The sequence below is a fragment of the Pelophylax lessonae genome (genome assembly GCF_965119305.1).
Source record: "Pelophylax lessonae genome assembly, chromosome: 6".
NCBI classification, from domain to species: Eukaryota; Metazoa; Chordata; class Amphibia; order Anura; family Ranidae; genus Pelophylax; species Pelophylax lessonae.
The window spans coordinates 77,215,198-77,287,286 of NC_138773.1; the positions used below are offsets into that span (position 1 = coordinate 77,215,198).

A 72,089-nucleotide genomic window follows, 5' to 3' on the forward strand; every position below is an offset into this window, starting at 1 on the left:
AAATGTCTTTATGGACCTTGCTTTGTACACTGGTGCGCAGTCATGTTGGAACAGGAAGGGGCCATCCCCAAACTGTTCCCACAAAGTTGGGAGCATGAAATTGTCCACAACGTCTTGGTATGCTGACGCCTAGAGTTCCCTTCCCTTTACTGGAACCAAGGGGCCAAGTCCAACCCCTGAAAAACAACCCTATATCATAATCCCCTCCCCCCCTACCAAATTATTTTCATATGGAGGTGAGCAAGTCCTTCACCTCGTGATGGAATTTCACTTTGCATTAAGATTGGCAGAGACGGGGTGCTTTGGAGCTATAGGAATAATTTTCACATATATTCCTCACTGATTAGATACTATTCTTATACATTTTTACACTTGAAATTATATTATTCTCTTATTTTTGAGATTATTGGATGTGTATGGTGGCACATTTTTTTGGGACTTTGGACTATTTAGCAATTGATGTGTTTAGGTGTTGCGCTACACTGATTACATTATCACCACCCACCTAATATTGAGTAGGCCCCCTTTTGCCACCAAAACAGTCCTGACTTATAAAAGAATGGACTCCACTAGACCCCTGAAGGTACGCTGTGGTTTCTGACATTACGCCATCAGTATGGGTCAGAATTCCCTTAGTGCATCCTGACGCTACAGTGAGGGGAAAAAAGTATTTGATCCCCTGCTGATTTTGTAAGTTTGCCAACTGAAAAAAAAAAAAAAAAATCAGTCTATAATTTTAATGGTAGGTGTATTGTAATAGTGAGAGACAGAATAACAACAAAAATATCCAGAAAAATGCATTTCAAAAAAGTTATAAATTGATTTACATTTTAATGAGTGAAATAAATATTTGACCCCTTCGCAAAACATGACTTTGTTATTGCCAACAAGGGTTTTGCCACCAAGTACTGAGGTCAGATGTTTCTTGTAGTTGGCCACCAGGTTTGCACACATCTCTGGAGGGATTTTGTCCCACTCCTCTTTGCAGAGTCTCTCCAAGTCATTAAGATTTTGAGGCTCACATTTGGAAGGAGCTGAAGGTTCGAGTTACCAAACATTTTCTATGGGTTTAAGGTCTGGAGACTTGCTTGTCCACTCCAGGATCTTTTTTTTTTTTCCAAAACATTTTATTGAAATCTCATTAAAGCAAATGTAAAAAATATGGAACGCTTCACGAATTTGCGTGTCATCTTTGCGCAGGGGCCATGCTAATCTTCTCTGTATCGTTCCAATTTTAGTATATGTCCTGCCGAAGCAAGGACAGTCCACTCCAGGATCTTAATGTGCTTCTTCTTGAGCCACTCCTTTGTTGCCTTGGACGTGTGTTTTGGGTCATTGTCATGCTGGAATACCCATCCATGACCCATTTTCAATACCCTGGCTAAGGGAAGAAGGTTCTCACCCAAGATTTGACGGTACATGGCCCCGCCCATCGTCCCTTTGATGCGGCAAAGTTGTCCTGTCCCCTTAGCAGAAAAACAACCCCAAAGCCTAATGTTTCCATCTCCATGTTTGACGGTGGGAATGGGGTTCTTGGGGTTATAGGCAGAATTTCCTCCTCCTCCAAACATGGCGAGTTGATTCCATAGAGCTTGATTTTGGTCTCGTCTGACACAACACTTTTACCCAGTTCTCTTCTGAATCATTTAGATGTTTATTAGCAGACTTCAGACGGGCCTGTACATGAGCTTTTATGAGTAGGGGACCTTGCGGGCGCTGCAGGATTTTAGTCCTTTACGGCGTAGTGTGTTAATTATTTTCTTGGTAACTATGGTCCCAGCTGCCTTGAGATTGACAAGATTCCTCACCAATATTCCACGAGGTGAGATCTTGCATGGAGCCCCAGACCAAGGGAGATTGACAGTTATTTTGTTTCTTGCATTTGCAAATAATCGCACCAATTGTTTTCACCCTCTCACCAAGCTGCTTGGTGATGGTCTTGTAGCCCATTCCAGCCTTGTGTAGGTCTACAATCTTGTCCCTGACATCCTTGGACAGCTCTTTGGTCTTGGCCATGGTGGAGAGATTGGAACCTTGATTCCTTCTGTGGATAGGTGTCTTTTATACAGGTAACAACCTGAGATTAGGAGCACTCCCTTTAGGAGAGTGCGCCTAATCTCAGCTCGTTACCTGTATAGAAGACACCTGGGAGCCAGAGATCTTGCTGATTCATAGGGGATCAAATACTTATTTCACTCATTAAAATGCAAATCAATTTATAACTTTTTTAAAATGCAATTTTCTGGATACTGTATTTGTTATTCTGTCTCTTACTGTTAAAATAAACCTACCATTAAAATTATAGACTGATCATTTCTTTGTCAGTGGGCAAACATACAAAATCAGCAGGGGATCAAATACTTTTTTCCCTAACTGTATCTTGTCCCTAGGTAAGCGAAGCACATGCTTACAGCCATCCACAAGATGTAAAATAAGTCAGCCATTCATCAGGCCAGGCCACCTTCTTCCATTGCTCCGTGGTCCAGTTCTGATGCTCACATGCCCATTACAGGTGCTTTTGGCTGTGGACATTGGTCAGTATGGGCACCCTGACTGGTCTGCCGCTACCCAGCCCCATACACAAAAAACTGCAATGCACTGTGTGTCCTGACACCTTTCTATACGGTACCAGCATTAACTTTTTCAGCAATTTGCGCTACAGTAGCTTTTCTATTGGATTGGACTACACAGGCCATCCTTCGCTCTCCACGTACATGAATGAGTATTGGCCACCCCAAGACCTTGTTGCTGGTTTGCCGTTTTTCCTTCCTTGGACTGCTTTTGGTAGGTCCTGACCACTGCAGACCAGGAACATCTCACAAGAGCTGCAGCTTTAAGCCCCGTACACACGTACCGATCGTCGGCATACAAATGTTCGTCTTTTCTCCCCGGGATGTCGGTGTCTGTTGAAAAGTGCAAAGACAGCACAAGGACAGCACAAGAATTTTGTCTGCAGACTTCAGCTGACTGCAGAAGTGATGTCATGTAATGGTTAACTTTCCCTGTGTTTTTAATTTTCTGAGCATGCCCAGTCTTGCAAATCTGCGGTCTGTCGGCCGAATTCTGTACTGACAGGCGAACAATCGTCCGTTCTGGTGTCCGCAGACAAAAATTTTCATGTTTGCACGAAAGACTTTTGTCCGCGGATTGTGCGCAGACATCTGTCGGAGGCACCATACTAACACGCGTACAATCGGCAGATCTTTCGTCCGCCGACGTTTGTATGCCGACGATCGGTACGTGTGTACGGGCCTTTAGAGTTGCTCTGACCCAGGCATCTAGCCATTACAAATTGGTAAATTGGTCTTGTCAAAGTCGCTTAAATCCTTACACTTTCCCATTTTTCTCTGCCTTCCACACATCAATTTCCCCATCGTCAGACTACACTGATCAGTGCCACCGGCACTAATCATTCGGGGAAAAACCAGACAGGCTGGTTGTACAGAAATTGATTGGTAGAGTGACTTCTGTACAACCACCCTGCCTATACATTGATCAAAATGTGTCCAGTGCCTGCTAAACTGGCCGAATTTCAATCCATGTATTGTCCATCCATCCTTAGTCATCTAACAATTTACTCTAATTCCAATAAACATGTATAACAGGGAACTTCAGATTCTGATGAATTCTTTGCAATTGTAAGGGAATGAAAGGAGAAATACATATTGCCATCTTGTGGAAAAAGTCAGTAATACAAAAGGCGGCAAAATTACGGTAACTTGTATGATACATTTTTTATTTTTTTTTAGAAAAAAAAAGCATGTTTGCACTTTTAGCAATATCAGAAAAAAATATATATATTTCTGTCATCTATTCTTTCTTTTATTTTCCCTGAGTGCTGCTGTATAGGGGGCTGCAGGAAGTAAATACTAAGTGCTGGTTTACACTACTGCGATTTCTAATGTGACTTGAGTCCCAAAGAATCGCATGACAAGGAAAATCCCAATATATTCAACAGTGCCTGTACTCATCAATGCGTCCCAGTTTTAGAAAAGGTTCCTGTGCTACTTTGGTGCGATTTACAGTGCCACTTGGCCCCATGGAATATGAAAACATGCAGCCAAGTCACATCAAATTCGCACTACATAATGGCACTGAAAATCTAGGCAAAATCACATTGCATATGTGTGAACGGATTCTACAGCTGGCTACACATTATACAATTATTTTTTTTTGTTCAATTTCCTTTACATTTATCTTTAACCATATAGTGCAAGGGCCTGCCTGATTGCATAAACTTTGAAAGTGTTTAGGTGTAACCTCATTTTATATCGTATTGATAAATCTAAAAAGGAAAATTGTATAATGTGTAGCCAGCTTTAGTCAGGTATTGAGGACGAGTTGCATTAAAAGTATATATAAAAGACATTTTTTTTTTAATTTTAAGATAGGGTGGAGAGGGAACCACTGTCAGGTTTCTGTCTGTGCTCCTAATAAAAAGAATCACCCTCTCTTTTTCTCCTGTTTACCATTAGCACCAAAAGTGAAAGAAAATTCAAAAATTTTGGATTGTTACCACAAAGTAATCTTCCAATGGGGACACTAGTTCTGGTGACTGGATTTCCTCACTTCCTGTTTGGGTAAGGGACAGGAAGTAAATCAAAATCTCCCCAATAGGACACAGATGGCAAAAAGAAATCTAACAGTGAGTATATCCCTCCCTTATTCTATCCAAAATGGAAGAAAAAAAAAAAGGTTTACCGTCATAATCGCTTGCCGACGGCCCCACTTACATATATTGTGGGGCAGCGGCTCCTACAGGCAGTCATGTACAGGTACGCGATTCTGCACTTCCGGGTCTGCAGCGCTCCTGTGTGCCGCCGGCGACCCGCTCCCGCTGTGATTGCACCTGCTGATTGTTCCTTGTAAACAAGGCGGATCGCTGTTCTGTGACAAGGGAAGACAGAGATCCTTTGTTTCTGCTAAGCAGAAACAGAGGATCTCTGTCTTCCCACAGTACAAGCAACACCCACACAGATAGCAAGCACATTTCATATGGACACATTTAACCTTTTGATTGCCCCTGATGTTAACCCCTTCCCTGCCAGTGTCATTAGTGCAGTGACCATGCATATTTTTTAGCACTGATTATTAGTGTCACTGGTCCCCAAAAAGTGTCACTTAGGGTCTGATTTGCCTGCCACAATGTCGCAGTCCCGCTATAGGTCACTGATCGCTGTTATTACTAGTAAAAAATTGGATTTTTGTCTTAGCGTGAAATCAATTTCTCTGATGTTCATTGAAGGACACAGTTCCTGATCTTCATAACCATTGGGTTATACTCCCCCCTACAGGAGTAGGCTAGGCTGAAAAAGAATCTGGCTATGCCTATGGGCAGTCCCAGGGGGTATACTCCCTCTCTTTGCTATAGGTACTCAGTTTTGTTACAAGCAGTGTCAAAAGAATTACAACTCCACAGAGGGGTGGGTGCTGTGTCCATCAATGAACATCAGAGCAGAGAAATGGATTTTATGGTAAGTCAAAAATCCCTTTTTCCCCTTTCGTTCATTAATGGACACAGCTCCTGATCTTCATAACCACTGGGATGTCCCAAAGCAGTGTTAAACATGAGGGGTGGGAACAGCAAAAAAATCCTAAGGCTAAATAGTAGCCAACCAGGCAACAGGAGCTCAACCAAAACAACTGGAACCCACCTGAAAAGAACAATACACCCTCAAAGAGGACCAGGTAAAAAACAGCAGCCTAAAAAACCTTGCAGCCAAAAGAAGCATCCCCCAGATGCCAACACATCCACTTTATAAAACTTTGTGAAAGTATGCAACGACAACCAGGTGGCCGCCTTGCAAACCTGACTGACGCCTAAAGATGGAAGGCCCAGGAAGCACTAAGCGCCCGAGTAGAGTGCGCCTTAACAGGGAAAAGAGGAACCTGACCCTTGATGGACTAGGCCTGAATCACCATCTGTCTGATCCATCTGCAAATGGTCGCAGAGGAAGCGGACAACCCTTTACAAGGCCAATCCGTTAACACAAATAGGGAGTCCGACTTCCTGAAAGACTCCATAGCTGGCAGGTACACACCCTAATTGCCCAGACCACATCCATGGCATGCAAGGCAAATTTCCTTCAGATGTTTAGGCCTGGGCACAGGGAAGGCAACACAATGTCTTCATTCAAATTAAAATCAGAGACAACCTTTGGGAGGAACGACGGACAGGGGCGAAGAACCACCTTATCTCTGAATCGCCAGGTGAGGTGAACGACAGGATAACACCGCCAGTTCCGACCCCCTTCGTGCAGAGCTAATAGCCACCAAAAAAGCCACCTTCTGAGATAGTGTAAGCAAGGGAATCTCCTGAAGCTTCTCAAAGGGAGGCTTCTGGAGGACCGAAAGCACCAAATTGAGGTCCCAAGGCGGCAACAGAGACCGCACTGGAGGAACCAAATGTCAGACACCCTGAAGAAAGGTACGCTCCAGCGAGTGTGTGGCCAAGGGTCGTTGGAAGAAGATCACCAAAGCTGACACCTGGCCCTTGATGTTACTCAAGGCCAATTTATGTTCAACCCCCGTTAAAAGGAATGTCAAGATCCGAGCCACCGAGAAGGTGCAAGGATGAACTTTAAGAGACTCACACCACGCAATGTACATCTTCCGTACGATGGTAGATCTTCCTAGAAGTAAATTTTCTAGCTTTTAACAGTGTAGGAATCACAGACTCAGATAAACCTCTATCCTTCAGCACCTGGTGTTCAACAGCCAAACCCTCAAAGCCAGCGACTGTAAAGCAGGATGGAAGATTGGTCCTTGGGACAGCACCAATCCCTGAGAGGAAGCTTCCAAATAACGTCGGCTACCAGCCGCACCAGATCAGTGTACCAAGCCCGGTGAGGCCAGCCTGGAGCCACTAAGATGACCGGAATCACTTCTGCCTCGATCCTGCGTAGAAGTCTTGGCAGAAGCTTGAGTGGAGGGAAGGCATAAATCAGACGATACTGACCCCACGGGTCTGCCAGAGGATCCTGGGACCGAGCCACAAACCTCTGCACCTTTTTGTTGAACCGAGATGCCAACAGATCCACCTTGGGGGTGCCCCACCGACACAACTGATGAACCACTTCCGGATGAAGGGACCACTCCTGACTGAGGTAATCCGTCTTCCAGTTTTTTCACCCCGGGAATGTGTATGGCAGAGAGGGCTGGAATGAACTGTTCTGCCCACCTTAGAATGCCAGCTACCTCCAGAGCTGCCATGACACTTCTTGAGCCCCCCTGGTGATAGACATAAGCCACGGATGTTTCACTGTTCGACTGAGTGTGCACTGGGCATCCCTGAAGATCATCTGCCCAATGGTCCAGACACAGCCTGATCGCTCAGAGTTCCAAGATATTGATTGGTAGTCTGGACTCTTCCAGTGTCCAGATCCCCTTAGCAGAATGTTTGCCGAGGACGCCTCCCCAGCTGGACAGGCTGGCATCCGTGGTGACCATTGTCCAATACAAGGAGGGGGGATTTGAAAATTCAGAATCCAGCCGAACGCCCGCAGAGTTCGTATTGTGATCTCCAGGTTTTCCAAAAGAGCAGTAGTCCAGAACAGCGATCCCCCGCTGGTGTAACAAAGCTAGCACTGGTGATAACACTTTTGTGAAGACCTGAGGAGCAATGGCGCGACCAAAGGGTAACGCCAAAAACTGATAATGCTCCTCTCCCACGGTAAAGCGGAGGAAGTGCTGGTAACGGGCACATATCGGAATGTGAAGGTAAGCATCCTTGATGTTGATCGAGGCAAGAAAATCCCCCTGACGCAGGGATGCCACCACTGTGCGAAGACTCCATTCTAAACTTCTGCACCCGCAAAAAGCAGTTCAGCCCATTGAGGTCCAGGATTGGACGCACCTTGCCTTCCTTCCTGGGAACTGTAAATCGGAACCGGGACAATCACCCCTTGAAGTAACAGGTCTTGTACCACCCCAAACAGACCCTTTAAGAGGTCCGGGGACAGGCGCAAGTTGGAAGGAAAGAACCTTGCCAGGGGACAAGAGCAAAACTCGATCTTGTAGCCAGACCGAATTACTTTGTGGACCCACTTGTCTTGTACCAGGGAAGTTCACGGTCCGGAACCCCTCAAAGACATCCCCTCACCCCCAATACGGGTGAGGGTGCACCTTCATGCTGAAGGAGCCTTGTCTGCGTGTCTGGAGAAGCCCGCTCTTGGCTTGCCAGATCAGGGTCATTTGGATCCTCCAGAGGGTCGACTGCTAACAACAACTAATCAGATCCAATACTTGTTATTCTATATTTTGCAGAAAAGGGTTTATCTGGCTTCTATGGAAAAGTCAGACTACTTTCCTTAAAGGGAATGTACATTGGTTTTTCAAATACTCTTCAAATACTCTTTTTTGGTCAGGTAAGTACAGTATAAAATGCTGCACCTATACTTTTGCGGTCAGGAGATGCACACTTGCGGTCAGGCGTGAGTCTGATTTTCCAGAGTTTAAGCGGATTTACTGATGTGCTGTAAATACAGAAGTGGAATAACATGTTCCAAGTTTATCCACAGACAGCTGAATGACTCAGAGAAGGGATACCTCTTCTCTCCAAGTAGAGACAATGCTGTCTGCAACTTCTATCTGAAGGAACAGTTAAAAAGCGCAATATTCATTCTGGGTTGTCTCAGCAGACAGCCCAGATTGCACCGCACACTCTGAGCAATAAATAGCACCTGTATTAAAATGTTTATGTATATAGTATAGGGATTTCAAACAAAAAATTAAAATATGAATATCAAGTTATAAACTCTAAAATCATTTAACATTGACTTTAAACCAATAGGTTTCACTTTAAGCCTGGCCAAATACTGCAATCTGATTGTACAATCTTTTGCAAAAGCAATTATGTGGTTTGTGGGTCCACGTGATGGCATATAGACTTATTTAATGGTTTAGCTAGGCTCTTACACTATATTATTTTCGATAAATCCAAAAAATTTAGCAGATTTATTTTGTAAGGGGTTTAGTGAGATTAAAGCAACTTAAAGACAACCAAACATGTTTTTGTATTTTTTTAAAAAAGCCCAATCTAAAAAGAAAAAAAAAAAAAGATTAACAATGCTAGACTGTCTGGCAGATGGAGCGCCTCTCTCTGCTTTCTTCAGGACCTGCAGTGGCTGAAGAATATTTAGCATCCAATATTTTGAGGCATATTTATAATGCAGTGAATGAGACTTTCAAGACTTATTAGTGAGTAATCAATCACCATCATTTAAAAACACATGCGCCTGGAAGTTTAATTTGCAGGGAAGGGAATGTTAGATTCGCTGCTTTATAAATTGGCACCGCTGCATGTGTTCAATACCACTTACCCCGCTGTGCTCTGGTAGACAACACAGACTGGCAGATGGATGCTGGACATGCTACAGCCACAGTAGTTAAAAAAAAAAAATAAAAATAAAAATAAAGATGGCAGTCACCACCCACCAGACAGGTATTTCTAATCTTCTCACGCAGGGACCTTTTTTTTTTTTTTTTTTTGGCTTTGCACGGTCTCTTCGGGCTTGTGTCGATGGCATCAGTTTAAGACACTTCTGAGATCATTCATAATTTATTGAAAGGTGCATTTGAACTTCAGGAGACTTCCTTCTGACCTGCATTTCATCCTCTTCAATTGAGGTTTAGCATGCCTATAGACTTGTAGAGAAATACAAAACTGGTTTGAAGTGAACATAAGCCCATCAACACAGGCCCTAGGGCAGACTAGTAATCATAGACCCCTCTGAAACACAAGGTCCGGGGTTATCCCAGTAATGTGACTAGCCCCCTGATTTGGAATATATGAGTCTTTTATGGTAAAGGGTTCATCCTTTTCAGAGTCCTCTCCCCAGATGTAGACAAGGTCAGGAGGAGGAATTGGCAGCTTTGTCCAAAATTTGCTGGGTAATGCTAATAATGGCTGCATATGTTGAACTCTTGGGAAATTCTTGGAGAAAGTCCTTGCCAACCTCCAGACTTTGGGTCAGACTGGGATCAAGAGGGACACATCCTGAAAAGTAAAAGAAAATAAAATTTACACTTTTTGGATTTTTAAGGGGTTCTTAACACCCAGTGCTTCCCAACACTGTATATGTGCATCAATTTCTGCATTTTCTTCTGCAATAAAGAAGAGCTGCAATACTTAAAAACGGGACATACTACATAAAACATGTTACATACGCATTGCAAAAAAAAACACTCTACATAAAATATCATAGGAAGCATTGCTGGCACCAGGGCCGGGACAAGGGGTGGGCAGGAGGGGTGGTTGCCCTGGGCACTGTGGTATCATGTGAGGTGGGAGTAGGCACCACAAGGAGACTGGAAGGAAAAGGATTGGTGTGGAGAAGGGGAATTTGGGGGGTAAGAATTCTTCTAGGAGAGCAAATTTGGAGAGCTGTGCTAGGTGTGGTGATTTGGGGGGGGGGGGTTGTTTTTTTTTTGTTGCTATAAACATAATATGGTAAAGAAGCAATATTTTTTGGAGTGGGGGATTTGTGCTAGTAGAGGATGATTGGGGGGCGTTTGTGCTAGTAGGGGAAATTTGTGGAGGGGGGGGGGTTGGATTTGTGCTGGAAGTGGCAATTTAGAGTAGAGTGAGGGTTTGGGCCTGGTGGTGAAATTTTAGGGGTGGATGATTTGTGCTAGAAGGGGGGCTTTTTTTGGCGGGGGGGGGGGGGGGGGGAGACAATGTTTTGTGTTGGAAGGGGGGAATTCAGTAGGGGCGGATTTGTACTGGGAAGAGGGGGATTTTTTGCTTAGGGGGTGGGCATGATGATTGGTGCTCAATTTTTTTTTTGGAGGGGGAGGGGATATTTCGCTGACACATAATGTTAATGCATTTTGGAGGGAGAGGCACAATTTGGCATGTTCGCCCTGGGCTCTAGATGACCTTGTCCCGGCACTGGTTGGCACTTGGGATAGCATCCAAAAACTTTCCTTTATTGAAACCCACTTTTAGGAAATCTTGTGCGGGCAAGGCTACACTTTTAGGGAGTAGCTGTCATCCAGCACATACAATTAAGGCTTTTCCAGTAGGCCAATTCGTTAGAGGCAGGAGAAATTGCTCCATGAAAGTTTATTTTTCTGAAGAATGTAATTTTAAAAGGGAAAGACTCTCTCTTAGAGGTTCTGCACAATGGTATATAGAAAGGGGATATAATGCCATTAATAGACAATGGGAGGATCTTCTACCTAATATATATTCAATTAGATCTAGACCACAACCAAGCACCAACCAAATGGAATAGGTGGTAACAAAAATTACACAATACAAAATTTTTTTTTATCATTTTATCTAAAGGAGTTTGTTTCTGTAGTCATCGTGCCCCTACTTTACGTTAGCTCTTACGGTAGTACCCAGCCACATTTAATCTAATAAAAGTAATGACTTGGATTTCTTAACCAGCTTCATTTTGTTGTGGAGTTAGCACTAGTGATGTCGCGAACCTAAAATTCGCCGTTCGCGAACGGCGAACGCGAACATCGGCAAATGTTCGCGAACGGGCGAACCGCCATAGACTTCAATAGGCAGGCGAATTTTAAAACACACAGGGACTCTTTCTGGCCACAATAGTGATGGAAAAGTTGTTTCAAGGGGACTAACACCTGGACTGTGGCATGCCGGAGAGGGATCACGCAAAAAAAAGTTCTTAAAAATTATAATTTTTTGATAGAGAGCCAATTATTGTAAAAATTAAAAAAAAATAAAAATAAAAAATTTCTTTGGATTTAGCATCTGGGGGGGTCTAAAAAGTGTACCTGTCAAGTTTCAGCTCTGTAGCATGTCCAGAACCCCTAAAAAACAGCATTTTTCTTATATTTTCAGGAATACGGCTTCTCTGCAATTGGCTTTTTCTCTTGCAGGCATTTAGCGGGCATTTTTTTTAGGCAGGCATGTCATTTTTTGTATTCAGTGTCTGGGGGGTCTAAAAAGTGTACCTGTCAAGTTTCAGCTCTGTAGCATGTCCAGAACCCCTAAAAAACAGCATTTTTATTATATTTTCAGGAATATGGCTTCTCTGCGGCTGGCTTTTTCTCTTGCAGGCATTTATCGGGCATTTTTTTAGGCAGGCATGTCATTTTTTGTATTTAGTGTCTGGGGGGTCTAAAAAGTGTACCTGTCAAGTTTCAGCTCTGTAGCATGTCCAGAACCCCTAAAAAACAGCATTTTTATTATATTTTCAGGAATACGGCTTCTCTGCGGCTGGCTTTTTCTCTTGCAGGCATTTAGCGGGCATTTTTTTAGGCAGGCATGTCATTTTTTGTATTTAGTGTCTGGGGGGGTCTAAAAAGTGTACCTGTCAAGTTTCAGCTCTGTAGCATGTCCAGAACCCCAAAAAAACAGCATTTTTCTTATAATTTTTAGTAGAAAACTAATGCAGTGTCTTTCCAGCTGTCTTTTTTTTTTTTACTTTGCAAGCTGCTGTGCCACCTTATATATCAGTGGTGGGTGGGCAGTGGCACAGTACACTCTCTGTGGACCTGACAGCAGTCACTGGCACCCAGGCAACTGCAATTTAAAAAATATATATATATTTTTTTACTTTGCAAGCTGCTGTGCCACCTTATATATCAGTGGTGGGTGGGCACACAGTGGCACTGCAGTGGGCACAGTACACTCTGTGGACCTGACAGTCACTGGCAGCCCAGGCAACTGCAATAATAAAAAATATATTTTTTTTTCAATTTATTGCAACAAGATGCTGTGCCACCGTATATATATCAGTGGTGGGCAGTGCACTGCAGTGGGTACAGTGCACTCTGTGGACCTGACACAGCACTCACTGCAATTATGACAGAGGAAAAAAAAAAATATTTTTTAAAATGCCAGGTACTGTGCCTGTGCCACCCGAAATGAGTGTGGTGTGCACACAGTACAGTCTGTGGTAGGTCTGTGGCCTCTCACACACAGCGGGCAGGCAACTGCAGTCACAGTGTACAATATATATATATATATATATATATAAAAAACTCTATTACCTTACCAGCCCTTAAAAGGGCTTTTGGGGACGCTAAATATATATATATATGTATATATATAAATAAAAAAAAAAAACCTCAATTACCAGCCCTTAAAAGGGCTTTTGGGGACACTAGATATATATATATATATATATATATATATATATATATATATATATATATATATATATATATATATAAGAAGAAACAACTCAATTACCAGCCCTTAAAAGGGCTTTTGGGGACACTAGATATATATATATATATAAGAAGAAACAACTCAATTACCAGCCCTTAAAAGGGCTTTTGGGGACGCTAGATATATATATATATATATATATATATATATATATATATATATATATATATAAAAAAATTACACAAATACCAGCCCTTAGAAGGGCTTTTTGGGGTGCTGATATTACAGCAGTAGTGGACCAAGAACACTGCAAGACCAGGAACACTGACTAACTGTCCCTAGCTTAACAGCAGCAGCAGCAGCAGCAGCTCTCTCCCTACTCTCACTACACACACTGCTTCAGAATGATCTAAGATGGATGCTGCCCTTGCTTATTTATAGGAGGTGGGAGGGTGTGGGAGGGAGGTACGCTGATTGGCTGGAAATGTGTCTGCTGACTGTGAGGTTCAGGGTCAAAGTTTGCCTCAATGATGTATTATGGGGGGCGGACCGAACATCGCATATGTTCGCCCGCAGCAGCGAACGCGAACATGCGAAGTTCGCCGGGAACTGTTCGCCGGCGAACAGTTCTATACATCTCTAGTTAGCACTTGTAAATATTGTAGAGTCCATAAAACTAATAGGAGCGTTACATCATTCATTACAGGCGAAACATACAACATTTCACTGTATATTAAGTGTGGTTCAGACCATGTAGTGTATTTTGTGCAATGTGAAGTGTGTAAAGTACAGTATGTGGTTTGCACAATACAACACCCCCATTCACGTATTTCAGGACATTTTTGTAACCGCTTAAACATCAACGCCAGGAATATTTCAAATGTCTCCAAACATTTTAGAAACATACACAAAGGAGATAGGTCTTCGTTCTCTTTCTGTGGTATGGAGAGGGTCTTACCTGCAGATAAAGGAAGGGAAAGGTATCGTCGGCTTTTGAACGGGAGGGCGTTTTGGTGACCCGCATCCCTCAGAGTTTGAATCACAGATGGGATGTAGATCTTTTCCTTAAGTGATACAAGTCTCGTCTCGAGCAGTGTTAATTTTCGTTGACTAAAACGTTTTCGTCAACTAAATTAACACAATTTTAGTCGACTAAAATACGACTAAAACAATTCAGATGACTAAAATAAGACTAAAACTAAAATGGCATTTTAGTCTTAAGACTAAAATACGACTAAAACTAAAATGGCATTTTAGTCATAAGACTATAACTAAAACTAAATAAAAAAAATTACATAATCAAAATGAACACTCCTCTGCTGGCCATTTCTATATCGGCAACACAATTTTATCCAGAGCATGTAATAATAGCACATTAAAGTTTAAACCTGTATTGCACCACCGCATACGCATAAGTAAGGAGCATCTACTAAGCCGCTGAAAACTAAACAATTAAGAAAAAGGCTTTTCTTATATTTTTCCCTAATATTTAATGTTGGTAATATATTCAGGTAATATGTGCAATGACATTACAGCCAATGGAGTTTACAGCAGTGTTAATTTCGTCAACGAAAACGTTTTCGTCACCGCTTTTGTCACCGGCATTTTTCAACTGAGGAAAACGAGACGCAAAGTATAGCACATTTTCGTCAAATGACGACAACCATGACGAAAATCAAATCCGTTTTCGTTAACGAAAGAAAACTAAACGAGAATGTGAGGCAGGGACGTTTACCCAACTTCCGGTTTTCATGGAGCTCCGCCTGTGTGGCGTCTGGCGTGGCGTGCCCCGTGATGTCCGACGTGAGGAGTGGACTACTACAAGAGAGTCGACTCGAGACCAGTCACCTGACCTCACCAGAGCACTGCAGCTGCAGCACTACAGCCAGACGCGCCAGGCCCGACTCATCACACGGCACTGGCACCCGGCCACCACCACATCCAGAGCAGAGCACCCACTGTGAGTTAACAACCAGGCCAGCTATTACTGCCTCCTTGAGTCCCCTCAGACCACTCACCAGTCACCACTGGCATCCGATTCCGCCATCCATCCAGGACTGTGTGTGTGCATATAGGTCGCTGAGGCCTGCCCGGCCCATCCTGTTCAACAACTTCAGTTCAGAGTCAGACCAGAGACCACCCTCAAACCTGAGACCCCCATCCAGCACTCTGAGCAGCACTGTGTGCACTCACTGCACTGACTGCAGGCAGCAGCATTACAGGCCTCCTCTCTGACCTGACCATTTACATGACTAAAATGAGTTTTAGTCGACTAAAATGTAAGATGTTGTAGTCGACTAAAATGTACTGGAGTTTTAGTCGACTAAATAAGACTAAAACTAAAACACTTGCAGAAGACTAAAATGGGACTAAAACTAAAATGTAATTTTAGTCCTAAGACTAAATTGAAATTTGCTGCCAAAATTAACACTGGTCTCGAGGCACCGAGCCAACTTCTGTTTCGTTGCATGAGAGGAGAGACCGAAGTTTCTCCCTTACCTTAAGAAGGTCCTGATAGGTAGACCGTGCGAGGCTCGCTTTGTGGGAACATTCCAAGCTACGCAACTTTGAAAAGTGTTCATCAGAAAGTCTTATTCGTTCCCTCTTAAGGCGCAACCCTATTCTGATTAGGACACCTCTAACAACCGGCTTATGAACTTCCCAAACCACCAATGGGTTGTCTACCGAGTTAGGATTGATGGAGAAATACTCCTCCAGAGCAGACCGTAACTCAGCGATTGAGTCTGCTGATTGCAGGAGTGCTTCATTCAGCCTCCAAGATAGGGGGGTTACGAGTAACTGGTCCCAAATTAAGTATCATATGGATCAGAGCATGATCGGAGAACGAGATGATGTCTATATTCACAGATATGACTCTGGATAGGTCTTTATGTGTCAAGAGGAAGTCCAGATGTGAATAAGTATGGTGGACTGGAGAGAAATAGGAATAGTCTCGCTCTTGAGGGTTCAGTAATCTCCAGGGATCTACCAAATGCAGAAGCTGCACATCTGTTCTCAGTCGCTTCAAGTATGAATAAGAAAGTGGGAAGCACCAAGCGATACATCCAGCACGGGGTCCATTACAAAATTAAAGTCCCCACCATAAATACGAAGCCCATGTGCAAATTCAAGCAGTACCGGTAGAAGGTCTCGTAGGTTAGGAAAATAAACATTGGCAAAGGTCACCTGAACATGATGAATTTTCCCTTTTAGCAAAAGGAAACGGCCCTGAGTATCCGGCTGCACCTCATCGAGGGACCATGGCACCGACTTGGCTACCAGAATACTGACCCCCTTAGATTTATTAATAGGTGAAGGACTATGGTACGCCAACAGGAAGTCTCTGTCGGTCAATCTAGGAACATTATCACTCCTAAAGTGCGTTTCTTAAAGAAAGGCTACTTGAGTTTTGCTTTTCCGTAAATCGAATAGCAGCCGAGAGCGTTTCTCTGGGACATTTGGACCTTGCACATTGAGGGAGAGGACCTTCGTGAGCCCATGGAGGACCACAACTATATTGGACAGGTAGGAGACCTAAAGAGAAGGAATACACAAACCTTCCCTGGGTGAGAGAAACTAAAACAAAATATATACAGAAAAAGAGAGAAGGGGAAAAAGGGAAAGGAAGCGAAGAGAAAAGCAGGAAATGGGAGGGATAGTCTACAAGAGCACAAATCACTTGGGTCCACTCAAGGTACTCAGGTAGGGAACCACCATAACAGGGGGGGTGTCTGGGGGAAAGAGAGAATTGGAGTGGAGATGTACAGATCCTGGATCCTTAAAAAAACGTAGTAGTATGTAAAGATATTGGAGCCTTTCAAAACATGAGAACCGTCACAGTAAGTGAGAGAAAAACCGATGGCCCAGCCGACCTCAAAGTCAGTAGAGCCCAGGTAAAACCCCCCCCCCACCTATGCCAACAATAGTTATATGGTCACAAGGCAGGCCCCATAGCCCCACTGGAAAGGCCACCACCATGGAGAACAAAAAAAAAAAACTGAATTGGAACATGGAAGTTCAATGTCTCCCTTGGAATCGGAGGTGGATGAGCACTGGCCCGGTGGTGGCGTCAAGCTCAACAGGCCAAAAAAAAAAAAAAAATAGTTGGAATTGGGTCCGCCCACCATCAATACTGCAAGGATTATCTGATTCCAGCACCAGTTGTCCATAATTGCCCCACTAAGGGGAAAAGGAGGGCAAGCAGACAGTTTAGCTAATGACAACCGCAGCAATCCCAGGCCCCAAATGCTAAAGCCATGCTTAGCAAAACAGGACCAGTCCCCCACTCTGCCAAAACCTAAGCCGTAGCAGGGAGGCCTAGAGACAGAACGTGATCATTAGGCCAGGCCAAACATATAAAGTGTATATAGAAGAAAACTTGCTGAGTCAGACCTCGGACGAACCCGGAGTGGATCTGTGGGTTTCCTGACTGGGGTCCGGGAGCGGTGGGGGGGGGGGGGGGGGTGGGAACGGATCCGTTGTGGTCTTGGCAAGGAAAAGTTAAAGGCCTCAGGGTGTAGTAGGTTGTCAAATTAGTTGGGGATTTCTACTGATGGTTTATCCAAGAATCTGAATAGGGCAGGCAACTGGTCTGGGGAACGTAGGTAAAACTCAGCCCCCTGATTCCACACGATGAGGTGGAAAGGATATCCCCAACGGCAGGTTGCCTCCGCTGCATGGATGACCTCCAGCAGAGGACAGACATCCCCCGCATGACCCAGGTTTGTCTGGAGATATCTGTGTAAACTCGGCCTGAGGCCCCATCAAAATCAATGGCCCAGGCTTGGCGTCAGATTTCCTCATTGACGGTGAAAAAGTGGACCCTGCAAAGAACATCACGAGGAGGAGCAGCAGGGCTGGAGGCCACCTGAAACGATGATGGTATGTAGGGGCCCTGCACCCGATGGATGCGGTCTAATTACAGCTCAACTGTAGGAGGTTTCCCCAGAAGTGGGTTCAAAATTGCAACCACAGTGGGACGCAGGTCTGCGCCCATGGTAGCATCAGGAATCCCTCTGAGGCGCAAATTGTTCCGGCGATTGCGGTTTTCACCATCGCCATCGTCTAGCCGCAGCCGAACATCGATGAGATGTCTGCGGAGGGCTTGTTGGTCAGCCTCTAGGGCTGAAAGCTGAGTGTCTGTGGAGGTAGAAGCTGCCTCTAGGTCTGTCACCCTCTCCTCCAGTGTCCACTTGCTTCATGTAGCTCCTTAGAGAGCGCATTCACAATAGAAGTGGCCATGGCTTGCAAGTCCTGCTTGGTAGGGAAATCTGCCATGATCTCCCTAATGGCACCCTCAGAGCAGCGGTCAAGACACTGTGTTGGGTCAGAACAGGTCAGGGACACTACCTGCGGAAGCTCTGGGGACTGGATTGGCGAGTCTGGCCGAGTCTGTGCTGCTGAGAAATCTGTTATCTGCCGAGTGGGCTTTTTTACTGAAGCTGTGCCAGCGGATCAGGTGCGAGGCAGCACCATCTTAGAGGAGGTGGCAGGAGAAGGCACCGGGTGCTGGCGGAGGAAGTAGTGAGTGATTTCAATGCCCCGGGGTTCTCCAGCAGTCTGCAGCTGTCTCCCGGCATGTAAGTAGAAAGAGGAAAGGCTACAGTTACTGTTCCTAGACCCGATCCGTGCAGAGCTCCGGAGTACAACGTTTTTACTCCTCCATCGCTAAGCCAAACCCCGTTATGTGACCTTTTATATCAGCCATGATGAAGGCCTGAGGGCCGAAATGCATTGGTGGTTTCACAGCAATTGTACATGTGTTTTTAATAAAGGAAGATTATTTTTGGATGCTATACGTATATATTTATAGAGGTGTCAGCAGCCTCAGAGCCAATTATATTTTCACCTCCTAGTTTGCCAATTGTTGGACTATGGACTGAACGTCACATTCATACTCTGCGGGGATTCTTGATATTGTACCTTGTGATGAGCTTTTGTTCACATTTTTTTTTTTGGGAGTATAATATTTATCGTTTTCTATATTTGAATAAGGTTTTTAGGGTAATGCACTAGGTCAGTGCGCCCTTTCTTTTTTCTTGTGGTCAGCAATCTCAGAGTCTGAGCACCTGACGGAGCTGTTATGCATTAAGGTGGAAGCACCCATACGCCTGTTTTAACACTACATAAAGTACAGGACAGATCACAGCCCACATTTTTTGTATGAGCAGTAACTTAAGCCCATATAGGTTAGCCACACGAAGAAGCACTTTTGCTCCAACCTACACTATCAGTGCTTTAAAGCAAAGTCTACCACAGAGGTAAACCTGCTTCACCTACAAAAATGATCAGTTAAAACAGGTCTGTAAAATTGTGTTATATTACTGGTGTACAAGGGCCCCTTTACACATCAATGACATTTTTGAGCAGTGAAAGGCTGCAAAGGCTTTATTTACCATGCATGTAGAGCAGGGGTGGGGAACCTTTTTTCTGCCAAGGGCCATTTGGGTATTTATAAAATTATTCGGGGGCCGTACAAAATGATCAACTTAAAAATGTGCCTGTTATATTTGGTCAAAAATTTAATTAACTCACCCCTAATGTGATGGCTGTAAATGCTTCTCTTTGGTGAGGTGTGTGATGTTAGCTGGTATTGATGATGTTGCAACTCACAACTGGTTTTCCAGGTTTGCGTCGGTCAGTCTGGAGCGCAGTCGACTTTGTGGTGGCAAGTTTTGAAAAGAACTGCTAGCGGGTACTGCTGGTGGGTATAGCTGGCTGGTACTGCTGGTGGGTACAGTTGGCTGGTACTGCTGTGGGTACTGCTGGCTCAGGCTGGTACTGCTGGCTTGTACTATGCTGTGGGTACTGCTGGCTCAGGCTGGTACTGCTGTGGGTATTGCTGATTCAGGCTGGTACTGTGCTGTAGGTACTGCCATGGGTACTGCTGGCTCAGGCTGGTACTGCTGGCTTGTACTGTGCTGTGGGTACTGCTGGCTAGTACTGCTGGCTCAGGCTGGTACTGCTGGCTGGTACTGTTGTGGGAACTGCTGGCTGGTACTGCTGTGGTTAATGCTGGTTGATACTGCTGTGGGTAATGCTGGCTGGTATTGCTGTGGGTACTGCTGGCTGGTACTGTGCTGTAGGTACTGTTGTGGGTACTGCTGGCTCTGGTTGGTACTGATGTGGGTACTGCAGGCTCTGGCTTATACTGCTGTGAGTACTGCTGGCTCTGGATGGTACTGCTGGTTCTGGCTGGTACTGCTGTGTGTGCTGCTGGCGAGAAATGCTGGCTAGCATCGGCGCTGCGCTGGAGGAAGAGGCGATGTTTCCTGTATTGGTCACAGGCGGAATGCATTTGATATCACTCCGCCTGTGACTCACTCAAACTGTCAGAATGGAGCCGGAACTATACAGGAAGCATTGGCTCCGTTCTGACAGATCAGCTGAGAGACACAGACTCAGCTGCATGGGGGGCCGGTCCAAATGACTTTGAGGGCCGCATACGGCCCCCGGGACGTAGGTTCCCCACCCCTGATGTAGAGTATAGAGAAATACTTTTTTCTAAGTTTTAGATAGAGAAGAAAATACTAAAAAACTCCAGTTGGGCTGTCTGTGTCCCATTGTGTCCCTCGTAGACACAACAGGCAGTTTTCTTCTTAAAGAGTTGTCATTAAAGATGATGTCCCTACTGGAAGTTATACCTTCACCTCTTCTGATGATTCTGATGCCAACCATGACATTTTGGAATTGCAATGCTCAAACATCTTCCCCTTAACATGCATGGGCCATCAGGGCTGGCTCCTGTAGTCTCCACCCCAACACAAAATGATAGGAAGATGGAAGTTGCACTCCATAATTAGCTCACCTTAGTAGTTTACCCTGTTAGCTATAAAGCAACTGCATGGATTTAGTCTCCACCAGAAAAAAAATGTGGTTCACCCTGATGGGCGTGTTCACAAGGATAGAGTAGGTAGAGTGACTACATCATTGGTGCTCAACCTGTGGCCCTTCGGCTGTTGCAGGAACTACAAGTCCCATCATGCCTCTGCCTTTGGGAGTCATGCTTGTAACTGTCAGTGGCATGCAAATGCCCCATGGTACTTGTAGTTCCTGCAACATTTGGAGGGCCACAGGTTGAGCACACATGGACTACATCTATGCAGCTGCCTTAATGCTAACCGAAAACACTACTAAGAAGTGCCAATTATAAAGTGTAACTCACATCTTATAATTTCTATCATTCCAATTACAATCTATTCTGGTGACTATGACACACACTTCAAAGATAGAACACTTGGGTTAATCACCGCCCCACAATGCTAATTTGCTGGTGGAGCTTACCAAACACCATGTACTATAACTGTTTCCCACAATGCAGTAATTGAGGCTTGATCACCACATTAAAGCATTGTAATAGGGGGAGGGGAGAAGCTGTGAGAAATGGTTAGCTTTGTCAAAGACTTCCACAGAAAAGTTCAGGAGTTGCATTGGCTGTTTAAAAGAGCAGTAAGTGTGGAAATGGTAAAATAAATATCCAATGAAGGTCCAAGTAAACCTGTTAGCTCTGCAGAGCAAGCAAAGTGCAGATTTCCTTTCAGGCTCCATTCACATCTAGTCGTTGCTATTTTTACCGGCGTTTTTGCAGCATTTTTGTGCAGGCGTTCTGAGTTACCAATGAAAAACAGTAAAACGCCTGTAATGTGCCAAAAAAGAAGCTCATGTACTTTTTTTGAGCGACAGGCATTTTGCCTATAGCGGAGTTCCAGCCATTTTTGTGTTTATTAAAAGTCAGCAGCTACAAAAAGTGTAGCTGCAGACTTTTATTAAACACGCACTCACCTGTCCCACGATCCAGCGATGCGGCCCCCTAAAGCTTCGCTCCTCTCCCTGGCACCGGCATCACCAGTGTGAGCACCCGGCTGTGACAGCTTGCGGCTTCACAGCCAGTTGCGCACTGTGCATTCGCGAGTCGGGTCGAGTGAATGGCCGGGCAATCTTCTGGGGCTTGTGACGTGTCCCAGAGGATTCCAGGGAGGGAGAGGAGAACTTCCGCTTGAGCCGCCTAGGGGGAAGTGGGAGTGGGTACCTGTCAAATCTCCCCCCAAAAAAAACAAATGTGGCATGTCAGGGGGTTAGGAGCACTTAAAGCGGAAGTTCCACTTTTGGGTGAAACCCAGTTTTAAGGCGACAGAACGCTCAGATGTGAACAGGGACCATTGAAATGAATAGGATTTGTCTTGTTGGTTTTTAGAGATGAGGCTTAGAGCAGAAAATTGCCTAGATGTGAACGGAGCCTTAGGGATATTAATAAATCGTAATAATAATCATAATATTAAATACACACTTTTTTGCAGATAAAAAAAGAAGTGCATCTATTTATTTTCTTTTTAGGAGCCTGTAAAGCATTGCAACCACAATCAGCAGATTATGGGTGCAATCTCAGCCTCCTGCAGACTGTCTGTGTATCTGTCTGCTCTTACCTCATACAGGCAGGCAGTTACTGAATGACAGGAAGACTCAATGAACTACCTAAAGCACTCACCAGTGCCCTGGTAGTTCATTGGTAACTACAAGATCTCTGTGAATGAATGATGCAGCCGTGTGACAGCAGGTGCAGGGAGAAGATTGGGGTAGAGCTGTAGGGATGGGAACATGTTCCCCAAGGTCAACTTATCCTTTAACCACTTACGGACCGCCACATTATGAAATACTTACCTTAGAACGAAGCTCCGACACGGCCGCCCGGACACCGCTGAGGCAGCTGACATGTTCCCTTGGCGTCTCTTCCGGGTTCGGTGGCTCCGGTGCTGCGAGTGGCTGGAGCCGCGATGACGTCACCCCCACGCATGCGCGCGGGAGTTCACTTTCTGGCAAGATGCTCTGAACGTCCGGCAAGAGGACCTTCAGAGCACATGTCCCGCTGGTGTGAGCAGCTGCATGCAGGGTGAATATCTCCTAGACCGTTCAGGTCTTATTATAGGCTTGCCTGTAGGTAAAAGTCAAAAAGCTGAGTATACTACCGCTTTAAGAGAATACAGTCAGAATATGTCCCAGGATGGACACATTTTATAACAAAAAAAAATCCCTTGGTGTGCTGTGTGTATTTCTTCCAGATCTGTGCATTAATCCAGTGTGAAACTTTGCCTCTGTGCAGGAGCTCCCTGTAATAAAGACTGCTCACTGCTGCTCCCTCTCCTTGTGCAGGGTGACTGGATTAGTCTCCGCTCCTCCTGCAGTTTTCTAAGGGCAGCCTGTAGTGGGCAGGCCTTCTGCTCTCTGTACAGGCTATGAGCAGTTAAGTGATGATGCTACCACTACCTCACTACCTTTAGAAGGTAATACCTTGATTTGCAAAGGTATTTGGTGCACACAAAATGTATTTGTATTCTCTGTGGCTATTGAGGAATATATTTAAATAGGAATTTTTTGTGCCAGGAGTTCAGCTTTAAGGTTTTGGGTTTTTACAGACAACTAAATATTATAAAATATAAAAGTGGTATATAAAAGGTGATTTTTGTTTTTTGATTACCCAGAAATGGGACTCCAGCATGCCTTGCTAGCTCTTCACCACCACCCTTGGAGAAAATGTTGGTGCACTCCTAGAGATGGGAGAGACAAGTCTGAGTTTAAGGATACCTTTTTAATACAATTAAAATACAAGACATAAATACATTTAAAATACAAAAACATGGCATTTAATACTATGCTGAAAAAAAAAAAAAAAAAAAAAAAAAGTACAAACCACAGTAAATAGGATATGTTCTGGACCAGAAGATCAGACAGGAAATCACGCAAAATTGATATGTGTTCTGCACTCTCTACTCTGTATTGCCCATCTACTACCAGCTCTTGGGGTCAGTGTTCTCTCTTGGTAATAAACAGATCTAAATGTACTTAGTCATTTGCCACATTTAGATGCCAAATCAGCACTAGGATGTCTTCCTTGAATCCAATCCTGGCACTAAGCACCGATCCAACCCATGTGCCATGCTTGTTTCCAAGCACGAAATGGCTTGACAGACACCAAAATACAGATATGGCAGACCCTCAGGGGATCAACATTAGGTAAGTGGGAACAGTGTGTATCTGCACAGTTGGGCATTGTAAACGAATAAACTTGTATTTTTTTTTTTTGTATAAAGTCCCTGGGGTTGATTTACTAAAACGCAAATAAAACCGCTATTCATTCACTTTAGAAGGGAATTCTCCATTATCTTAGTGAATGTGGTAAAAAAATACCCAATCATGTGCAAGGGGAAGAAAAAAAAAAAAAAAAAAAAAAACAGTATTTGCATGCATATGACTGGATGATGGATTTCAACAAAACCTCACTTCACTCACTAAGCTCTGGGGAAAATTCCTTTTCAAAGTGAACAGCCTGCTCATTTGCCTTTAGTAAATCATCCCCAATGTGTTTGTTTTAGTTATAAATAATACTTCAATCATGAGAGCAAGATGAAAAATTTGTGCCAGGCGGCACGTGAGGGGCTACTAAAGAACAGTCCAATAATCCAAGATGTGCTGCAGGACGATGCAGGGTGAAGTGCTGATAGTGAAAGCAATAAGCTAGGATAGCAGCAGGGGAGAATTACCACTAGACTGGAGCTCAGGTTGGGATGTAACACATTAGCCATTTTACTATACCCCAGAATACCAGGAAAGTTTGCAAAGATAGGAAAAAATGCAAAGCATCCTGTCAAACTGGTATTTCTTGCTGATAAAACTGTTCTGCAATCTATCAAATAATCTGGACAGAGAATTTCACTCATGTACTCTACAGCTGCAATGACCAGAAGACTCATTTTCTTATTGCTCCAGTCTGTATGTTCTGCTCTGTGCTACATACATCAAACTGCTCCAGTCTGTATGTTCTGCTCTATGCTACATACATCAAACTGCTCCAGTCTATATGTCCTTCTCTATGCTACATACATCAAACTGCTCCAGTCTATATGTTCTGCTCTGTGCTACATACATCAAACTGCTCCAGTCTATATGTTCTGCTCTGTGCTACATACATCAAACTGCTCCAGTCTGTATGTTCTGCTCTATGCTACATACATCAAACTGCTCCAGTCTATATGTTCTGCTCTGTGCTACATACATCAAACTGCTCCAGTCTATATGTTCTGCTCTGTGCTACATACATCAATCTGCTCCAGTCTATATGTTCTGCTCTATGCTACATACATCAATCTGCTCCAGTCTATATGTTCTGCTCTATGCTACATACATCAATCTGCTCCAGTCTTTATGCTCTGCTCTGTGCTACATACATCAAACTGCTCCAGTCTATATGTTCTGCTCTATGCTACATACATCAAACTGCTCCAGTCTATATGTTCTTCTCTATGCTACATACATCAATCTGCTCCAGTCTGTATGCTCTGCTTTAAGCTACATACATCAAACTGCTCCAGTCTGTATGTTCTGCTCTAAGCTACATACATCAAACTGCTCCAGTCTGTATGTTCTGCTCTATGCTACATACATCAAACTGCTCCAGTCTATATGTCCTTCTCTATGCTACATACATCAAACTGCTCCAGTCTATATGTCCTTCTCTATGCTACATACATCAAACTGCTCCAGTCTATATGTTCTGCTCTGTGCTACATACATCAAACTGCTCCAGTCTATATGTTCTTCTCTGTGCTACATACATCAAACTGCTCCAGTCTATATGTTCTGCTCTGTGCTACATACATCAAACTGCTCCAGTCTGTATGTTCTTCTCTGTGCTACATACATCAAACTGCTCCAGTCTATATGTTCTGCTCTGTGCTACATACATCAAACTGCTCCAGTCTATATGTTCTTCTCTGTGCTACATACATCAAACTGCTCCAGTCTATATGTTCTGCTCTGTGCTACATACATCAAACTGCTCCAGTCTGTATGTTCTGCTCTATGCTACATACATCAAACTGCTCCAGTCTGTATGTTCTGCTCTATGCTACATACATCAAACTGCTCCAGTCTATATGTTCTGCTCTGTGCTACATACATCAAACTGCTCCAGTCTATATGTTCTGCTCTATGCTACATACATCAAACTGCTCCAGTCTGTATTCTCTGCTCTATGCTACATACATCAAACTGCTCCAGTCTGTATGTTCTGCTCTAAGCTACATACATCAAACTACTCCAGTCTGTATGCTCTGCTCTATGCTACATACATCAAACTGCTCCAGTCTGTATGTTCTGCTCTATGCTACATACATCAAACTGCTCCAGTCTATATGTTCTGCTCTGTGCTACATACATCAAACTGCTCCAGTCTGTATGCTCTGCTCTGTGCTACATACATCAAACTGCTCCAGTCTGTATGTTCTGCTCTGTGCTACATACATCAAACTGCTCCAGTCTATATGTTCTGCTCTGTGCTACATACATCAAACTGCTCCAGTCTGTATGTTCTGCTCTGTGCTACATACATCAAACTGCTCCAGTCTATATGTTCTGCTCTGTGCTACATACATCAAACTGCTCCAGTCTGTATGTTTTGCTCTATGCTACATACATCAAACTGCTCCAGTCTGTATGTTCTGCTCTATGCTACATACATCAAACTGCTCCAGTCTGTATGTTCTGCTCTATGCTACATATATCAAACTGCTCCAGTCTGTATGCTCTGCTCTATGCTACATACATCAATCTGCTCCAGTCTGTATGTTCTGCTCTATGCTACATACATCAATCTGCTCCAGTCTGTATGTTCTGCTCTATGCTACATATATCAAACTGCTCCAGTCTGTATGCTCTGCTCTATGCTACATACATCAAACTGCTCCAGTCTGTATGTTCTGCTCTATGCTACATACACTGGACTATTCCAGTCTGTACTCTCTGATCTACATTATATATACCTGACTGCTTCAGTCTGTATGATCTGATCTACAATTCATACACAGGACTGGCCCAGTCTCTATGCTCTGCTTTACATTTTTTACACCAAGCTACTCCAGTCTGTATGCTGTGCTCTACTTTATTCTGTACACTCTGATCTATTTTACATATACCGAACTGCTCCAGTCTGTGTGATCTGCTCTATTTTATATATACTGGACTGCCACAGTCCATCAGCCTCTCTCAACCAGGGTTTTATGGAACCCTACAGAGGTTTCTAGGGATTTCTTTGTCAAGAGGCAATTTCTGCTACTCCGATAAGTTACCACTGAAACCAATGATCTTTTTAGCTCTACATTACATACAATCAATTGTCCTAGTCTGTATGCTCTGATTTGCGATACATACACTGGACTGCTCCAGCCTGTATTCCCTGTTCTACATTGCATACACTGGTCTGCCCCAGCCTGTATTCTCTGCTCTACAAAAAGTACACTGGTCTTCCTCAGTCTGTGTGCTCTTGCTTTACAATACATACACCCAATTGCTCCAGTCTTTATGCACTGCTTTACATTACATACCCATTCTATAAACTACTCTATATTACATATTTTCAGAAGCAAACCTGAATTCTGTGAACTGTGCTATGTGTTGCATGCTCTGGACTTCTACACTCTGCATTGTACTTTACACATTTATGACCAATGCACGTTGTATGCTGTAACAAATATGTATTTTGCACAAAACGTTACATATTCTAGGGTGCTGCATGATGTGCTGTACATTACATACTCCAGACAGCCTCAGTCTGTACACTATATTCTATTTTAACATTTGTAGTGCTTGGAATTTTTTAGGTCTTCAGAATTTGAACCTGTTAATCAGATAACCAAAAAGGGGAACTTTCTCTTGCATGTTCACCCATCACTTTTCCCTTTATCAAGACAATCCTTTGAAGTGACACTAAACTATATCTTTATTCTCCAAAAATAGTCTATACACAAGTAATAGCCCTGTAATATATTTTTCATATCTATTCTCTATGAGCCCCCAATCTTCTCCTTTCCTGCCTCACTTCCATCTGTTTGGAACGAGCAGTGCACGTTATTTGCTCTATGCACACTACACATCCAATTAGTTCCTAAACCAGGCATGTCCAACCCGTGGCCTGGAACCGCAGCAATGTGGCTCACGCAAGTGCCGTGCGATCTCCCAGCTGCTGCAGGAGACTTAGGATGTCTGCAGTCAGTGACAGAGCCGCTGCTTCCTGTATAGTTCCCGCTCTGTCACAGACTAAATGCCATAAAAAATTGCAAATCCCACCAATTTATTATCTAGGGCCTCTGCTTTAAAAATTATATATAATGTTTGGGGATTCTAAGTAATTTTCTAGCAAACCCCCCCCCCCCCCCCCCAAAAAAAAAAAAAACATTGTTACATGTCAACAAAGTGCCGGAAAAAGCCTAGTGGTTAAAATAATACTTTGTGATGGCAAGAACGATCCCCACCCTTGGAAGAAAACGTTCAGAAGTTTCATGTAAACCAAAGTGACAACACACGTAGAAAATCCAAAACCATCATTTAGAAAAGTGTACAGCATTCTGTCAAACTCTTATTTCCCACCAATAAAGTTGTTCTTTAACTGACCGAGCAATGTGGACACACAAATCCACTCATGTTCTCCACAATTCCAATGATCGGAAGACCCATCTTCTTACAGAACGTCAGCTCCCGTCTGACATCTCCGATAGATACAGCCTGCAAAATCAAGTTTATATGAAATCAGGAGGCAATGTGTGTCCATTTTACCGAACAAGACAGATATCAATGTGTGAACTGCTAAAAACAATCAAAGTTCATCTCTTCTTGATATTAAGTTAGTAAAATAAATTGTGATTGTTTGCTAGAGGTTACTCTGCACAAAATCTATTCACTATACATCACTTAATTCAATTAGCCTCCAGGTACTAAAAATCAGTTAGACCCCTTTCACACGGCATTCTCATCAGGTCTGCTTGTCGGTTTTTCAGGTGGACCTGATCAGGAGATCCATGCATTCCCATAGACAGGCGGTTGTAAAGAGACTTGTTTGTTTACAACTGCCTACCCCTGTCCAATCCGGTCTGCTAAAAAAAACAACACCATGAAAGGAGACCTTCCTCTTCCTTTTAGGCAGATTGGATAAGAGGGCAGTTGGGTGTAAATGGACAGTGAAGTCCATTTACTCCAGGCCACCCATAGAGCAGAGTTGGCTCTGTCCGTGTCCGCTCTGCATAAACTGAGCGGACACAGGATGTGTCATCCACCCCACTCTGGTCAGCATACACATATAGGCAGGCTTCCCGTTTTGTAATTCTGTACAGCTACACATCAGTCACACTGCATAGTCACAAAGGTAACACACTTATTTGCAAGTCCAGCGATGCAGCTTTCTGTGCCAGCTCTTCCCCTCCGCTGAATTACTGGACAATGAGTCAGCATAGTCATCTCGTGGGTGATCTGGTAAGTAATTGAATGGTAGAATAATCTGGCTGCGTAGTATAGTAGGCACATGCATTACAAAACTGGCCAAACCAAATTACAAATACTCTGGAAATTAAAAAACAGTAAACATATATGCATTTCAATTGTGTATTTACTTATTTGCTGTCTGTTCCTATTCAGACATAATGGAGCAAAGTAACAAAGCACTCTTCTAAGCTGGAAATAGCAGCAGATGCTGCTCCTAATTAACAATCCCCTTTGTAAATTAGGAGTGATTTGTTCCCCGTTTTATTGCATGTTTGTGACAGTCGTCGCAGAACATTTTAGCTAGAGCTACATGCTCTAATCCCCCTGCCTGTCCGGTCTCTCCCCACTTAGTTGAGAGCAGCAGGGAGGAGGAGGGCCATTACCTTGTAGACTCTGCTTGGGCAGCGTAAACACTGTCTGAGCAGAGAGGGGTATGCAAGCTGTCTGTTGATAGCTCACATTCTGTATGCAAGGTTCAATCTGATGGGGATATGTGGTAGCTTTCTATATTGAAAGCAGTTGCAATCCCTATTGCTAATTAGATTCAAAAACTACCCCAGTTTCTATTTCACTCTGAGATAGAAACTGGCATGGGCAGTGCAGATTGACCTGAAACAGATCTATCTGTTAATGTAGCACACAAAGCTTAGTGGATTGTGCTGAATGATTGCAAAAGAAAGAATCAGGCAATGGTTATGCCATGTCATAGAGGTAACCACATGCCCTGCAACAGTTAGCATAAAGCACCTGTGGAGTGGTGACCAATACGGCTCCCATTGGATGGAAGGGTCGCAGAGCATCCACTATGGATATATGCTCATCTGATGTTCCTGGTGGTGTGTCCACAATAAGGAAATCCCAGTTCTCCCCAGGCCACATCACTGACGAATTGTTTTATTAGAGCTAGAAGAAAAAAAAATGAATTACTGCACAGGTCCCATCTTAAAGATACCATATGGTTATATAGTGCAAGCTAAAAAAAAATCTGGACATGTGCACTATTGGCCTGGTTGCAAGTGCTGAAAGCAAAAGTGTAGTAATAACAGGTATTATTATTATGGTGTAGAAGTAAAGGATAAATGGGGATATGTTATATACATAGGCTTAAAAAGGTCTAAAAGTCTATCAAGCTAAAACTCTACACATTTGATCTGGCGGAAAACAGAACCACTTTCTTGGGTAGCTACCATGGTTGGTCATACACGCCTAAAATTCCATCTCATTTGTGCTGAATTGGCTGCAATTTGAGCTATGGATGGCCCTGCCCAGCCGGCTTGACAAAGTCGATTTAAAAATTGATTAAGCTGGGTGGAAAACTCTCAGCCGAACAGTAACTACATCATCTCAGGTCCCTCTCAGGCAGCCAGGGGTGCTGCGGCTGTCTGAATACAGTAACCAACAGTACATATTCCTTCATCCATGCTGTTTAGTGTGAATGGAGGAACCTATTGACCCCCCCCCCCCCTCCCCCATTTGGCCTGCAGCTTAATGAAGGAAACCTAAAAGTGAATGGTTAGCTTAATGCCAAGATGAACTAGGAGGTCAAAGCAGCCCTGTAAGTTTTGTTCTAAATTTCTAAATTACTCTGAAAGAAAACTTCTGGCAACAGCTGGTAAGATATCTTTTTTTAACTGGTTTAACTATGCAACTATGTAATAGTCCTTTATGTTTTGGGCAATACCAAACATACCGTTCTTCTTGGGTCCTCGCCATACCACAGCGTCATCAGGGCGCTCCAGCAGGAAGCCAATAGACATGAGGGAGATGCTCTTTTCTTGGTCCACAAAGACTGGCACCCAGCCACTATCACACTGGTGGACATCCTTATTGTGAGCATTCAGCATACGAGGTATACTGGGCCCACACAAATCTACATCCAGAATTCCAACCTACAATGAAAGCAGAATGAGTGCGACTTTTCATATTACAACCTACAGAAATTACACAGCCATGTGTCAAGTTCAAGGGTTAGTTAAAGCCCAACTCCAGCCCAAAGAACAGATGACGTCTGTAGTTGAGAAATGTTTTACCAGTCAATGTATTTTATTTTAAATAGTTTTCACCCGCTGTTGTAATTCACACCACTGAGAACGTTCAGATCTCACCTACTAATTCATGGATTCATCCTGCTCAGAGGACAATTAGTAAGAATCGCCACATTAGTGAGATCCTTCCTATGATCTCCATTATTGCAAAGAATATGTAAATCAATAAAACATTCAATTCTATTCTGTTTTTTTTTTTTTAAAGAGTTTGCAATGAACCCTTCACTTTTTTGTATTTTAATCTTTTTATTTATGCGGAACTAAACTCTATCTGAGCACTACAAACTAAAAACTCTATTTCATTTCTTAATTTTTAATATTCAAAGCAGACACCCCCATACATCCATTTCTCCATGCTTTATTTTGTTGAGAAATCTCTTTGAAAAACACCCCCTAACATTTCTAGCTGTGGGAATTCTTGAGTAAGGGCAGAAGTAAATATGGTATAGCTTCATATCTATTTACTAAGGTTAGCAGCATAAGGATTTAAAATCGTTAAGATTGAGTACGCTTAGATTTGCTTTAATCAACCTTTTTTTTTTTTTCCCCTTCTCTTCAAGATGTTGCAATGACCCCTCACTTTTTTTTAATGCTACAATGGCACCTCACCCTCTTTTTAAAAGGGAAGTCAATGCTAACAAAAAAACCTATCTAACCCTGTAAAGGAGAAATTATTATACATACCTTTTCTGAAGCCGCTCTAGTCCATTTGACCATGGCTGTGAAATTAATAGGAAGTGATGTCACTTAGAGTTACTTTGGGGCTTCCGTTGTCGGCTGCCTCCTCTGCACCCGACACTGACAGCTCAGTGTGGGACCGGAGCGGAGCAGCTTCAGAAAAGGTATGTATACTGATTACTTCTTTACAGGGCTAGATAGGTTAGTCTTAGACTGTGGAAGCCTGTAGATGTAATGGATTTCAGTGTTCGGGTGGACTTCCCATTTAAGATGCTGCAGTGGTCTCTTACAATTTTTCATTTATCTTTTTTCAGTGCTGCAATAGATCCTCCTTTTTTAATGTCACAATGGCCCTCACTCTTTTAAGATGTTGCAATAGCCTCTCACCTTTTTTCCAGCATGACGCAGTGCCAGTGCGATCTCTGTGGAAATGGTACTTTTGCCAACTCCTCCTTTCCCCGACAACACCAGGATGATGTGCCGCACACCAGCAAGATTACTGCTCTCTGAAATAAGCAAAAATATTATGATAATATACTTCAGAATTAGAACTGTGAGCGAGAGATTAGGTAAGTTCTATGGTGCTCCCTTCATCTACTGTACTGTGACTCTGCCCTCATTCATAAGCCTTGGAACAAAAAAGAGAAGGAGTTATCCTAAGCAGCTTATTACCTTCCAGCCATCATTTTTATAGTTCTGTTTGTAAAATGAAAGCAAAACTTTGAAAACTTTCCATCGCTCTAACATCTGAAAAACGATCCATTAGATTTATATGTATGTACAAAGGTGCATTATACAGTGCAATGTTCTGCGTCAGTATGCATCTCCTTTGTATGTTGACATGTCTGATGGTTTTTTTTTTAATAACATTTAAAGTGGATAGGGTTAACAGCTCTTGGCCAAGGCTTTTTATTACCTATTTCCAATTCATCAAAAGGCATGTTATTTGCCTTCTGATGTGTTAGTTAGTCGGGTTGAAAAAAGACACAAGTCCATCTGGTTCAACCAACAAAAAGAAAAAACAAAAAACAAAAAACAGTATTGAAAACCCAACCATGCAATCCCATATACACAATCCTATACCCGTAGTTGATCCAGAGGAAGGCGAAACAACCCAGCAAAGCATGATCCAATTTGCTACAGCAGGGGAAAAAAATTCCTTCCTGATCCCCTGAGAGGCAAATCGGATATTCCCTGGATCAACTTTACCTAAAAAAAAAAAAAAAAAAAAAAAAAAAAAAAAAATTAGTACCCACTTACTGTATATTAAGTACACTCAGGAAAGAATCCAGACCTTTTTTGAAGCAATCTAGTGAGCTAGCCAGAACCACCTCTGGAGGGAGTCTATTCCATATTTTTACAGCTCTTACGGTGAAGAAACCTTTTTGTATTTGGAGACAAAATCTGTTTTCCTCAGTGATGACCTTAAAGTGAATAACTCAACACCAAGTTCACTATATGGACCCCTTCTGTATTTATACATGTTGATCATATCCCCCCTTAATCTCCTCTTCTCAAGAGAGAATAAATTCAGTTCCTCTAATCTTTTCTCATAGCGGAGCTCCTCCATGCCTCTTATCAGATTGGTTGCCCTTCTCTGCACTTTCTCCAGTTCCCCGATATCTTTTTTAAGAACTGGTGCCAAAAACTGAACTGCATATTCCAGATGAGGTCTTACTAATGATCTGTACAGGGGCAAAATTATATCTCGCTTTCTGGAGTCCATACCTCTGTTCATACAAGAAAGGACTTTGCTTGCTTTGGAAACCGCAGCTTGTCATTGCATGCTATTATTAAGCTTAGGATCTACCAGAACACCCAGATCCTTCTCCACTATGGATTCCCCCAGTTGTACTCCTAGTATGTATGATGCATGCATATTCTTAGCCCCCAAGTGCATAACTTTACATTTATCAACATTAAATCTCATTTGCCACATAGTTGCCCAATGAAACAGTGCATTGAGGTTGGTTTGTAAATTGGAGACATCCTGGAACTTATTCCACTGCAAAGCTTGGTGTCATCTGCAAAGACTGAAATGATACTTTTAATCCCAGACCCTATATCATTTATAAAGATATTAAAAAGTAAGGGTCCCAACACTGAACCTTGGGGTACACCACTGATAATCTTAGACCATTCAGAGTAAGAATCATTAACCACTACTCTATGAATTCTATCTTTAAGCCAATTTTCTATCCATTTACAAACTGATCTTTCCAAGCCTGTAGACCTTACGTTACACATTAGCCATGTGTGGGGAACTGTGTCAAACGCTTTTGCAAAACCCAGGTATACTACGTCCACAGCCACCCCTATCCAAGGTTTTACTTACCTCCTCATAAAAAGAAATCAGATTTGTTTGACAACTTCTGTCTTTCACGAATCCATGCTGTCTGTTGCCTAAAATATTTTTTTCCAGCAAGAACTCATCTATGTGGTCTTTTATTAAACTCTCCAATATCTTCCTGACTATAGAAGTTAAACGAACAGGTCTATAGTTACTTGGCAAAGACTTTGATCCCTTTTTAAATATAGGCACCACATTGGCCCTACGCCAATCCAGTGGTACTATTCCAGTCCTTAACGAGTCCCTAAAAATTAGAAACAAAGGCTTTGAAATTACAGCGCTCAATTCTTTTAGGATTCTAGAAGGTGTTCGGATAGAGTGGTTAGAATGGGTATTGCCAACATCCCTGAAATCGTGAGACTAAGGGAATCCCCTAGGGTGTGGGACTTTTTGGGCAATAACCAATCCTTGAGGTATAGGAATTTACCTCACCAGGTATTCAGAGGACCACTAAAATCAGTCACCCCAGTTTTACTCCAAATTCCATATGTTACTAAGACCGTGACAGATTCGTATATACTATACAACGCCCCTTATGGGACCGATCTCAGGGATCCTCGTGGGAACCATTGGTGGGGGGCGGTTATCCCTGCCATGAAATGACGGTCTGTCACCTCTACAGCTCTCTTTTCGCTTAGTTGTGGCAACCCATTTCTCCTTCTCCTTCTGATTGAGCCATACTACCTGGTCTCGTAAAGGTTATAGCAGTCCCCTTGGATGCATAACAATTCTCCTTTGTTTTTAAAATAGTGGCTACATACATCTCATGGATTGGCATTTGTGTCTGAGATTTTTCTCCATTTGACCTCTGAAAAAGGCCAAAGTCCGAAACGCGTCAGTTCATCATTTGGATTTCTCAGCCACTCCATGTACAAGTGATGCAATTCATAGCCACATGTATTTTAATGCTTTCTTCCTTTGATTTGTATACAATTTTCTCATATTTTGTACAACATTAATAAAATTACTTATTTGTTTTACGATAATTACTCAAGGATTGGTTATTGCCCAAAAAGTCCCACACTCTAGGGGATTTCTTTAGTCTCACAATTCTTTTAGGATGCGTGGGTGGATGCCATTGACTTCCAAGGGCCTCTTGATGTACTTTAATGCAGGAAAAGAAACAGGTCATATTTTAAACGTCTGCTGGGATGGAAACAGACACGGGGGGGGGGGGGGGGATCTACTTAAATTGGAGCACTCAGAATCCAGTGAAGCTGTGCATAGTAACCATAAGTAACCAAAAGTCTGCAGATAATCTGCACGTGTGTATGGGGCATTAAGCTTTGACAAGAACGCTCGGTTCACAGCTATGCGGATGGCTGTGGGTATGGTAATCGCGGTGATTCCTGCAACGAAAAAGTGCTACTGTGAGAAAACGCATGGGGCTGCCATTTAGGGATGCACCGAAATTTCGGCCACCGAAATTTCGGCCACCGAAATTATCGGCCGATCCCATTTCGGCCGATAATGGGTTAAAAATGCCGAAATTAGCAGGTTTAAAAAGTCCCGCCTCTGGCCGGCCACCCGACTCTCAATGATGTCCCTACTACTATGATCTGTTCATGAATGAAGGGACACACCGGGCGGGAGGGCGGGCGAGCGGCCGCTAATACGGTAGCTGTAACTATGTGAGCGCTTCACTTCCCTGTCAGCGGGAGACGATGAGCATGAATGAACTGACCTGACACCGGGCGGGAGGGCGGGGGGATCGGCCGCTAATAGCTATAACTATGTGAGCCTTCACTTCCCTGTCATGCGGGTATCTCCTCTGACAGGGAAGTGAAGGCTCACATAGTTATAGCTATTAGCGGCCGCTCCCCCCGCCCGGTGTCAGGTCAGTTCATTCATGCTCATCGTCTCCTGCTGACAGGGAAGTGAAGCGCTCACATAGTTACAACTACCGTATTAGCGGCCGCTCGCCCGCCCGGTATGTCACTTCATTCATGGACAGATCGTAGTAGTAGTGACATCACCGGGAGGCGGGCGGCCGGCCAGAGGCGGTACTTTTGAATGAAGGGCACCGGAGGAGCACTCAGCAGAGTGACACTACAGTAAGGAGATTGAATCGTTGGGATGGGGAGGGACGCTGAGGCAGAGGGTGTACTGCCGAGGGGGACGCTGAGGCAGTGGGGGGGGGGGGGGGGGGGGTTAGCTGAGGCAGCTTACCAATGGTATTAGTATTAATTATGCAGCATGAGCGGGTTAATGTATTGTCACTGCTGGTCACTGATGCATTAGTGACCGACAAGTGGCAGTTAAATAACCCCTTTGTGCTGCATTAGTGCAACCAGTGTTAATTAACACTGATACTGGTTGCACTAATGCAGCACAAAGGGGTTAATTAACTGCCACTTGTCGGTCACTAATAGATGAGTGACCAGCAGTGACAATACATTAACCCCCTCATGCTGCATAATAGAAATACCATTTGGTAATTAAATTAACCACTTGCCAACCCATCACAGTACATATACTGTGACAGGGTGGCAGCGACAGGTGTACATCGCTGCCTGTTTTTGGTGTATGCCCCTCTTCTATTTTAAAATTATTTGGGGGAAAAAGTCATTTTCGGTTTTCGGCCAAGGGCATCCTGCATTTTCGGTTTCGGCCCAAAATTTTCATTTCGGTGCATCCCTACTGCCATTCATTCTGAATACAAAAACACAGCGCATTCATGGATGTAGGAAGGGCAGGGAAATCGCACGGTCAAAAGGATCATGTGATTTTCCTGCGAGACGCGTTTTGAAAAAGGTGCAAGCACCTTTTTTATGTCGGGAAACGCAGGCACAGCAGCCCATTCAAATGAACAATTGTGCCTTGTATGGAACATTTCTTCCAATTTTCTCAGTGTGTACCCCACTTTAGGCTCCATTCACACTAGTGCGACTCGTCATGTTACTTTGGACACATAGGGGTTGATTTACTAAAGGCAAATAGACTGTGCACTTTGCAAAGTGCAGTTGCTCCAGAGCTTAGTAAATGAGGTAAAGCTTCACTTTGCAAACAGTACCTAATAAAATCATGTGCAAGGAAAATAAATAAACAGGACTTTTTCTTGCACGTGATTGGATGACAGAAGTCAGCAGAGCTCCTGCTCATTTACTAAGCTCTGGAGCAACTGCTCTTGCAGAATGCAGCTGCAATTTGCAAAGTGCACAGTCTATTTGCCTTTAGTAAATCAACCCCTATTTGTCCAAATTCACATGACAAGTCCCACTAGTGTGAATGGAGCCTAAAGTGGGATATACACTATGAGAAAATTGGAAGAGAAATTTTATCAAGGTGACATGACAAAGGAGGCCACACCTCTGAAACACGTCATTGAGGTGACTGTGATGTCTGTTCCTTCCTGGCTGCCTGTCCCCTTTTGTTGCAGAGGTCTGTTACAGAGCACGGCGTTGGCTGGACCGGGCGGATGTGCAGTAGCTGCTGCGTGTCGAAGATTGGCTTCGGAGGCTCTTCAGCTGTCATTGAGATTTACTAGAATTTTTATTATCACTGGATCTTACAGTGGCCATTGTGGAGGAATGGCTTCTACTGCTTTAGGTCTCATTTTAACCACTTTAAGACCGGAGGATTTTCCTGCTTAATGACCAGGCCACTTTTTTTCAACTTGGCACTGTGTGACTTTAACTGACAATTGCACGGTCATGCAATGCTGTACCCAAACGAAATGTATGTCCTTTTTTTCCCTATAGAGCTTTCTTTTGGTGGTATTTGATCACCTCTGCGCTTTTTATTTTTTGAGGTATTAATAAAAAAAAGAGCGAAACTTTTGCGAAAAATCTACATTTTCTACTTTGACAGTTAAAAAATATCCAATATATTCAATTTTTGTCATATATTTAGGCCAAAATGTATTTAGCTACATGTCTTTGACAAAGAAATTCTCAATGAGTGTATTTTTAACCACTTTAAGACTGGAAGATTTTACCCCATTCCCGACCAGGCCATTTTTTGTGATTCCGCACTGCGTTACTTTAACGGACAATTGCGCGGTCGTGCGACACTGTACCCAAATAAAATTTACATCCTCCCCCCCCCCCCCCACAAACAGAGCTTTCTTTTGGTGGTATTTGATCACCTGTGCGATTTTTAATTTTTGAAAAAAAGAGCGACAATTTTGAAAAAAAAAAAATATATTTTTTACATTCTGATATAAATCATTCCCCCCAAAAAATGTACACATCAAAATTTTTTAACATTTTAGGCCAATGTGTTTTCTGCTACGTATTTTTGGTAAATAAAAATTAGCAATAAGCGTATTTTGATTGGTTTGCGCAAAAGTTACTAACTACGGGAAAGATTTGTCATTTTCATTGTTTTTTTTTTATACTAGTAATAGCAGCGATCTGTGACACTGCGGCGGACAGATCGGACCCCTAACTGACATTTTTGACACTTTTGGGGGAACCAGTGAGATTACTACAGTAATCAGTGCTAAAAATATGCACTGTTACTGTAATAATGACATTGGCAGGGAAGGGGTTAACACTGTTGGTGATCAAGGGGTTAAATGTGTGCCTCATGCTTACTGACGTGTGTGGGGGGAGGGGGTTGTGTGACATAGACACAGATCGCAGGTTCAGCTATGCTGAATCCTGTCATCTCTCCCAGTCTGTCACAGAGAAGATCCGCCTGATTTGTTTACACAAGCGGGCGGATTTTCTCACTCTTTCCCCGACGATCGGGGAAGAGATAGGGATCGCCATCTCTCCTCCTCCTGCCTGACTCCCACTGTGTCTAAACACGGCAGGAGCGAGCCTCTGGCCGCCGAGACAGGGAGGAATCCAACGACGTAGGTCTACGCCGCTGGACACAGGGCTGCCACCGTGCTGCAGTAGCAGCAACGTGAGCAGTCTTAAAGTGGTTAATGGAATCATGTGAGTGAATTAATTGGTGTTTTTTTAGTTAATGATAAATATATGGGATTACACTAGGGCGGCTTGTACGCTCTCTTCCTTGTTTTGTTTCCGATCCTCTTCCCTTCCCAGTGGGTGTCTTGGAGAGCAGCAGCACCATCACTTTTGTGTAATCCTATTGTAAAGCTGCACAAATATTTGTAAAAAATAAAAAATTGCAATTTCATACAAGTGCTTACAGCTGTCAAAAAGAAAAAAGCCAGCAATGTTTATCACAACATTGCTCAGTGCTGAGAGATAAAAAGAAACATTGTATCATTTAGTTATTTTAGAAATCAAAAAGATGAAGGCCCCTTTCACACAGGCTTTCCGATCCGGTCCGTCTGTCAGTTTTTCAGGCGGACCTGATTGGATGCTCCATGTACCAGCGGATGTCAGCAGTGATGTGTCCGCTGACCCCCGCTGCTCTCCGATCTGATCTGTGAAATCCGGATGGATGGAAATCCTATTTTACATCCGTCTGGGCGATCGGATCGAATGAAAACGGACAGGCGGTCCATTTTCATCCGATCTTCCATAGAGGAGAGCGGGGATCTGACAGCTCCATCTCTGCTAAGTAAATGGGGATGGAGCGGTCATCCACCTGCTCAGTGGGGGATCTGCAGATCGATCCGCGCTGAGGAAAACAGAGTCTGCCGAACGCACCGCCCGTGTGAAAGGACCTGAACTTTGGTCTGCAATCGAAGTCAGTTTAACCACTTAAAGACTAAGCCTTTTTCTGACACTTGTTGCTTACAAGTTAAAATCAGTATTGCTTGCTAGAAAATTACTTAGAGCCCCCAAACATTATATATATATATATATTTTAGCAGAGACCCTAGAGAATAAAATGGCGATCGTTGCAATCTTTTATGTCACACTGTATTGTTGGGGGGTTTTTGGTGCCTCAGGCCAAGAGGGATTGGGACTTTAAGGGCAAGTGCATAGATATAGAAACAAGTATATAAATATATGATAGATAATGTTCCATTTAAAATAAACAAAATTTTATTTACAACAGATGTAAATCCATATATTGTATTTTTATTTTCTACAATATATGGATTTACATCTGTTGTAAATAAAATTTTGTTTATTTTAAATGGAACATTATCTATCATATATTTATATACTTGTTTCTATATCTATGCACTTGCCCTTAAAGCCCCAATCCCTCTTGGCCTGAGGCACCAAAAACCCCCCAACAGTACATACAGGGACGGAGGCAACACCTACTTACCTATTATTTTTCTAAGCAGCCTAAGGAAAAATACCCCCCTCATGTCACACTGTATTAGCACCGAAGTCTTTCAAAACACAGTTTTTTGGGGAACAAATACACTTTAATTAAATTAAAAAAAAAAAAAAAAACAGTAAAGTTAGCCCAACTTTTTTGTATAATTTAAAAGAATCGTGATCTTATTCTAAGCAAAAACAAATTGTGATTCTCATTTAATCCAGAATTGTGCAGCTCTACCTCACAGTATTGGTGCAGCCTCACTACTATCTTTTCTTGGATTGAGTGGAGAGAGATTAGACCCCCTGTCATGTTTTTATTGCTGTCATGTGTTCTCTGCTAGGGAGATCCACCTTCTCTATTAGTCCTGTTTATGGATATCACTGAGAACAAAGGAAAATCCCAAATTTTGGGTTGTCACCAGAACTGGAACAAATAAAAAAAACCTTCCAATGAGGACACTAGTTCTGGTGACAACCTGGGATTCCTTCACTTTGGAGGGATTTCTTCTCACTTCCTGTTTGGATATGGGACAGGAAGTGAAGGGAAATCTCCCCAATAGGACACAGATGGCAAAAAATAAAACTGACAGTGGGTATATTCCTCCCTTACTTTATCCAAAATGCCTTTAGTTGTACTTCAATGTCCCCTCTGCCCAGCAGCCTGTGGGAAGTGGTAGAAGCTCCTCCAGTCACAGCGCTGAGGACTCTCCCTAACCTCTCATGTGACAGCATTGGAGCCTAGACATCCCCTGTGCCATGCTAGAACCTGTGCTTCCACACACTCGGAGCCCCTCTTATTACTACCAGGGAACACTCACCACCTCCACTGGCCATGCTGTACAATTACTTCCGCTACCAACAAAACCAGCCAACCACCAAGCACGCACAAAACAACTCCTTGCTCTCATTGGCTGAGTTCACCACTCGTCGGCGGAAAGACGCATTAATTAGGCGGAGAATCTCCGTAGCCAATCACTTGCCAGCTACGAACGCAAATACTGTAAGCGCCATAGGAAAGGCGTGGCCTTGCTGTAAAAGGGATTGGCTGGGGACAACCAATCGGCGTGAGCAAGGGTGCTAATGAACCCGCCTTATCGCACAGATGAGCGGCTGGTATAGCCAATAGCGGCGCGGTATTAGCTGAATGACGCGGGGCCATAGCCAATTGAGATGGGGGGGAGGGGTTGCTGCTCGTCGGAGGGGCAGAGGGAGTTCAGGGGTTATTGTTGACGTCTGTGGCGGGGAGGTAAGTGGAAGCGGGGGGAAGGGGGGTGTGTGGGGACTGTATGAAGGGTAGACATTGTTGGGGTGGAGAAGGGGAGGTGCTAGAGAGTGGAGGGGTCACAGGTTACAGCTGGGGGGTGGGGAGAAAGGAGAACCAGGGTGACAGGTTTGTTGTCATTGCTGTGTGCTTACATAGGAAGACCACACACACAAACACATACATATATATATATATATATATATATATATAGCACACACACATTATATTCTACCTTGGAATCTCTGCACTCAAATCATATAATTATTATTACTTCTTCTATGTTATTGTTGTTATTATTTTTCTTTTTATTGTGTGTGTGTGTATATATATATATATATATTCACATGTTTGTTGTTGTTATTATTATTATTATTATGACCTCCATTGATCATTTCCTTCCTCCTCGCAGACTCCGCTGTCGGGGAATTCCGCTCTCTCTCATTATTTACATCCCGATCCAACTAGAAATGTTTTCGCACAAGGTTAACCCCTTGCTGCTGCCCCTCCCCCCCTTCCAGTGGCCCTTTAAGAGGGTCCTAACACCAGAAGGCAGGCCTCCGGCTCGCATTACTGCTGTGATTGGCCGTTACAATGGTCATGTGACAGGAAGGTCACAATTGTAAACAATGACCGGTTGCTGTCTGCGACAGCTCAGTCACTTTGCTGGGAGCGCGATGTCGACGCTGATTGGGGGTTCCCCTGTGGACGCATATGTGAGTCGTCTGGATTTTTTTAAAGGATATCTTCATCTTTTAACAACTTCAGCTCCGGAAGATTTACCCCCCTTGCTGACTAGGGCATTTTTTGCGATACGGCACTGCATTACTTTAACTGACAATTGCAGGGTCATGTGACGCTGTACCCAAATAAAAATGATGTTATTCCCACAAATAGAGCTTTCTTTTGGTGCTATTCGATCACCTTTTGCATTTTTTTTTCTTTTTTTTGCGCTATAAACAAAAAAAGACCCACAATTTAAAAAAAAAATAATCATTTTTATATATATATCCAGTAAAAAATGGAAACCAAATCAAATTTCTTCATCAGTTTAGGCCAATATGTATTTCGCTATATATTTTTGAAAAAAAAAAAAATCCCAATAAGTGTATATTGATTGGTTTGTGCAAAAGTTATCGCGTCTACAAACTAGGGGATAGATTTATGGAATTTTAATTAATTTATTTTTACTAGTAGTGGCGTCAAGCAGCAACTTATAGCTGGACTGAGATATTGCCGTGGACAAATCGGACAACTAACTGACACTTTTTTGGGAACCAGTGTCACAAATACAGCGATCAGTACTGATCACACTGGCTGGGAAGGGGTTAACATCAGGGGCGATCAAAGGGTTAAATGTGTGCCTAGCCAGTGTTATAGTGTAGTGGGGGAGGTGCTTTTACAAGGGGAAGGCAAAGATCTGTGTCAGTGCTTTACAGGAACACAGGATCAATGCCTTCTGTACTGACAGAACAGCGTTCTGCCTGTGTACTGAATGATCAGTGGGTGCCTGCGGACATCAAGTCTGTGGGACCCGTTGATTGGCTCCCGCTGTGTAGAATCACAGCGGGAGTGAGTAACTGGTGGCACATACTCACACCCCCTACCCAGAAGTGCAGGATCACGTATATATATATATACGTAACCCTGTGCAGTGCAGCCACCTTGTAGCAGTAAAACTGCTACAGGGCGGTCGGCAAGTGTTTTAAACATGTTACATTGTATATTACCTCTATATTTAGGGTGTAATATGTTCTTGCAGACCCCCATCTCTCCGCCCCCCCCCCTCCCGGTGACAGCCGTGTCATTCATTCATGTGAATCTGGGAATAAAGAAACTACAAATCCAGTCTGCCATTGTGGCAGAAAGCTTGTAGCTCTAAAGGGACTGCGAGGGTATTGATGAGCTCGGGTGCAATGCTTCGCAGACTTCTATGAAAGAAATACACATTTTTTTTCTTGCAAAAATATGTACTTTTATTATTTTTCAGAAAGATTAACTTATCCTTTAAAGTGGTTATAAAGCCTAAACCACGCTGCCTATGTCTATGGACGCAGGGAGCGCGGCTTGGGATCGTGCCCACAGGTGTGCCACAGTAGGAGGGGGTTTCCTATGGTGGCACATCAAGAAGGAGAGGAGCAAGGAGGGCCGGTGAGGGACCCGAGAAGGGGAGGATTGGGGCCACTTTATGCAATTCCATTGCACAGAGCAGGTAGGTATAAATTTGTTTTTTTTTTTTACAAAGGATTTATTGAGGGTTTTTTTTTTGTTTTTTTTTTTTTTTTTAGTATACAGCCAATAACACAGTACAAAGACGTTACAACAAGAACAAGGGGTAAGCAAACAAATCCATTATAGTTGAGAGATAACAGAACAATAGGGTAAGGGTCATCACGCTTTGAATAATAAAGTGTACATAACCCGGTTTGCTATTTAAAAATAAAAACAACAGAGTTTACAACTACTTTAAGGCTGGCCAAAGACAGAGCAAATTTCTTTCCTGCAAACACAGGTTGCATGAAAGAAATTTGCTAGATTCCCCCCATCAACACAGTGTTGGCAGGAGAACCCCTGCAGCTCAACCATTGTGTTCTCCCGATTGGGAGAAGACTGTGGATATTGCTAGTGGCTATAAAAGTCGATTGCGGTAATTGGATGTAAAATCTGGCAGGCTTGATCGATCAACTTTGGTACAATAATTCGCTCATACATGGTTCGAATCTCGGACGGTTCCAGTGCTGAACCGGCCATGAATTTAACCATCTGTGGCTGGCTTAAGGCTCAACCCATTCTGCATATATAAATATAGCTGCCAGCAACACAGGTCAACGCCACTTTCACGGAGAAAGTTTACAGTAGCGGCGAATCTCTAAAGGGAAATTCCAGATGGATTGCTTTTCAGAGGCATTTGACAGGCCTTGAGGAGTCATTATGTCTCCTCCTTACCTCCTGTTTTAAACAACTAAAAGGCCACACAACTGTGTTGGCTGCTCTGGAAGTAGCGGGCATTCTCTGGTGGGCAGAAAGCTTTGTTCTGGCCCTCTCCACCGTACACATTCCAGGAGTGGAAAATTGGCAGGCGGACTATCTCAGTCGCCAGGTGTTGGACAAAGAGCAGTGGTCCCTTCATCTGGACGTGTTTCACCTGATATGTCCACGGTGGGGTACCCCCGAGGTGGATCTGTTGGCGTCTCGGCTCAACAGAAAGGTACCAAGGTTTGTGGCAAGGTCACTTGATCTTCTGGCAGAAGCCACAGGCGCTCTGGTGGCCCCGTAGGGACAGTACCATCTCATCTACGTTTTCCCTCCTCGCAAGCTTCTTCACAGGTCCTGCGCAGGATTGAGGCCAAAGGGATTCCGGTCATTCTGGTGACCCCGGACTGGCCTCACCGGTCTTGGTATGCTGACCTGGTGCGATTGGACCCCAAAATCCTTTGGAGATTGCCTCTCAGGGGGAGGACCTGCTGTTCCTAGGGCCGATCTTCCATCCTGCTTTACAGTCGCTGGCTTTGACAGCCTGGCTGTTGAAAGCTAGGTGCTGAAGTATAGAGGTTTGCCTGGGTCAGTGATTCTGACACTGCTGAAGGCTAGGAAGTCTACCTCTAGAAAGATTTACCATCGTACATGGAAAGTGTACATTTCATGGTGTGAGTCGATCACTGTTCACCCTCGTTCTTTTTCGGTGGCTCAGATTTTGACCTTCCTTCAAAGAGGTGTTGAGCATAAGTTGGCCTTGAGTACCATCAAGGGCCAGGCGTCTGCCTTGGCAGTTGTCTTTCAGCTACCCTTGGCCACGCATTCATTGATGCGTACTTTCATTCAAGGGGTTCGACACCTGACTCTGCGGTGCTGTCTCCTCTACCGCTGTGGGATTTGAACTTGGTGCTGTCAGTTCTCCAGGAGCCTCCCTTTGAAAATATTCGGAAGATTCCCCGGCTTACGCTGTCTCAGAAGATGTTTTTTTTTGGTGGCTATCACCTCTGCTCGCAGGGTGCTGGAACTGGCGGCGTTATCTTGTCGTACCTCTTACTTGGTGGTCCACAAAGACAAGGTGGTTCTTCGTCCACGCCCATCGTTCCTACCTAGGGTGGTCTCTGACTTCCAATTGAATGAAGACATTGTGTTGCCTTTGTGTCCCAGGTCCGCCCATCCCAAGGAATTTGTGTTGCATGACCTGGATGTGGTTAGGGCAATTCGGGTGTATCTGGCAACCATAAAGTCTTCAAAGGTCAGACTCACTGTTTGTGATCACGGATGGGCATGGGCAAAGAAATGGGCTGTCCGCTCTTCTGCGACCATTTCCAGATGGATCAGACAGACGGTGACTCAGGCTTATTCTATCAAGGGTCAGGTTCCTCCTTTCCCTGTAACGGCTCACTCTACTTGGGCGCTTAGTGCTTCTTAGGGCCTTCCATCATCAGACGTCAGTGGAGCAGGTTTGCAAGGTGGCCACTTGGCCGTCGGTGCACACTTTCACTAACTTCTACAAAGTGGACATTTTGGCATCTGCGGATGTTTCCTTTGGCCGCAAGATTTTGCAGGCTGCTGTTTAGAGGCTCTGTTCCCTCTTTGGGGTTGTATTGTTCAGTTTGGGGTCCAGTTGTTGTTTTTTGTTGGGCTCCTGTTACTTGGTTGTGTTTAGCATTAATATTTTTTTGTTGTCCCACCCCTGATGTTTTTAGCACTGCTTGGGGACGTCCCTATGGTTCTGAATATGGAGCGCTGTGGCCGTCAATGAACGAAATAGAAAATAGGATCTTTGTACCTACTGCAAAATCCATTTTTCTGAGTTTATTGACAGACACAGCACCCACCCCCTCTATGGAGTTTTAATGCTTCTGACACTGCTCGTTACTAAACTGAAGGCCTGTAGCAGAGAGGGGATGTATACCAGCTAAGACTGCCCATAGGCGTAGCCAAGTCTTTTTTTCTGCCTAGTGTTTCACTCCTATAGGGGGCCTTGTGATGTAATTGTACTGCTCTGTCAATGTGTATTTCCCAATTGCCCTCTCTTCTTGTTCAGTATTTTTTTTTTTTTTTAATTCACAAGTGGGAAAACAAATATCCAAACATAATGATTGTGACCTAGTCTGATCCAGTAGTCTAAAGTCCAATATAGTTATATCTATAAACAGCTAATGTAGCAATGAGACTGAGAAGTCCACGTAGAACTATTTACAGACCATTTTTTTTTTGACAATGGACACATAAAGACCTATCTTCACCCCCTGATGGCAGGAGCACAATAAGGTAGCTTTATTTACAAAGAACAGGGTTCAGAGAAGGGTGGAGGGGAATTAGAGGAAAGAAGAGTGAAGGTAGCAAAATAGGGTAATGGACAATGGAGGGAAGCATTTTTTGGCCAGCTTGACGACATGACACTTTCCATTGACTGATTGATTGAAGTAAAGTGCTTGCATTTAACAAAATTTAGCGTTCTGTGGACCATCTACTGACTTTTTGTTTGGATTTTTGCAGCATTTACTTTGCAGCATGGCACGTCGCCCACGCAACAGCCGTGCCTGGCGATTTGTCCTGAGTGGAGTCCGCAGAGACCAAGAAACTCGAGCCCCAGTCCTGCCAGCTGGAGAGGAGACTCGGGGCTATGACTCTGATGGACAGGTATGGTTTGTATGGTAGTAACCCTTCCAGTCAGATGAGGAGATGAAATTGTTAAAGTTACTGTAGTCCCTAAAGAGAAGTTCACCTTTCAGAACATGTTACACAGTACACCCATAATTCGGGTGTAATGTGTAACATGCTCCAGGCCTGCCCCTTGCACCCCCGATCCTCCCCATCCCTGTTACAGCGGGCAGGGGATCTTCTCTCTGCACCCACTGTGACATTTTGTGCAGGACTCCGTCCACATGGTCGCGTCATTCATTCACAGCGATCTGTGAATGGGAGAACTACAAGTACTGTCAGCCATTGTGGCTGATGGCATTTAGCTCTCAATAAACTGTGAGGGCGCTGATGACCGCTCTCATTCATTCACAAGCCCTGCAGCTTGTAAAAGTCAGCCCGTATTGGAGGTATGGGCTAAAATCTGTAGGGCTTGTCTGCAAATTCCTGGCATTGCACCTCTGATCCACTAATCACGGATACAATGCTTTTCAAGCTTTTGCAGGAAAAAATAATACATGCACATTTTTTTTTTTCCTGAAAAAATACGTGCAGTTATTTTTTCCAAAAAGGTGAACTTTTTTTCATTTTGAAAAAAATAAGTGTAAAAAAATCATATATAACTGTCATTGATCTGTGGTGATGTTAAAACAAAAACCAGGCTTTTGCAATATTTCTCATTTATTGCTCCTTCTCACAATGCAAACCTACAGGAAATCATTGGATAACCAGATTATCCCTTATGAAAGTTTTTTTATGGGCATATGAACTGTCCTTTTAAAATTCCCAAACAAATAAAACCTATGGTGTGAATCTACTTTCAAGTTAATTTTGGGGTGACCTCCCTAGCCTTACAGTTACTACTATCTCAGTATGTGGTCTTTTTGGCAGTGTATTTTAGAATGTAGGTAATAAAAAGCATACAAGAGATTGTCACTGTTCCAGATCTTCATTTTATTAAACATATTTTGTATAAAAACATATCTTTCTTTTATACATTGAATGTAATTGTGAACATATAAGCACTTTCACTTACGTATGTACAACTGTTGAGTTTATTAAAGAGTTAAAACATTTTAAAACCACCATTCTTGTTGGGTTTAGATATACTTTTTGGTATATTAACATCTCTGCTGTTAGAAACTCTGAAAAATATTTATTTTAGACTACAGTTCTTTTAAGTGCGTGCCTCAGCATTGCTTCTGTTGTCAGTAAGGCCCATGTCACACTAGTGATCCTGTCCTATGAGTGGATTATTTGCTCTTCTAGCAATCCTTTGGCCGGCGAGTTGCCTGCAGTGACAGGATGGCAAGGATGTCATGGTCCTAAGGTAAAAGCACGGCGAGGAATTTAACATCTTATAAACAATCTACAAAAGAAAAAATGTCACACTTAAAAACTCAATTCTGTTGATTCCTCGTGTTTCCCAGCACAGTAACAGCGACTCTGAGGTTGAGCTGCTACATCTGCCGGCTTCCATTCCCAGCGCAGTGCCTGTGACAGGCGAATCATATTGTAGTTGTGACAACCAGAAAGATGCCTATTGCTCCAGCCTGTACGCCTTCCACCAGATCAAGAGCTGCCAGTGTGGAGAGGAAGATGACTGTAAGACCAAGCACTGTCTATTGGCCTTTAAAGCAAACGTTTGTCTGTTGCTAACTTTGTTTTCTTTTCTTCTTCTTCTGTTCTCTTGCAGACTTTGACTGGGTGTGGGATGATGGGAGTAAATCCACAGCCACGTTGCTGAGTTGCGACAATCGCAAAGTTAGCTTCCACATGGAGTACAGCTGTGGTACAGCTGCCATTCGGGGCACTAAGATGCTTACCGAGGGACAACATTTTTGGGAGATCAAGATGACATCACCGGTGTATGGCACAGACATGGTATGTTCCTGTCATTGAAAGATGCAGATATCTTTACAGGGCTTCTCAAAATAAAAAGCGAAGGCAGCTTCTGCATAGTGCTGTAGGAATCCCTTATCTTGGGTTTAATTTTATGTGTAAAACCAAGACTGTGTGCTCTCTTTTGAGCAGTAGGCCTACATCATAGGTGGAATGATTAGAAGTGGAGATCATTCTATAGCTACTGATTTAAAAAAATCCACATCTCAATATCAGTAACCGCACTAATTAAATGCGAAAATCTCTACGAAGCCTCTATCGTCTTCTGGTACCAACATAAAGGTAGTTTAATCCTACAGCATGGCAGCTATAGCCACGGCTAAGCCTCGTGTGTGGGGCAAAATGCGTTGGGGGGGCCTCGCCTATCCTAGCCTAGCCCAGATGAGGCTGCTCTCACCATAGTGACTGTTGGGCTTTGTTGGTGTGCAGCATACAGTGGTTATTTACCTTTATGTTGCAAGCATCAAGCTAAAACGAGCTCTTCCCTAGTCTGCACCCTCAGCGGGAGTCACCAGTTTTGGATACACAGGAGTCTGTAGCGGCACCCCCTATTCCATTGTGTGGATTCACAGCTATAGCAGTTAGGTTATGGCAGAGTCACTTGCAGTGATGTTACCAGATGCCAAAAAAGGGCAATGGGTGAAAACCAGAGCTAAAGCCAGGTAAAATATAATACTTTCTATCTACCACATCCTATATCTTTTCAGACTAACAGTCACATCTAAAGCCCCGTACACACGCACACAGATTGTTGGCCGACCGATCAGCCGTCTTTTGTCCAGTGTTGTTTGTTGGTTGAAATGTGCTCTAGACTTGCACTGGACTTTTGTTGGCCAACAAAAACCAACTTCAGAAGTGATGTCATGTGATGGTTGACTTTCCGTGTGTTTTTTCTTCTCTGAGCATGCCCAGTTTTGCTCATCTGATTTTTGTCTGCCGAAATCTGTACTGACTGAGGAACAATTGGCCGTTCTGTTGTTGGCCAACAAAAATTTTATAGCATGCACACCAGTTTTTTTCGGCCGAAAAGTCGCAGTTGGTTGTCGGAAGCATCATACTAACAAGCCTACAATCGGCCGATCGGACGTTGGCCAACAATTTACGGCCAACAATCTGTGCGTGTGTACGGGGCTTTACTCTACTAAAACCAACTTCCCAAGTCTATTATATCATGAAAATCTGAAGGCAGTAAGGGCCTTAAATAGACTTTAAAATGAACCTTTTTGTTGTACGAAGTAATAATTTCCTTTAGCCAACCCTGACCTTAAAATTGGTCAGATATGAATGTTCAACTGCCATGCCTTGGCATCTGCAGATGTGAAAGGCTTAAGCAGCTGCAACCAGCCAGAAGTCTGTGTGTGATTTGCTGGCTTTGTACAAGAGATACCTAAAAAATACATGTGTAATAAATGCTGCTTTTTACCCCTTTTATTTTTGTTAGTTTTCTGATAATATATTTTCATTGTGTTCAGATGGTTGGCATTGGAACATCAGATGTAAACCTGGACAAATATCGTCACACATTTTGCAGTCTTCTAGGAAAAGATGCAGAGAGTTGGGGGCTATCATACACAGGTAAGACTGAAGGTAGACCTTACTGACTGCCTGCTGATGGTATTTGCAGTCATGACCAAATAATATGGGGAATATAACTGCAAGAGAATCAACCCTTTGTTGTGAAAGTGGCAGGGACATAAGCTATTGCAAAAATATATTGCACTAAAATCTAATATATAAGGAATAATATAATTTATAAAGAATTTATAAGGACAGGCTTGTACAGTAAAGGCTCAAGGTTTTTTTTTTTTTTACCTTCATGCATTTAATGCATGAAGGTAAAAAGCCTGTGTGCAGTGCCCCCACTGCAATTTAAAGCGGATTTCCACCCAAACCCCCTGAAATGCCACATTTGACATGTCATTTTTTTGGGGGGGGGAGTGGGTACCTAGTTTTGAAAGGTACCCGCTCCCACTTCCGCTCGGAGCGCCGCGGTGCCCTAAGCGGGAGTTGTCCTCTTCCCCTCCCTCCCTGCAATCTTCTGGGACACGTCAGAGGTCCCAGAAGATTGCCGGCCAATCACGACGCGTAGCGCAACTCGCGCATGCGCAGTGCGTACCCGGCTGTGAAGCCGCAAACTGTCACAGCCGGGTGCCCACACCAGTGATGCCGCAGAGCAGAGAGGGAGAAGAGCGAGGCTTCGGGCGGCCGCATAGCTGGACTGTTGGACAGGTGAGTGTGTGATTAGGCTGGAACTCCGCTTTAAGAGAATCCCTTGGGGACCACTAGGCCACCAGAACTAGTGTCCTCATTGGAAGATTTTCCATCTGTCTTTCTAGGTACAACCCAAAATTTAGGATTTTTGTTTTGCTTTCACTTTAAATGCTAATGGTAAATAGAGAGGGTATATCTCCCTAACCGGTACAGACAGCAATACAAATCTGACAGGTGTTCTAATCCCTCTTCACTCTATCCAAAACTGAAATCGAAATATCAATCTTGACTAGAGTAGCCTGATTAGGAGACCCTTCCACCAGATGTTTCATTCAAAAAACCCTCTCATAAGATTAATATGGGTATTTATCATAAAAATATCATAAAAACATTTTTTGTATTGACATCCAAAAGCCATATTGGATGGGATGTCAGCAGCCCCAACGGATTCCGCTGTCATTTAGGTGACACTCTTTAGTGTTACCCTTCTCTTCTTTCCCGACAACTACATAAAAGGTTATATAGGGAGGTGAAGGGGTGGTTGGAGACCCTGGGTCAGCACAGATAGTAATTACACGCTCCCTGAAAGGGAGAACGCTGTGACGTGCAAGGAGGGAGGAGGCTGGGCTAGGAAATTCTCCCCTAGCATAGTCAAATTTTTCTAGCAAGTTCAAAGGCAAATTGCAAGTGAATAAAACATAATTTATGGAAAGGAAAGCCACTGCAAATTAGAATTTCATATACTTGATTTTTTGTGCATTTACCTACATTTTCAAGCTAGTGAGAGAATTTCCTAAAAGTAAAAACCTGGCACACCGGACTGGTCTGTTCAACACCTGCAACTATAGAATCACCTCAGTTTGCCAAGCTCTCTATCTGCAGTAATTGGAATAGACAGAATCTCACTGAGTTTTCAGACTGATCTACTATGTTCTTTGTCTGACAGGATTACTTCAGCACAAGGGTGACAAAAGCAATTTCTCCTCACGCTTTGGCCAGGGGTCGATCATTGGCGTGCACCTGGACACATGGCATGGGGTGCTGACCTTCTACAAGAACCGCAAATGCATTGGTGAGAATATATAAATGTCCTTTTTATATTTTGGTCCAGACTAGAAAACAAATAACATTTCTAATTTTTTTTTTTTAGTAAGATATGAAATAATTAATATGAGTATTTTGTGTTCTCAACCAGCAGGTAGAACTGTTGGTTACTTTTCATATATCTAACTATATCATTTTATCTATATTGCTGGAAAAGAAGAACTTATTTACAAAGCTCAATAGCTCAAGCTTTGCACACATAAGTGAATAAGTCAACATTTGGGTGCACCCTGTATTTAATGCTTTTATGTAAAACAATAATTGTAAATATCTAGTGAAAAACAGAATATCAAAGATCAAATTAAAACCTATACATTTATTAAATACATGATAAATATAATTAACATCTGAATACAATTGAAATTGTAATTTTTTTAGTTTCTTTTGATGATTAGGCAGCCAGGTGTTGCTTTGCCTGTGCCCCTCCTACCTCCTTCCTCCTCCATATCTGCCACTGAAATCAGACATGTCAGTGATGGGGGCAGCAGTGGGTTTGTTTGCATGGTCATGTGACAGTGCTCGAGCCTAGTGATTAGCTGCTAGGCCTGAGCACAGTTATGGAAGAGGAGCTCACATGCACTGTAATACCCAGAAGTACTGCTGTGGAGGAGGAGATAGCTGCAGGGGATTGCAGGTAAGGTAAATAAGTGGGATTGACATGCCCATTGTAGGGACACTTCTCCCTGCATGGGCAAGGTGAGAGAGTTATTTTAAAGTGTTTAAAAGTCATAAATATTAAATAAGTACTTTCTTGTATAGTTGTAAAATAGACAACAGACTGTGGGGTTGATTTACTAAAACTGGAGAGTGCACAATCTAGTGCAGCTGTGCATGGTAGCCAATCACCTCTAACCTTAGCTTGTTCAGTTAAACTTTGACAAAACAATCTGAAAGCTGCTTGGTTTTTTTGCACAGCTGCACTCCGTTTTTGCACTCTTCAGTTTTAGTAAATCAACCCCTGTATTTTTTATGAGGACATCTTTCTAATATGCATCTTTTGCCTTCTAGGTGTAGCAGCCACACAGTTGAGGAACAAGAAGCTGTTCCCAATGGTCTGCTCCACAGCCGCTAAGAGCAGTATGAAGGTCATTCGCTCATGCTGCTGCCGCACATCCCTCCAGTACCTATGCTGCGCCCGCATACGGCAGCTGCTTCCTGACAACATAGACTCTCTGGAAGCCTTGCCCCTCCCTCCTGGGCTCAAACAAGTAATAAACAACAAGTTGGGCTGGGTTCTGCAGATGGGCATCAGCCCCAGCCGACAGCGCAAAAACGACACCAAGGCTAGCACCTCCTATGGAAGTGACTCTGACAGCAGCTGCCCACCAGAGCTAGAGGACTGTCAAAGGAAGCGATGCCGCAGGATTTAAATGCTGGTGGAGTGAAGGGTGTAGCGTGGAGCCCTTTCACAACCATCTGCTGTAACATCCACTGTGAACTCTTCAAAGGATCAAGAAAGGAGACCTCTTTTGGCAAAGAAATTGAAAATTTGACCTTAAGAGACCAGGGCAATCAGGAGATACGTACTGATCATCTTATTACCTTATGATGATAACATTTAAAAAAAAAAAAAGGATGTTGGTGCTAGAGACTGCTAGGTTCTATTTAGGCCTGGTTTTGGTTTGGTACAGTTCAGACCTTCAGCCTTTTGTAGGGCAAATGGTTTTAACACCTGACCTTAAAGTGACGATCCGGTCCACAGCATTCATTGTTAAGTGGGCTTCTAAAAGATCCAGATCCCTATTTGTTGTGTAGTCTGTCATTTACCAGCACTTTAACCACATCTGACAAAACTATTGTTAATACAGATTATATTAAGCATCAGCTTCGCCCTTTTCACTCAACTGAGCTGGACTAGAACTGCAGCTCAAATTTGGAAGATCTCCCGGCTCTGTTCCAGGGCTAGCATGACGGTTTGGAGAGTTGTTTCATGGCCTGTAATAGCAAAGGCTAAAACAATGGTTAATCAGCTACCCAGAACCCCTATTCTATGATTGTATGGCATCAAATGCTCTACATGCACTCTGCTCAGTAGCTGGTCTGAAGAGGAAAAAGTTCATTAAGGACATACTGTCCCATGACCTGCATCTTCACACAGAGATCAATCATGGGAATTCTTCAAGAACAGTCAAGTCAAACATGTACACACTGTTTCTACGTTTTATGACAACTGTTTGCCCTCCATGATTACCAAACTTGCACAAAGAGTTGTAATTTTAGTCTTCAACAAGCGCCTATAGGTATCTACGGAGGACCTGATCATATTTAGCAATGGTTCAGTTTGCTTAATATGGCACTGCTATTATACTATGTGGATTTCTTATGTAACGCCTGTAATAATGAAAGATGCAGAGTGAAATATAGCATTCATATTGTGTATGGTGTTAAAGAATAAGTGCACAGTTGTGGTGAGAATAAAAACAAACTATTCTGTTGTTCTTCATAGCCAGTGTCATCAGTCCAAAAAAAATGTCTAAACACATGCTTTATGTGAATTATCCGAAAGAGTGTACAACTGTGAATGCACTAGGGAAATAAAAAGAAGGGTGTACTATACATTGTGTTGTATGGAAGAAGGCATGCCTAACATCCCTTTTAGATGGCTGTGTGCCCCTGCTGATCCCAGACAGTGTGACAGAGCTAACCAAAGCAGCGTGCACATAACAAGGGATCCTGGGATGCATTGTTTGATTTGTCTGCATGCAGAGAGCCTGGAGGACTTTGCAGAAGAAAGGTAAAGAGATAAAAGGTTATATTTGTTAACCTTGCTGGCTTTACCTGAATACAATAATGTGTATCTAAACCCAAAATTAAAAAATATAATGTGCTACAGCCTACCCATCCTTAGATGTACTGTAGCTTTGTTTTATTTTTTTCATTTATTTTTGCTTGGTAAACCCTTTGTCCATTCACATCTACATTAATTTAAACTCTATCAATAGACATAGCCGTGGTTGTCATAGAGTCGGGACTTAAAACATGTCTGCCTTAGTTTCATTCATGGTGGATTGATGGGACTAATAGTTTACACACACTAAAGATAAGGTTCTTTGTGATTTCTTTTAAGCTCAAAGGAAGTGACAAGGACATTTTTTTGCAGAATCAGTGGGTAATTCAAAAATGAAAACGAATACAGCCATACTCAAGGGAACTAGTAGGCTGCAATATATTTATTTTTTGTTGTTGAATTTAGATATGCTTTAAAGAGCATCTGTCAGAACAGAAAAGTGGAAGCTGCTGTTGCAAACCTGTTTTTGAAGTTACATAGTTCTTTTAACCTCTATTTCACTATTTTATAGGTCGCTGTCCCACAACAAACATACAGATATTAGATGCCCCTACACATGATTTGCATTTGAGTAGTGAAGGAAGGATACAGCAGACAGCCCGACCTCATGTCGCTTCAAAACAAGTCATGAAATACAGCTCCTATATTTCTGTCCTGACTGGCTTCATTAAAAGGAGCTAAGGTGTTTTAAAGTGCACTTATTCTTTAACATTACATCTGCCTGGTGGTAATTTATATAAAACACCCATTTAACCCAATCAGAATTTGTGTATTTGATTTGGCTTGGGTTCTAATTTTTGGTCATCCTTGAAACTTGACAATGAGCAGTACAATCAGTGAGATGTAGAAGGGAGATCTTATACAAAATAAGCCAGTCCTTAACTGGACGAAGGTAAATGGCTTTTAAAGAGACAGTTGACATTTGAAGAACTGGAGCCCTTAAAGTGGTTCTAAAGTCATTGAGGTTCTTTACCTTAATGCATCATCTGCATTAGGGTAAAACATCCTTCAATATAGCACCCCCTCTAACAGTCCATTATCGATCCAGTGCTGTGCCCTTTTGCTGCAGCTCTTTTCTCCCTTCCTGGTCTCACTGGAGGTTCTGACAGCAGTAGAAGCCATTGGCTGCTGCCAGTCAAAACCAATAAGGAGAAAGCGGGGGATGGGGCCAAGCCGCACTGTTTGTGCCTATAGACACGCAGAGCCCGGCTTGGAAGCGCACCCACGCAAGTTCTCCCATAGCAAGCAGCTTGCTATGGTGGCACTCGCAGAAATGGAGGAGCGGAGAGTGCTGGTGGGGGACCCCAAAAGAAGAGGTACAACACCTTTGCACAGAGCAGGTAACTATAGTCCTTTGTTTTATTTTACAAAAAAAGTCGGGATTACAACCGCTTTAAATTCGTAAATGCATTGCATGCGATACAGAGGTATCCTGCCAGAATAAACATTTGGTTGTTTCAGTGTTTTTGAAGGAGTAGATTGTGTGCCAATAAATACACCCCAGCAAGTGCACCTGTTAGTGTAGTAATTCGTTAGTTTTTTGGGTCATGATGGCTTAAACAATTTAAAGCACATATGTAAACCACAAGGCCTGCAGGCCAAATCCGGCCTGCCAGGCCTTGCCATGTGGCCCTCGCACCCAGTTTTGCAGCCAGAACATGGTGGAATTCCATTCTGCCACTTCCTGCTCTCACCCTCCGTTCCCGCTCCCCTGTCACTTGTAAACACAGAAACCTGTGTTCACAATGGACAGCTTTGCTCTCAGCATCTGCCACAACTAGCAAATCTCTGCACGCACTCGCGGCGGGATAGATCTCTAGATCCTGAGATCTCCCTGCCCTGAACCCTGCACTTCTTACACAGCACACCCCTAAACCCTGCACTCTGTACGTAACGCACTCCTGAATGCTGCATTCTGTGCATAGCGCACCCTGAACGTTGCACTTTGTACATAGCGCAACCCCTGAACCCTGCGCTCGATATATAACGCACTCCTAAATGCTGCATGTAGCGTAATCATGAACTCTGCACTAACACACTCTTGAAACCTGCACTACGTAACGCACCCCAGATACAACTGGCCCTTTGAGGGCAATCATACTGCTGATGCAGCACACACTGAAATTGAGTTTGACACCCCTTATTTAAAGGAACATTAAGGGCTTGTGTACATACAGACTAGGTTGACCGTCAGCCACGGGAAAACGCAAAGCGTGGCAAAATCGATTTTGCCGCATTTTGGGGTGGCGGTCAAAATTTTCCTATCCTGAATGCGATTCTTCCTCGTTCAGGAGAGGGAGGTTGCACATCCCCTAACCACAACAGCTTCTAAACTCAAGTTTAGAAGCTGTAGTGTACATGAGCCCTTAGAGTTCAGCTTTAATGTACAAGTTTAGGCTATACCATAATTCCCCTTTTAAACACTGACATTTTTTTTCCCTCTTTTTGCCCTTCATAGATTTTAGCATGAATCACAATTCACATAACCTTTTTCCTTGTATTTCTATGTGGTCACGTGACTGCAAAGCTCCATCTCCTCTGTGTGATGTGCAGCTGGTAAGAAGGAACTCTCATCAAGCAAAAACAAAGAAAAATTCCTAGCTCAACTTACCAACCAGCCTGCAACAAACCAAATTGTCCTGTCTAACAGTTCACGTTAAAATCGGGTTTCAATTTTGACGCATTGGCGAATACATGTGTAAGTTGCAGAGGACAAGGCACCCCAGCATTATCTACAGTCCTGACTATATATTTTGAAAGCCTGTATAGTAGGAGCACATATATAATAATAGATAGATCGAGGGCAGGTATGCCTGGAGGGAGCCCACTCCTCCATAAAGGCATAGGGGCGCACTGGATACCCAGCAAATAGCACAATGGCAGCAAAGGTGTCCAGTGGGCCCCCCCACCAAATAACCAACATTGCAAACAAACGGCAACTGCCCCAACCTATAACTGGCCTTAACAGCAAGGAGCACATGGAAGGGCAATGCATGTCAAACAACAACAGAAAATGTTTCAGCTAAACCTACCAGTCAGCCTGCAACAAACCGAATTGTCTTAACAGTTCATGTTTGCACACATTTGCAAATACATGTGTAAGCTGAAGAGGCCGCAACAAGGCACCCCAGTATTATCTGCAGTCCTAACTTTATATATTTTGAGAGCCTCCATAGTAGGAGCACATACACTCCACAAGGTTTAGGTGTGTTTTTATGGGAATGTTTGACCATTCTTTCAGAAGTGCATTTGTGAGGTCAGGCATGTTGTGGATAGGAAGGCCTGGCTCGCAGTCTCCGCTCTAATTCATCCCAAAGGTGTTCTGTCGGGTTGATGTCAGGACTCTGTGCAGGCCAGTCAAGTTCCTCCACCACAAACTCGCTCATCCATGTCTTTATGGACCTTGCTTTGTGCAGTGGTGCGCAGTCATGTTAGAACAGGAAGAGGCCATCCCCAAACTCTTCCCACAAAATTGGGGGCATGAAATTGTCCAAAATTTCTTGGTATGCTGACACCTTAACCACTTGCCGACTGCCTAACGCCGATCTACGTCGGCAGTCAGCCCCTCACAGGCAAAGTGACGTAGGGCTACGTCACTAGCTTGTGAGGGTCTAGGGAGCGAGCGCGCGCCCCCGGAGGCGCGCTCCCGCTCCCGCGTGGTCACGGACCCCCCCGCGCGTGTGACCAGCGGACCCGATGTCCGCCGGTCACTTGGCGATCGGCGGGGGAGAGGGAGAATGTCAGGCAGCTTGTGTATACAAGCTGCCTGTCATTCTCCTCGCTGTAAAGACACTGATCAAACGGATCTAGTATGTAGATCCGTTGATCAGTGTCCTTACAGCTCAAGCCACAGCCAATCACAGTAGAAAGCACGCCCCTAGGGATACACACAGCCCCTCCCTCCCAAATAAAGTTAACCCCTTCACAACCAGTGTATTTTTACAGTAACAGTGCATATGTATAGCACTGATTACTGTAGAAATGTCACTGGTAACCCCAAAAGTGTCACAAATGTCAGTCAAGGGTCCGATCTGTCCGCCCCAATGTTGCAGTACCGCAAAAAAAATCGCAGATCACCGCCATTACGCGTTAAAAAAAAAACAACAAAAATGACAAAAATCTTTCCCTTTGTTAGTAAACGCGATAACTTTTGCGCAAACCAATCAAAATACGCTTTTTGCGATTTTTTTTTTTACCAAACATATGTAGCATAAAACAAATTGGCCGAAAATTTTAAAAAATTTTGATTTTTACTTTTTTTTTGGGGGGAATTTCATATAAAAAAATGTGAAAAATATTATTTTTGCAAAATTGACGCTCTTTTTTTGTTTATAGCGCGTGATCAAAAAATAGCACAGGTGATCAAATACCACCAAAAGAAAGCTCTGTTTGTGGGAAAAAAAGGACGTCAAATTCGTTTAGGTACAGCGTCGCACGACCGCGCAATTGTCCATTAAAGTCACGCAGTGCCGAATCGCAAAATACCCCCTGGTCAGGAAGGGGGTAAAATCTTCCGGGGCTTAAGTGGTTAAGAGTTCCCTTCACTGGAACTAAGGGGCCAAGCTCAACCCAGAAAAACAACCCCACACCATAATCCCCCTCCACCAAATGATATTCGTTTTTTTTACATTGAGGTGATCCTACCCGGGTCTTCTGTGGGAGCTGTAGACGTTTCGGTCTCGGTCCCTTCCCCTGTTTAGCCATCCATCCATCTATCCAGTTGCCTCATACATTCCTCTACCATGTTGATGGCCTACAGATACAGATTAAAGTTTTAATGGACCAAGGGACTTTGCCTTTCTCCTAATCACTGTATGGACGGTGTACTTGTGCACCCTTTGGATTTGTTTTGCAGCGCTGTCACTCTAGGCTGTGCTTTTGATTTTGACTACACACAGAAAACCAGAAGGCACGTACAGCAGCAGGTCCAAGACAAGCTGAGCTCCACTGAATACTGGAAAATTGTACCAAATATGTACAGTAATTTTCCTTTCCTGGCACCAAACCATGGCAGCATACATGTCGTAACTTAAGCATGCTACCATGAATTGGTGCCAGAAAAATTAAATACAAGGCAGCAGCTGGAGTGTAGGCATGAAGGTACAGGATGCAGATGGCTAAAGGCAAGCCAAGGTTGGAAACAGAGGCCTGATGGATCTGTCAAAAGTAATAAACTGGGTTAAAGGGAAGAAAAAACAGGCTCAAGCAGGTATAATCAGGTAACACAATGATGACTATCCAGAACTGACTGAGGTTCACTAGAGACAGCTTTACAGTAATTGTTCGGACTAAACTTTTTTTTTTTTTTTTAGTTTTAGATAGTGGGGGGATGGGTTAGAACACCTGTTGGGTTTTCACTGCTATCCTGTTCTCCATTGGGGCCTGTGTTGGCAGGCTTTTGTATAGGAATTCTATGGGAAAGGTAAACCGGCCTTAAAGTGGAACTTTAGTCAGAAAATTAAGTCCTGCTAGATCAGGGCTTGACAAATTTTCCTGAAATCTAGGAGTCAGCTAAAATAGTTTGTTTTTTTTAAACAAACAACCAAGCTTTATTTCCAAAAAAAGAACATACTAAATTTACACATAAAGACGACTAGAACCCCGCTCTCCTCTATAGCGCAATCGGATGGAAACAGACTGTCTGTCTGTTTCCATCCGATGCCATCTGATCCGATCCACGGGATGGAAAGAAAATAGAACCACCATCCGTCTGTTTTTGGCAGACAGGATGAGATGGCGGCAGATTACTGCCCCGTAGAGGAGACTGAAGGGTCCGATCAGGTCTGCCTGAAAAACCGACAGGCGGACCTTATCAGACAGCCCGTGTGAAAGGGGCCTTCGGCTGTGGCATGGCGATGAGGAAAAAAAAAAAATTATATATTATTATATAATATATAATTTTTTTTTAGAATAATTGAAAAAAAATAGAAAAATACATTTTTTATTTTTTTTATAATTGAAAAAAGAAAATTATTTTTTTAAAATAATAATTAAAAAACATTTTTTTTTTTTAATAACTTAAAAAAATAAATTAATAATAATTAATAATAACCACACCCCCTGTCCACTTACCTTTTAAGCAAAGGTAAGTGGACATTGAGATGAAGCCTCCTCTCATCTCTTGGGGAAGGAGATGGACAGGCATTGAGGACAGGCAGGGGAAACCGCTATTAGTTACTGCTTGTCAAACTCCCGACCACCACAAGAGGGCGCCAGTTCCCCGTTCTCTCACTGAAGAAGGCCGAAAAGCCCCGGCCTCAATTTTTCGGACGGCACGGTAGTCCGTGCACTCGGTGAGTGGTTGGGGGGGGGGGGCGCAAAAGGGACAGGACACCTATTGCAGTGCACCCCAGGCGCCAGGTCGCTAATTCTAGTCGCCAATGCGACCTGGCGCCCGGGGTTTGTCGAGCCCTGTGCTAGATCACTTCAGGCTTCTGTTGCAGGTATATCTATGTATAACATTAAAAATAAGTGCCTAAACTGTTTAAAATCCAATAATACACCCTGTTCTGCACATTCTCAGTTGCTCTTCATTTTTAGGCACTGACAAATTTGTAGAGGCCAATCTGCTGAGTCTTAAAGCGGAACTTTACCCATACCAACTTGATAAAAATAATATTCTTTAGCAAGGAACATACATTCCATATTAATAATAATTCTACCAAAATGAGTGTGTGCTCTAAATTGCCTCCAGCATTGCTCCTGTTTCTTCTTGCTTGAGGCTGAAGCCCAGAGCCCCTGAAAAGCAGTAAATCATAAAGTTGAACTAAAGCCATCGTTTTAACAGTTTAAAAAAAAACAGTTACATACCTGGAAGGCCGGGGTTGCCAACTGTCACATGTGCTTGTGTCCTCAACCAAACTGTCAAACCATCAAATAACAGGTGTCATAACTGATCACATGTGCAGCACCATGGCCGTTGCAGATTAAAGTGATTATAAAGTCTAATGTTTTTTTGGTTAAAAATAACAAACATGTTATACTTCCCTGCTCTGTGAAGTGGATCTGCACAGAGCAGCACGGATCCTCCTCTTCTCGTGTCCCTCGTTGGTGCTCCTGGCCCCTCCTTCCTGTTCAGTGCCCCCACAGCAAGCAGCTTGCAATAGGGGCACCTGAGCTATGCCGCAGCTCCCTGTGTCCATTCAGACATGGAGCCGCGGCCCGGCCCCGCCACGCCCCCTTTCTCTCCTGATTGGCTGACTTTGATTGATAGCAGCGTGAGCCAATGGCGCCACGCTGCTCTCTCTGCCAATGAGGAGGGGAGTCCCAGGCAGTCGAGACACTCCTACAACCTTACTGGATCTAGATGGGGCTCAGGTAAGTATTAGGGGGGCTGAGGGGGGCTTCTGCACACAGAAGGCTTTTTATCTTAATGCATAGAATGAATTAAGATAAAAACCTTCTGACTTTACAACCACTTTAAACAGAAGCAGCGTCCTTGGCTGTAAAGGATAGAAGGGTTTAATTCTGCTCTAAGGCTGTCAGCAGATCGGCCTCTACAAACTCAGCAGTGCCTTAAAATGGAGAGCAACTGAGCATGTGCAGAGCAGGGTGAGACAGTGTATTACTGGATTTTAAACAGTACAGGCATTTATTTTTTTATGTTTGACATATCTACAATATACTTGCAAAAGGGGCCAGCCTGAAGTTATCGAGCAGGACTTATTTTTCTGATTTAACTTAGTGGAATTAAACCCCCCTATCCAAGGAAGCTGCTTCTGTTTGATCTGCAACTGCCATGGTGCTGCATTTGTGATCAGTTATGATATCAGCCATTTGATGGTTTGACAGTTTGATTGACAGCACAGCAAATGTTGACAGCAATCCTGTAACTGTTTCTTGAAATCGGTAAATAGATGGGTCTAGTTCTGATTTATGATTTACTGCTGTTCAGGGGCTCTGGGCTTCAGCAAAATGGCAGCCTCAGGCAAGAAGAAACAGGAGCAATGCTTGTATTAATATTATGTTACTTACTAAAGAACATTATCAAGTTGTTAGGGGTAAAGCTCCGCTATAAGCAGGTCAAATACACCTGCTGATAAATTCAAAATGATTTCTAAGTGCCTCAAACTGATTTAATTGGTTCTAGGCCAAAGCCTGTTCACACATGCACTAAGATTTCACCTTCTTCCTGTCCTGGTGACAATGGTTTCAGCAGTGGCAGCTGGTGCTCGGTAATTCGGGGGGAAGGCAAACCAATTTGTGGTAATTTGGGGGGCCCCCCGAACAGCCAGCCGGCCAGCCTGCCTCCTTACCTCCTCCTGTCCGAGCCGGGGAGTGCTGGGTGGCTGAGCCACTGACGTGTGTCTCCTCCCTCTTCCTGGCCAGTGGCCAGTAAGATTGCTTCTCCTTTCGGCCAACAGGGAAAGGGGTCTCACAACCCTCTTCCTGATTGGCTGGGAGGAGAATCAGCGTGACAATAGTGAATATTTATTCACTGTTGCCATTCAACTGGGTGGGCTCTAGGGCTGCGCATCTTTACTTACCTCACAATTCGATGCGATTACGATTATTAGGGCCGCGATTCGATACGATTCGATTCCGCGATGCATCACGATTACTATGGAGACCCTTTTCTAAAGGGGGATCTATGGGGACCCTTCTCTAAAGGGGGATCTATGGGGACCCTGCTCTAAAGGAGATCTATGGGGAGCCTGGGCCTGCCCTAAAGGGGATGCAGGGGAACTGAGCTCTAAAGGGGGATCTATGGGGACCCTGCTCTAAAGGGGGATCTATGGAATAGATCCCCTATAGTGCAGGATCACCATAGATCCCCCTTTAGAGCAGGCCAGCATCCCCAGAGATCTCCCTTTAGTAGAGCAGGTTCCCCCATAGATCCCCCTTTAGTAGAGCAGGTCTCCTCATATATCCCCCTTTAGAGCAGGCCACATCAGGTTAGAAGAGTTACCTGATGCTAGTTGTAGTACCGTAGGCCCTGGTAAGGAGGAATGCTGGGCTCTGTAGTCCCCCTAGTTGTAGTATAGCAGGCTCTGGTAAGGAGGAATGCTGGGCTCTGTAGTGCCCCTAGTTGTAGTATAGCAGGCTCTGGTAAGGAGGAATGCTGGGCTCTGTAGTCCCCCTAGTTGTAGTATAACAGGCTCTGGTAAGAAGGAATGCTGGGCTCTGTACACCAATGATGGGGCACTATTCCTTCCACTTGTACTAATGATGGGGCACTATTTCACCTGCTGACACCAATGATGGGGCACTATTACTGCCACTGACACCAATGATGGGGCACTATTACTCCCACTTGTACTAATGATGGGGCACTATTTCACCTGCTGACACCAATGATGGGGCACTATTACTGCCACTGACACCAATGATGGGGCACCATTACTTCCACTTGCACCTTCGCTGACACCAATGATGGGGCACTAATTCTTCCACTTTCTCCAATGATGGGGCACTATTCCACCCACTGACACCAATGATGGGGCACTATTCCTCCCACTTGTACAATGATGGGGCACTATTTCACCTGCTGACACCAATGATGAGGCATTATTCTTCCCACTTGCACCAATGATGGGGCACTATTTCTTCTACTGACACCAATGACGAGGCACTATTTCTTCTACTGACACCAATGATGGGGCACTATTCCACCCACTGACACCAATGATGGGGCACTATTCCTTCTACTGACACCAATGATGGGACATTATTCTTGCATTAATGACAGGGCACTATTCCTTCCACTGACATCAATGATGGGGCACTATTCCTCCCACTGACACCAATGATGGGGCACTATTCCTCCCACTGACATCAATGATGGGGCACTATTTCACCCACTGACACAAATGATGAGGCATTATTCTTCCCACTTGCACCAATGATGAGGCACTATTCCACCCACTGACACCAATGATGCCGCACCACTATTCCTTCCACTAACACCAATGATGGGGCACTATTTCTTCCACTGACACCAATGATGGGGCACTATTTCTTCCACTGACATCAATGATGGGGCATTATTTTTCCCACTGACACCAATGATGGGGCACTATTTCTTCCACTGACATCAATGATGGGGCATTATTTTTCCCACTTGCAACAATGATGGGGCACAATTTCTCGACACTTGCATTAATAATGGGGCACTATTCCACCCACTGACACCAATGATGGGGCATTATTCTTCTGACTTGCAACAATGATGGAGCACTATTCCTCCCATTTGCACTAATGACAGGGCACTATTCCTTTCGCTTGCATTAATGACAGGGCACTATTCCTTCCACTCGCACCTCTGCTGACACCAATGATGGGGCACCATTCCTCCCACTTGTACCAATGATGGGGCACTATTCCACCCACTGACACCAATGATGGGGCACTATTCCTTCCACTGACACCAATGATGGGGTACTATTCCTCCCACTTGTACTAATGATGTGGCACTATTTCACCTGCTGACACCAATGATGGGGCACTATTACTGCCACTGACACCAATGATGGGGCACCATTACTTCCACTTGCACCTTCGCTGACACCAATGATGGGGCACTATTCCACCCACTGACACCAATGATGGGGCACTATTCCTCCCACTTGTACTAATGATGGGGCACTATTTGACCCGCTGACACCAATGATGGGGCATTATTCTTCTCAATTGCAACAATGATGGGGCACAATTTCTCCCACTTGCACAAAAAATAAAAACTCAGTGGTGATTAAATACCACCAAAAGAAGACTTTATTTGTGTGAAAATAATGATAAAAATGTCATATGGGTACAGTGTTGCATGACGGCACAATTGTCATTAAAAGTATGACAGCGCTGCAGGCTGCAAACTGACCTGAGCAGGAAGGGGGTAAAAGTGCCAGGTATTGAAGTTGATAACTTTCTATTACCCTGATAGGCAAAAGTCCCTCATTAGAGTGAATGACATTCATACATTTTGCAGTTTGGGGAATCTATCTATAAACCGCATAGTGTCCCCGAAACTCTAAATGAGGTATGTGAACCTATTACATATTTTTTTATTTTACCTTTTATCCCACTTGTGACTTTGTCCATTTATAAATTTGTAATTGGAGCAGAAATATAATATTTCCCCACTAGATGGCAGTAAATGTCTGATCTCCTGTATTATTAAAGCGGAACTAAACTTGCAAATTAGAAAATTGCTAGATGTTTTTTTTTTTTTTTTTTTTTGTAGAAATTACTTGATTTGATTTTTTTTCTGCCAATAAACTCTTCTATCTATTTACTATCCTTATTTTATATTGTACTTTACTGAGTGTTGGGATAATGGAACTCTGGCAGCCAATAGCTAAAGAAAGAAGACGCTGACCAAAAAGAAGACTACGATAAGATGGCGGCAGTGGTAACAGGGTGATTAGTGGAAGAGCAGAGCTGTCATTGGGAAAGTCAGGAGTCCTTAACTGAATCCTTGTATGGAGTCAGACACTCAAAGTTTTAAAACTTAGAAAAAAATTGGCAGATAGCGCTGGAACTTTGGAATTATTTTATTGGTACAGGGGGTGGGGGATACGATGGTATCTGAATTAGGGCTGCAACTAATAATTATTTTCATAATCGATTAGTTGGCCGATTAATATTTTTCGATTAATCGTCTAACCGGATAAAAACAAAACAAAAAAAAGGTTGGTGTATAATTTAGTTAATTTTCTTGAATATCTATATGCAGTGGTAAATATAAATATCCAGCTATATAGTTGGACATTTAATCCACTCTGAGACAGATATATGTATTATTGGAGGTTTAAATTAGGTAGGGCAAGGCCGATATTGACTTTTGCCGATATATCTGTATCGGCCCCCGGGACTGGCTTATATTGCCGATATTCCAAATATTGCTCATGTAAGGGTAAAATGATTATTTATCAATTGTAATGGCATATATCACCTCTAGTCTATCAGCCTCCACCTTCTCTAGGTTCAGATAAGCAAGGTATAAAAAAAAACTCTGCCTTTTAGAATCACTTGGTTCCTTCTCTTGCCCAGGACTACATTTCCCATGAGGCATTGCTCCTCACATTCACAAGTTCTCTGCCATCTACTGACATGTATGGAGGGTGTACTGAGAAGTATGTGCATTGCACTGTATTTAACATATGTAAACAAATAATGCATTCTGTATGCAGGACAACTAATCGGCTGACCGATTAATCGCTTACGAAAATAGTTGACAACTATTTTCATAATCAGTTAGTTGTCGATTAATCGATTAGTTGTTTCAGCCCTAATCTGAATTCCACTGATTCCCTGTTTTGTAATTTAGAGAGTCCGGGATTGAAGCGCCACACCAAAATTTCATTGTCCAGATATTCATTTATCCCAAAATAAGCTAAAAATAATTTTGCTTTATAACTTGCATGGTTTAAAAAATAGCATACTCTGTATCCATTCCTGTATATACTATTTCCCGCTCCAAGCCCTGGTCCCTGAAATGGGTTGGATTTGTGATTTGTCTTTCTAACTTTTTTTTTTTTTTGAATAGATGTATATCTGGACAATAGGCTTTCCGTTTGGCGCTTCAGTCTCAGACTCACGTAACCTCCCTGGCGGTCTGATTATGTCAGTATTTTTGAATGTCAAAGCGGTACATTGTAAACTGTTGTTTTATATTGTAGGCCTGTAATTCTTAGGAATAAAACAGTAAAAGTGAATAAAGATTATTAATTAATTAATAAATACATTTAAAAAAAAAAATAATAAATTAGTAAATTATAAATAATAAAATAATTATTAATAAAAATAAAAGGAATAAAACAGTTAAAGTTCAGGCAGGGCACTGGACAAAGCACTAGGGACAAAACTGGTTTAAAACAGAAATTTAATCCTAAAGCCCCGTACACACGTAGCGATTGTCGGCCGTAAAATATTCGGCCACCGACCGATCGGCCGATTGTCGGCTTGTTAGTATGATGCTTCCGACAACCGACTGCGACTTTTCGGCCGAACATAATCTGGTGTGCAGGCATTAAAATTTTTGTTGGCCGTCACCAGAATGGCCGATTGTTCGCCAGTCAGTACAGAATTCGGCCGACAAACAGCAGCTTAGCAAGACTGGGCATGCTCAGAGAATAGTAAACCATCACATGACATCACTTCTGCAGTCGGCTGTTGTTGGCCGACTAAATTCGTGTGCAGTCTTTAGCACTTTTCAACCGACAGGACAGCACTGGACAAAAGACATTCGGTACGTGTGTACCGGGCTTTACAGATTACAATGTATCATGTCATGTTTTGTGTACTTTTTTTTAACCACTTGCCGACTGCTTACTTTATATTTACGTTGGCAAAGTGGCTCTCCCAGGCAGAATCACGTTAATAAACGTCATCTGCCTGGGAGGAGCTAGGGGGCGAGCGCGCGCCACCGGCGGCGCGCTCCTGCCCCCGATCGTCAGCGGGGAAGCCAGTGCGGGTGTCAGGCCTGACACCGGCGATCTCCTCCGCCTGACAGAGAAGGACGGTCAGCTGATGTAAACACAGCCGTCCGTCCTTCTCCCTCAGATGATCACAGAGGCCATGTGATCCTTCTATATAGGATCGCATGTCTCTGTGATCATCTCACAAGCCCCCCACAGTTAGAATCACTCCCCTAGGCTCATATTTAACCCATTGATCACATATACTGTTAACCCCTTCCCTGCCAGTGTCATTTTTACAGTAACAGTGCATATTTTTAGCACTGATTACTGTAGTAATGTCACTGGTCCCCCCAAAAGTGTCACAAATGTCAGTTAGGGGTCCGATCTGTCCGCCGCAATGTCGCAGTCCCGCAAAAAATCGCAGATCGCCACCATTACTAGTAAATAAAATGACATAAATCTTTCCTGTAACTTTTGCGCAAACCAATCAAAATACACTTATTACGATTTTTTTAACAAAAATATGTAGCAGAAAATAAATTGGCCTAAAATGTTAAAAAATTAAGATTTTTTGTTTGGGAATGTCATATAGCAGAAAGTGAAAAATATTGTTTTTTTTTTTTTTTTTTTGCAAAATTTTCGCTCTTTTTTTGTTTATGGCACAAAAAATAAAAATCACACAGGTGATCAAATACCACCAAAAGAAAGCTCTAATTGTGGGAAAAAAGGACGTCAATTTTTTTTAGGTACAGCATCGCATGACCTCCGGTCTGAAAGTGGTTTCATTTCCCACGCGGTTCCGCCCCCGGCGTCGTGGCGCTCACAGGAAAGGGAGCTCAGAAGACGGATGCCGACGTTCTATCAGAATACCACTTCCTTTCAGATTCTGCAACCGGAAATGATGTACAGAAAGAAAAACTTACTGCGCATGCGCCATGCGTTCCAACATGGCCGCTATGCGTTCCAATAACTTTCCTAATGTGACAGAACACAAAGCAGCTGAGGACATCTTCACCCACGCAAGTCTTGAATTTTAGATTTATTTTACCAGTAAACTCACCTTATAGACTGAATAACAGTATTACATTTCTATTATTATTGTAATATACTAAGTATAGTGAGAAACCTGCAGGTAAAAGGTGGAAACGGCCATCTTGGTACACCCTGCACTGTCAAACTGATTATATAGTGAAATAGACTATTTTACTCGGTCACGGGAAAATAGTCTATTTCAGTAGATAAGGTGAGTTTACTGCTAAAATCAGTCTGAGATTCAATGGGTGTAAGAACATATCTGCTGCTGCTTCGTGTTCTGTCATATTAGAAACCCTATTGGAACGGATAGCGGCCATGTCATAATGCATGGCGCATGCGCAGTAAGTTTTCTTGTCTGAACGTCACTTCTGGTTGCAGAATCTGAAAGGTAGCGCTATTCTGATAGAACACCGGCATCGGCCGGAGGACATCGGGGGATCGCAGGAACAAGGTAAATTTCACTACAGGGTCACCCCAAGTGTGGCTCTGGGTTACCCCTTTTTGTACTGAAAATTAACCCCGAGCTGGATTACCGCCAGGGAGGTTAAGGTATTGATAACAGAGTTTGATAACAGAGTTTTAGCATGACAGCCATGCAACTAGCATTTCCTCTCTTGAAAAACCTAATTTAGGGTGGAACGAAACCCTCCTATCTGCAGAGGACGCTGCCATCTTAGCGTTACCTATTTAAGGGATTTGAAAGATTGATTGGGAGCTAACAAAGGGCCTGTGTCAACATACTTTGGGCTTGTGTTGATGGCAGTTTTAACCAGTTGCTGACCACTATATAGTACTCTTACGGCTGCAAATTTTTTACTACTGTGAGCAGAATCACGTATATATATATATATATATGTGATTTTGCATTTCTGCCTGCAGGGGGTGTGCGCACCCAGTTGGCGAGCCGTTTCTGCTGTGATGATTCACAGCACAAGCTGATCTGCTGGTCCCAGGGATTCGATGTCCTACGGCACCCGCCGATTGCCAGAACACAGAGAACTGAGGTATGTAAACAAGGCATATCTCAGTTGTGACAGGGGGGAAAGGACAAACCTGTGTCTCTGCAAAGCAGGGACTAGAATCCATCTCTTCCCCTAGTGAAAGCACCACACTATGTACACAAAAACACTGGCTAGGCACACAGTAAACCCTTTGATCACCCGAGATGTTTAACCCCTTCCCACCCAGTGTTATTAGTACGGTGACAGTGCATATTTTTAGCACTGATCACTGTATTAGTGTCACTGGTTTCCGCAAAGTGTCAAAATTGTCAGTGTCCGATTGTTCGCCACAAAATCACAGTTCCACTGTAAGTCACCGATCACTGCCATTACTAGTATATACAATATATATTTTTAAGCAATTAATATACGCTTAGTGGGATTTTTTTACCAAAAACATGTAGCAATTAACATATTGGCCTAAATTGATGGAGAAATTAGATTGTTTACATTTTTTTTTATTGGATATATTTTATAGCTAAAAGTAAAAACCATTGTTTTTTTTTTTCAAAATTGTCGGTCTTTTTTTGTTTGTAGAGCAAAAAATAAAAACCGCAGAGGTGATCAAATACCACATGCATTTTTAGAGGGAAGAGAATTAGGAGAGGGTTTGGAAAGTATTGTAGGGGGGTTGGAAGGTGCAGGGGGTGGAGAGCACTGGGGGGACAGGACAGGGAGCACTTGGGGGGCGAGCAGGGAAAACCAGGGGGGTGGAGAGCACTGGGGGGGGGGGACAGGACAGGGAGCACTTGGGGGGCAAGCAGGGAAAACCAGGGGGGTGGAGAGAACTGGGGGGGACAGGGAGCACTTGGGGTGCGGGCAGGGAAAACCAGGGGGGTGGAGAACGCTGGGGGGGGACAGGGAGCACTTGGGGGGCGGGCAGGGAAAACCAGGGGGGGAGAGCACTGGGGGGGACAGGGAGCACTTGGCGGGTGGGCAGGGAAAACCATGGTGGTGGGGAGCACTGGGGGGGACAGGGAGCATAGGGGGGAGGGAGATGAAAAGCACTGTGGGGAGCTGAAGAGCATCGGGGGGGCTAAAGAACAGGGGGGGTCTAGTGCACTGGGGGGGGCTAAGAGCACGGGGGGAGGGGGTTAAGAGCACAGAGGTGGGGTTAAGAGCACTGAGGGGGGGGGATTAGGAGCACTGGGGGGGCCAGCAAAAGAAGTTGTATAGGATCAGGATGGGGCAGCTGCATA

General features: G+C 43.5%; 2 protein-coding genes and 1 long non-coding RNA gene across 3 annotated transcripts; 2 read left to right on the forward strand and 1 right to left on the reverse strand.

Annotated features, from left to right (window-relative positions):
- Window positions 1-9,766: 9,766 nt before the first annotated feature.
- NUBP2 (NUBP iron-sulfur cluster assembly factor 2, cytosolic) lies at window positions 9,767-41,486 on the reverse strand. The gene is given in 8 exon segments (XM_082261989.1): window positions 9,767-9,997; window positions 23,562-23,631; window positions 28,529-28,639; window positions 30,140-30,250; window positions 30,252-30,295; window positions 31,083-31,281; window positions 32,503-32,621; window positions 41,427-41,486. Coding segments are annotated over 8 exon segments (816 nt in total). The 5' UTR covers window positions 41,443-41,486; the 3' UTR covers window positions 9,767-9,851.
- A 5,832-nt stretch (window positions 41,487-47,318) lies between these two features.
- On the forward strand, window positions 47,319-55,414 carry SPSB3 (splA/ryanodine receptor domain and SOCS box containing 3). Its single transcript, XM_082262423.1, has 6 exons — window positions 47,319-47,491; window positions 48,922-49,096; window positions 49,188-49,375; window positions 50,866-50,968; window positions 52,551-52,676; window positions 53,717-55,414. The coding sequence occupies exons 1-6, from the start codon at window positions 47,363-47,365 to the stop codon at window positions 54,076-54,078; spliced, it is 1,083 nt and encodes a 360-aa protein (XP_082118549.1). The 5' UTR covers window positions 47,319-47,362; the 3' UTR covers window positions 54,079-55,414.
- A 450-nt stretch (window positions 55,415-55,864) lies between these two features.
- LOC309557296 lies at window positions 55,865-56,254 on the forward strand. The gene is made up of 2 exons (XR_014225382.1): window positions 55,865-56,013; window positions 56,077-56,254. It is a non-coding gene; the product is annotated as an uncharacterized lncRNA (long non-coding RNA).
- The last annotated feature ends 15,835 nt before the right edge of the window (window positions 56,255-72,089 follow it).

What these genes read in the sequence shown, in the direction of transcription:
- SPSB3 (XM_082262423.1), top strand. Translation starts at nt 47,363, where the DNA reads ATGGCACGTCGCCCACGCAACAGCCGTGCCTGGCGATTTGTCCTGAGT. An exon ending in CGGTGTATGGCACAGACATG is followed by an intron (nt 49,376 to 50,865) that starts GTATGTTCCTGT and finishes CATTGTGTTCAG; the next exon opens with ATGGTTGGCATTGGAACATC. An exon ending in CAAGAACCGCAAATGCATTG is followed by an intron (nt 52,677 to 53,716) that starts GTGAGAATATAT and finishes TTTGCCTTCTAG; the next exon opens with GTGTAGCAGCCACACAGTTG.